Source organism: Lolium perenne, chromosome 2 (assembly GCF_019359855.2).
Source record: "Lolium perenne isolate Kyuss_39 chromosome 2, Kyuss_2.0, whole genome shotgun sequence".
NCBI classification, from domain to species: Eukaryota; Viridiplantae; Streptophyta; class Magnoliopsida; order Poales; family Poaceae; genus Lolium; species Lolium perenne.
Genome location: NC_067245.2, coordinates 24,059,075 through 24,130,012, shown reverse-complemented (window position 1 = coordinate 24,130,012; position 70,938 = coordinate 24,059,075). Strand labels below are relative to the sequence as shown.

Genomic DNA, 70,938 nt, shown 5'->3' with positions numbered 1-70,938 from the left:
CGGAGGACTCTACGCCGCCATGGTCGCCTCCGGAGTGATGTGTGAGTAGTCTACCCCTGGACTATGGGTCCATAGCAGTAGCTAGATGGTTGTCTTCTCCCCATTGTGCTTAATTGTCGGATCTTGTGAGCTGCCTAACATGATCAAGATCATCTATCTGTAATTCTATATGTTGCGTTTGTTGGGATCCGATGAATAGAGAATACTTGTTATGTTGATTATCAAAGTTATATCTATGTGTTGTTTATGATCTTGCATGCTCTCCGTTACTAGTAGATGCTCTGGCCAAGTAGATGCTTGTAACTCCAAGAGGGAGTATTTATGCTCGATAGTGGGTTCATGCCTGCATTGACACCTGGGACAGTGACAGAAAGTTCTAAGGTTGTGTTGTGCTGTTGCCACTAGGGATAAAACATTGATGCTATGTCTAAGGATGTAGTTGTTGATTACATTACGCACCATACTTAATGCAATTGTCTGTTGCTTTGCAACTTAATACTGGAGGGGGTTCGGATGATAACCTGAAGGTGGACTTTTTAGGCATAGATGCAGTTGGATGGCGGTCTATGTACTTTGTCATAATGCCCAATTAAATCTCACTATACTCATCATGATATGTATGTGCATGGTCATGCTCTCTTTATTTGTCAATTGCCCAACTGTAATTTGTTCACCCAACATGCTGTTTATCTTATGGGAGAGACACCTCTAGTGAACTGTGGACCCCGGTCCAATTCTCTTTACTGAAATACAATCTACTGCAATACTGTTCTACTGTTCTCTTCAAACAATCATCATCCACACTATACATCTAATCCTTTGTTACAGCAAGCCGGTGAGATTGACAACCTCACTGTTTTGTTGGGGCAAAGTACTTTGGTTGTGTTGTGCAGGTTCCACGTTGGCGCCGGAATCTCTGGTGTTGCGCCGCACTACATCCCGCCGCCATCAACCTTCAACGTGCTTCTTGGCTCCTACTGGTTCGATAAACCTTGGTTTCATACTGAGGGAAAACTTGCCGCTGTACGCATCACACCTTCCTCTTGGGGTTCCCAACGGACGCGTGTTGTACGCGTATCAAGCTCTTTTTCTGGCGCCGTTGCCGGGGAACGAAGAAAAGTTACACCACAAAGATTTTCAACTCCCACGTCAACAGCTCTTTTTCTGGCGCCGTTGCCGGGGAGATCAAGACACGCTGCAAGGGGAGTCTCCACATCCCAATCTCTTTACTTTGTTTTTGTCTTGCTTAGTTTTATTTACTACTTTGTTTGCTGCACTAAATCAAAATACAAAAAAATTAGTTGCTAGTTTTACTTTATTTGCTATCTTGTTTGCTATATCAAAAACACAAAATAATTAGTTACTTGCATTTACTTTACTTGATTCATCATGTTTCCTTTTAATTTTACCACAAAAGACATACCGGTAGGACGCGGGTCTATAGTTGGGAGAAATAATATAGAAGAATTTTTCAATCATGTTAGTACCATTGAAGATTTTGAAGATAGACACTTGGTAGACCTTGCTCCCACTTATGAAATTGCTGCTGCGCATTTAGTTCGCCTGTTGGAAACTAAATTTGTTAATCTCAATCCTATAATCCAACACATGTTCCTTACACTTGGTGATATGGAAGAGGGGGAAAAGAAAGATTTTGTTTTAGAAACCCTTCTTAGAGAATTTGGTGGTCTAGCAAGAGAAGCTAGAAAGGTCTTTGCTAAATTTAATATGCTTGGTTCTCATACTAATTTTGTTAGTCTCCTTGAAAAGATGGACATGGATAGAATAAGATACACTAATAATATTGATGATGGAGGGGAGATCAAAGCACCAATACCATGTAAACTCCTAGCTATGAATGATGCACTAGAAAATAACTATGCTTGGCTTGTTCCCGAAAATTTGTTTGATGAGAGTAGCAAGCCCAAGACTAACGAAAAGGGAGACGCTAAAACTTATGTATCCAATATACTATGCTTGGTTGAGAAAAATCCACACCCCGCTGTAGAAGTATCACCCTTCGATAATACTTGATACACACTTTCTGCGCCTAGCTGAAAGACGTTAAAGAAAAGCGCTTATGGGAGACAACCCATGGTTTTTACTACAGTACTTTGTTTTTATTTTGTGTCTTGGAAGTTGTTTACTACTGTAGCAACCTCTCCTTATCTTAGTTTAGTGTTTTGTTGTGCCAAGTAAAGTCGTTGATAGTAAAGTTCATACTAGATTTGGATTACTGCGCAGAAACAGATTTCTTTGCTGTCACGAATCTGGGCTGTTTTCTCTGTATGTAACTCAGAAAATTATGCCAATTTACGTGAGTGATCCTCAGATATGTACGCAACTTTCATTCAATTTGAGCATTTTCATTTGAGCAAGTCTGGTGCCATTTTAAAATTTGTCAATACGAACTGTTCTGTTTTGACAGATTCTGCCTTTTATTTCGCATTGCCTCTTTTGCTATGTTGGATGAATTTCTTTGATCCATTAATGTCCAGTAGCTTTATGCAATGTCCAGAAGTGTTAAGAATGATTATGTCACCTCTGAACATGTTAATTTTTATTGTGCACTAACCCTCTAATGAGTTGTTCTAAGTTTGGTGTGGAGGAAGTTTTCAAGGATCAAGAGAGGAGTATGATGCAACATGATCAAGGAGAGTGAAAGCTCTAAGCTTGGGGATGCCCCGGTGGTTCACCCCTGCATATTCTAAGAAGACTCAAGCGTCTAAGCTTGGGGATGCCCAAGGCATCCCCTTCTTCATCGACAACATTATCAGGTTCCTCCCCTGAAACTATATTTTTATTCCATCACATCTTATGTGCTTTTCTTGGAGCGTCGGTTTGTTTTTGTTTTTTTTTTTGTTTTTTTTGAATAAAATGGATCCTAGCATTCACTTTATGGGAGAGAGACACGCTCCGCTGTAGCATATGGACAAGTATGTCCTTAGGCTCTACTCATAGTATTCATGGCAAAGTTTCTTCTTCGTTAAATTGTTATATGGTTGGAATTGGAAAATGATACATGTAGTAAATTGCTATAATGTCTTGGGTAATGTGATACTTGGCAATTGTTGTGCTCATGTTTAAGCTCTTGCATCATATACTTTGCACCCATTAATGAAGAAATACATAGAGCATGCTAAAATTTGGTTTGCATATTTGGTCTCTCTAAGGTCTAGATAATTTCTAGTATTGAGTTTGAACAACAAGGAAGACGGTGTAGAGTCTTATAATGTTTTCAATATGTCTTTTATGTGAGTTTTGCTGCACCAGTTCATCCTTGTGTTTGTTTCAAATAGCCTTGCTAGCCTAAACCTTGTATCGAGAGGGATTACTTCTCATGCATCCAAAATCCTTGAGCCAACCACTATGCCATTTGTGTCCACCATACCTACCTACTACATGGTATTTCTCCGCCATTCCAAAGTAAATTGCTTGAGTGCTACCTTTAAAATTCCATCATTCACCTTTGCAATATATAGCTCATGGGACAAATAGCTTAAAACTATTGTGGTATTGAATATGTACTTACGCACTTTATCTCTTATTAAGTTGCTCGTTGTGCGATAACCATGTTCACTGGGGACGCCATCAACTACTCTTTGTTGAATTTCATGTGAGTTGCTATGCATGTTCGTCTTGTCTGAAGTAAGAGAGATCTACCACCTTATGGTTAAGCATGCATATTGTTAGAGAAGAACATTGGGCCGCTAACTAAAGCCATGATCCATGGTGGAAGTTTCAGTTTTGGACATATATCCTCAATCTCATATGAGAAAATTATTAATTGTTGTTACATGCTTATGCATAAAAGAGGAGTCCATTATCTGTTGTCTATGTTGTCCCGGTATGGATGTCTAAGTTGAGAATAATCAATAGCGAGAAATCCAATGCGAGCTTTCTCCTTAGACCTTTGTACAAAGTGCATAGAGGTACCCCTTTGTGACACTTGGTTAAAACATGTGCATTGCGATGATCCGGTAGTCCAAGCTAATTAGGACAAGGTGCGGGCACTATTAGTATACTATGCATGAGGCTTGCAACTTGTAAGATATAATTTACATGATACATATGCTTTATTACTACCGTTGACAAAATTGTTTCATGTTTTCAAAATCAAAGCTCTAGCACAAATATAGCAATCGATGCTTTTCCTCTATGGAGGACCATTCTTCTACTTTCATTGTTGAGTCAGTTCACCTATTTCTCTCCACCTCAAGAAGCAAACACTTGCGTGAACTGTGCATTGATTCCTACATACTTGCATATTGCACTTATTATATTACTCTATGTTGACAATTATCCATGAGATATACATGTTACAAGTTGAAAGCAACCGCTGAAACTTAATCTTCCTTTGTGTTGCTTCAATACCTTTACTTTGAATTATTGCTTTATGAGTTAACTCTTATGCAAGACTTATTGATGCTTGTCTTGAAGTACTATTCATAAAAAGTCTTTGCTTTATGATTCACTTGTTTACTCATGTCATATACATTGTTTTGATCGCTGCATTCACTACATATGCTTTACAAATAGTATGATCAAGGTTATGATGGCATGTCACTCCAGAAATTATCTTTGTTATCGTTTTACCTGCTCGGGACGAGCAGAACTAAGCTTGGGGATGCTGATACGTCTCCGACGTATCGATAATTTCTTATGTTCCATGCCACATTATTGATGTTATCTACATGTTTTATGCACACTTTATGTCATATTCGTGCATTTTCTGGAACTAACCTATTAACAAGATGCCGAAGTGCCGATTCTTTGTTTGCTGTTTTTGGTTTCAGAAATCCTAGTAAAGAAATATTCTCGGAATTGGACGAAATCAACGCCCAGGGTCCTATTTTGCCACGAAGCATCCAGAAGACCGAAGAGGAGACGAAGTGGGGCCACGAGGCGCCCAAACCCTAGGGCGGCACGGCCTGCCCCTTGGCCGCGCGGCCCTGTGGTGTGGGGCCCTCGTGCCGCCTCCTGACCTGCCCTTCTGCCTACTTAAAGCCTCCGTCGCGAAACCCCCAGTACCGAGAGCCACGATACGGAAAACCTTACTGAGACGCCGCCAATCCCATCTCGGGGGATTCAGGAGATCGCCTCCGGCACCCTGCCGGAGAGGGGAATCATCTCCCGGAGGACTCTACGCCGCCATGGTCGCCTCCGGAGTGATGTGTGAGTAGTCTACCCCTGGACTATGGGTCCATAGCAGTAGCTAGATGGTTGTCTTCTCCCCATTGTGCTTAATTGTCGGATCTTGTGAGCTGCCTAACATGATCAAGATCATCTATCTGTAATTCTATATGTTGCATTTGTTGGGATCCGATGAATAGAGAATACTTGTTATGTTGATTATCAAAGTTATATCTATGTGTTGTTTATGATCTTGCATGCTCTCCGTTACTAGTAGATGCTCTGGCCAAGTAGATGCTTGTAACTCCAAGAGGGAGTATTTATGCTCGATAGTGGGTTCATGCCTGCATTGACACCTGGGACAGTGACAGAAAGTTCTAAGGTTGTGTTGTGCTGTTGCCACTAGGGATAAAACATTGATGCTATGTCTAAGGATGTAGTTGTTGATTACATTACGCACCATACTTAATGCAATTGTCTGTTGCTTTGCAACTTAATACTGGAGGGGGTTCGGATGATAACCTGAAGGTGGACTTTTTAGGCATAGATGCAGTTGGATGGCGGTCTATGTACTTTGTCGTAATGCCCAATTAAATCTCACTATACTCATCATGATATGTATGTGCATGGTCATGCTCTCTTTATTTGTCAATTGCCCAACTGTAATTTGTTCACCCAACATGCTGTTTATCTTATGGGAGAGACACCTCTAGTGAACTGTGGACCCCGGTCCAATTCTCTTTACTGAAATACAATCTAGTGCAATCTTGTTCTCTTGTTCTCTGCAAACAATCATCATCCACACTATACATCTAATCCTTTGTTACAGCAAGCCGGTGAGATTGACAACCTCACTGTTTCGTTGGGGCAAAGTACTTTGGTTGTGTTGTGCAGGTTCCACGTTGGCGCCGGAATCTCTGGTGTTGCGCCGCACTACATCCCGCCGCCATCAACCTTCAACGTGCTTCTTGGCTCCTACTGGCTCGATAAACCTTGGTTTCATACTGAGGGAAAACTTGCCGCTGTACGCATCACACCTTCCTCTTGGGGTTCCCAACGGACGCGTGTTGTACGCGTATCAGGATGCCTTGGGCATCCCCAAGCTTAGACGCTTGAGTCTTCTTGATATATGCAGGGGTGAACCACCGGGGCATCCCCAAGCTTAGAGCTTTCACTCTTCTTGATCATAGTATATCATCCTCCTCTCTTGACCCTTGAAAACTTCCTTCACACCAAACTTAGAACAACTCATTAGAGGGTTAGTGCACAATCAAAATATACATGTTCAGAGGTGACATAATCATTCTTAACACTTCTGGACATTGCACAAAGCTACTGAAAGTCAATGGAATCGAAATATCCATCGAACATAACAAAACAAGCAAGGCGAAATAAAAGGCAGAATCTGTTAAAACAGAACAGTTCGTATTGACGAATTTTATTGAGGCACCAGACTTGCTCAAATGAAAATGCTCAAATTGAATGAAAGTTGCGTACATATCTTCGGATCACTCACGTAAATTGGCATAATTTTCTGAGTTACCTGCAGAGAAAACAGCCCAGATTTGTGACAGCAAAGAAATCTGTTTCTGCGCAGTAATCCAAATCTAGTATGAACTTTACTATCAACGACTTTACTTGGCACAACAAAACACTAAACTAAGATAAGGAGAGGTTGCTACAGCAGTAAACAACTTCGAAGACACAAAATAAAAACAAATTACTGTAGTAAAAACATGGGTTGTCTCCCATAAGCGCTTTTCTTTAACGCCTTTCAGCTAGGCGCAGAAAGTGTGTATCAAGTATTATCAAAGGATGGTGCATCGTTATCACAAACTCCCCCATCTGTGGTGGTACTAAGGGCTTTGTCAATTTTAGGCCTATAATAATATTTCTTTGGTTTAGGCACTTTAGAGACATACATAAACTTTTGCTCCTTACCCACATAAGTTTTCTCCTTATATTTAAGAGAAGAAAATGTTGAACCCCAGGTTCCCATAGCTTTTTCAAGTTCGTCAATCCTATTGATTTGATCATCATGGACAACACAAGTTCCTAGGACACTAATTATTTCATCAATTCCTCCTAAGGATTTATCGAGTTCATCAGTTTTATCAAGTAACATTTCCAATTTAGTTTCAATACTTGGAAATTTTTTCTCTATGGTTTCCAATTTTTTCATAACATCTTCAAGAGAGATTTCAGTTTTAACTTCATCAACAGGGGGTATTCCAAATAGACTCTCAATAATGCAGCTAGCTTCTAATGCAGGAGTACTTAGGAAGTTACCTCCCGCAAGACAATCAAGAACATACCTATTCCAGCTAGAGATACCAATATAAAAATTCCTGAGTAAAATAGTGGTGGAGTGTTTCTTAGTGCACCTATTATGGGCATTACTAATTCTATACCAAGCATCTCTTAAACATTCTCCCCCTTGTTGCTTAAACGAACGAACTTCAACTTCAAGATTACTCATTTTAGCAATAGTAAATAAATCAAACTAGATAAAGTAAATGCAAGTAACTAATTTTTTTTGGGTTTTTGATATAGCAAACAAGATAGCAAATAAAGTAAAACTAGCAACTAATTTTTTTTTGTGTTTTGATTTAGTGCAGCAAACAAAGTAGTAAATAAAACTAAGCAAGACAAAAACAAAGTAAAGAGATTGGGATGTGGAGACTCCCCTTGCAGCGTGTCTTGATCTCCCCGGCAACGGCGCCAGAAATTTAGCTTGACACGCGTACAGCACGCGACCGTTGGGAACCCCAAGTGGAAGGTGTGATGCGTACAGCAGTAAGTTTCCCTCAGTTAGAAACCAAGGTTTATCGAACCAGTAGGAGTCAAGAAGCACGTTGAAGGTTGATGGCGGCGAGATGTAGTGCGACGCAACACCAGTGATTCCGGCGCCAACGTGGAACCTGCACAACACAAACCAAGTACTTTGCCCCAACGAAACAGTGAGGTTGTCAATCTCACCGGCTTGCTGTAACAAAGGATTAGATGTATAGTGTGGATGATGATTGTTTGCGAAAAGTAGAACAAAGATTGCAAGAGATTGTATTTCAGTAAAGAGAATTGGACCGGGGTCCACAGTTCACTAGAGGTGTCTCTCCCATAAGATAAACAGCATGTTGGGTGAACAAATTACAGTTGGGCAATTGACAAATAGAGAGGGCATGACCATGCACATACATATTATGATGAGTATAGTGAGATTTAATTGGGCATTACGACAAAGTACATAGACCGCTATCCAGCATGCATCTATGCCTAAAAAGTCCACCTTCAGGTTATCATCCGAACCCCCTCCAGTATTAAGTTGCTAACAACAGATAATTGCATTAAGTATTGCGCGTAATGTAATCAGTAACTACATCCTCGAACATAGCACCAATATTTTATCCCTAGTGGCAACAGCACATCCATAATCTTAGAGATTTCTGTCACTTCCCCAGATTCACGGAGACATGAACCCACTATCGAGCATAAATACTCCCTCTTGGAGTTACAAGCATCTACTTGGCCAGAGCATCTACTAGTAACGGAGAGCATGCAAGATCATAAACAACACATAGATATAAATTGATAATCAACATAACAAGTATTCTCTATTCATCGGATCCCAACAAACGCAACATATAGAATTACAGATAGATGATCTTGATCATGTTCGGCAGCTCACAAGACCCGACAATTAAGCACAATGGGGAGAAGACAACCATCTAGCTACTGCTATGGACCCATAGTCCAGGGGTAGACTACTCACACATCACTCCGGAGGCGACCATGGCGGCGTAGAGTCCTCCGGGAGATGATTCCCCTCTCCGGCGGGGTGCCGGAGGCGATCTCCTGAATCCCCCGAGATGGGATTGGCGGCGGCGGCGTCTCTGGAAGGTTTTCCGTATCGTGGCTCTCGGTACTGGGGGTTTCGCGACGAAGGCTATTTGTAGGCGGAAGGGCAGGTCAAGGGGCGTCACGAGGGGCCCACACTACAGGTCGGCGCGGCCAGGGCTTGGGCCTTATGGCATTTTAGCGTCAGTGTTATGTATGTGTGTTTTACCATTAAGATTTATAATAACTTATCCATCATACATGGAGTAATGTCATAATTTGAACAACTCATTGTTTTCATTTGACCAGAGCAAAATAACTATTATTAAGTTCTTTATTATAAATTCTAAGGGCTAGATAGAATGCTAACGACGAACATAATAACACTTTATTTTGTTCCAGACGTGCATTCCTATCATATTCCTTGTCAGTCACTTAGGCCATTGTATTCTTGTATTGCGTTGTTTTGTATGACACTTTATACCAACCAATATAGTACTAATACCCAAGAATTTCATAGTGTGACTTAACTAGGAATACAACCATAACATGTATATCATTTATATACACCTGAGCTAGACTTTCTAGTCTTTTCTTTTCTTTTTGCCAAAATATCTTTTGCAGTTTCTCTTTTAGCTTTCCTCATTATTCAGAAAAACACTTTAACATTATTAACTTCTAGGTTTGTTGGTCAAATATCAATAACCTTGAGGTTCTTACTTTAAGTTGATCATCATATGACAAGTGTTTCAGATTTCACTATTAGTAACTTTGTAATATGATGAACAATTTCACTCATAATTTTATCCAATATATCATGACGACTTTCCGAGACCATGTCTGTACATGCTAGGCTCGTAAAGTTTTAACCTTAGCATATGCAAATCTGGCTTGCACCCGTTGTATGCACACGTAGAATCTATCACACCCGATCATCACGTGATGCTTCGAAACGACGAGTCATAGCAACGGTGCATACTAAGGACGATTATTTCATGGATATGCGAATATTGTTAGTGCCCCAATAGTTGGAGGTTTGGGACGCCTTGCGTCTTCAACCTTCGTACATTCCCATAAAACTTATGAGTTTATGTAGTCTCACCAAATTATATTCTATCATCTTGCAATAAGGTCTTAGATATCACATATATCTCATACCTTGATTATTTCTGAAAACTAAATTTTCAGCTCCTTACTTTTCAAACAAATTTGAACTTCAAGTTTCACGGAGACAAGATAACTTTAGGTACTAATTGAAACCATAGCTCTTTGAATCAACAATGTGAGGTTTACTAAAAGTTTGCAATAAGACTTAATCAATACTTGATTCTTTAACAATACGGTACCAATCCGTAAAGTTTCTTGTCAGATTTTAACAGTATTTCTATCTCAATAACAAGACTAGTGCATGGTAGAAAGCGGATGCCAATAGTACAAAATTAATACAAAATACTACTCAGACTATGTTTATGATAATTAGTTCATGTTTTAATCTAATTACTGATGAACTCCCACTTAATACAACATCCCTCATAGTTGTTAAGTGGTACACGATCCAAATCCACTACACCAAAACCGATCATCACGTGAGATGATGTAGCTTCAATGGTGAACATCAATCATGTTGATCATATCATCCATATGACTCGTGTTCAACCTTTCGGTTTCCGTTGTCCCGAGGCCATGTCTGTACATGCTAGGCTCGTCAAGCAAACCCAAGTATTCCGCGTGTGCAACATGGCTTACACCTGTTGTATGTAATCGTTGAATCTATCACATCCGATCATCACGAGATGCTTTGAAACGACGAACTGTACAACGGTGCATACGAGGGGAGAACACTTTATTATCTTGATATTAATGTGAGGGATCATCTTATAATGCTACCGTCGCGATCTAAGCAAAATAAGATGCATAAAGGATTAACATCACATGCAATTCATATGTGATATGATATGGCCCTTTAGTCTTTGCACCTTCGATTTTCATCTCCAAAGCACAGACGTGATCTCCATCATCAACGAGCATGATCTCCATCATCGTCGGCGTAGCGTCAAGGTTCATGGCGCCGTCTTCATGGTTGTTCACCTCATGTAGCAACTATTACAACTACTTTGAAATACTACTCAACATGAAATTTAAAGACAACCATAAGGCTCCTGCCGGTTGCCACAATACAATAATGATCATCTCATACATATTCATCATCACATCATGGCCATATCATATCACCAAACCCTGCAAAGACAAGTTAGACGTCTCTAATTTGGTTTGCATATTTTACGTGGTTTAGGGTTTTCGAGAGAGATCTAATCTACCTACGAACATGAACCACAACGGTGATACTAATGTTGTCAATAGAAGAGTAAATTGAATCTTCACTATAGTAGGAGAGACAGACACCCGCAAAGCCTCTTATGCAATACAAGTTGCATGTCGAACGAGGAACAAGTCTCATGAACGCGGTCATGTAAAGTTAGTCCGAGCCGCTTCATCCCACTATGCCACAAAGATGCAAAGTACTCAAACTAAAGATAACAAGAGCATCAACGCCCACAAAACCATTGTGTTCTACTCGTGCAACCATCTATGCATAGACACAGCTCTGATACCACTGTAGGGATTCGTTGCATAGAAAACAAAAAATTTCCTACCGCGAGAACGCAATCCAAGCCAAGATGCAATCTAGAAGACGGGAGCAACGAGGGGATGATCAAGACTAACCCTTGAAGATTTCCAAAGCCTATAAGAGTAGGATCTTATTGCTGCGGTAGACGATCACTTGCCGCTTGCAAAAGCGCGTAGAAGATCTTGATCACGGTGCCACGATCGGGCAGCACCTCCGTACTCGGTCACACGTTCGGTGTTGATGAAGACGACGTCCTTCTCCCCGTTCCAGCGGGCAGCGGAAGTAGTAGCTCCTCCTTGAATCCGGCAGCACGACGGCGTGGTGGCGGTGGCGGTGGAGATCTCCGGTGGAGCTTCGCTAAGCATGCGGGAGAAGAGGAGGAGAGAGGGGGCGGCTAGGGTTTGGGAGAGGGGGTGGCCGGCCACCTAGGGGTGCGGCCAAGCTATGGGCTTGTGGTGGTCAGCCCCCTCTCCTATGCCCCTCATTATATAGGTGGAAGCCCCAAGTGTTGGACTACAAGTCTTCGAATAAGACCCGAACCAAAAACCTTCCATGTGTAGGGAAACCTACCCAAGGTGGGAATCCCACTTGGGGTGGGATTCCCCCCTTCCATGAGGGGGGTTGGCCGGCCACCCTTGGGGAGTCCACCTTGGACTCCTCCCCTTTAGGGTTGGCTTGCCATGCAAGGTGGAGTCCCTCCGGGACTCTACTTTCCATGGTGATTTCTTCCGGACTTTTCTAGAACCTTCTAGAACCTGCCATAAATGCACCGGATCATTTCCAAACTTGGAATATGACTTCCTATATATGAATCTTATTCTCCGGACCATTCCGGAACTCCTCGTGATGTCCGGGATCTCATCCGGGACTCCGAACAAATATTCGAACTCCATTCCATATTCAAGTTCTACCATTTCAACATCAAACCTTAAGTGTGTCACCCTACGGTTCGCGAACTACGCGGACATGGTTGAGTACTCACTCCGACCAATAACCAATAGCGGGATCTGGAGATCCATAATGGCTCCCACATATTCAAAGATGACTTCAGTGATCGAATGAACCATTCACATACGATACCAATTCCCTTTGTCACGCGATATTTTACTTGTCCGAGGTTTGATCTTCGGTATCACTCTATACCTTGTTCAACCTCGTCTCCTGACAAGTACTCTTTACTCGTACCGTGGTATGTGGTCTCTTATGAACTTATTCATATGCTTGCAAGACATTAGACGACATTCCACCGAGAGGGCCCAGAGTATATCTATCCGTCATCGGGATGGACAAATCCCACTGTTGATCCATATGCCTCAACTCATACTTTCCGGATACTTAATCCCACCTTTATAACCACCCATTTACGCAGTGGCGTTTGGTGTAATCAAAGTACCTTTCCGGCATAAGTGATTTACATGATCTCATGGTCATAAGGACTAGGTAACTATGCATCGAAAGCTTATAGCAAATAACTTAATGACGAGATCTTATGCTACGCTTAATTGGGTGTGTCCATTACATCATTCATACAATGACATAACCTTGTTATAACCTTGTTATTAATAACACCCAATGTTCATGATTATGAAACTAATCATCCATTAATCAACAAGCTAGTTAAGAGGCATACTAGGGACTCTTTTTTTGTCTATATATCACACATGTACTAATGTTTCGGTTAATACAATTATAGCATGACATATAAACATTTATCATAAACATAAAGATATAAATAATAACCACTTTATTATTGCCTCTAGGGCATATCTCCTTCAAAGTCCCCCCTCCCAAATTGCGCTCCCCAATAGCGCCAATTGATTCCTGCAATTGAAGCCTCTGAACGTACACATCGATCCACTCGAAATGCCTGCATTTCTTCAGGATCTGAAAACAACAACGGGAACCCTAAATCCCAAATTCGAGGGAATAGCAAGAAAATCGAGAGAAAACAGAGAAATTGGAGCGAGATCTAACCTTATCCCCCTCTCTATATGGCAAGCTCTCGCATGCAAGGAACTCACGTCCACGGTTGCCGTTCTCGTCCGTCTTACAGATCGACCGCTTCAGAGGCTCCTGGCGTGGGCAGTCAGGGCATCTTGTCAAAGGCACGGGTCCATACTGCGGCATGAAGAACGGGAGGTCGAAGAGAAACTAGACATCACCCTCCTGCCGGAGAAGGGCTGCCGCTGCCGGAGAAGAAGAACAATGGGGCGCGGGGAAAGATGTAACACCCCAAATTTCAAAATAAAGAGAAAATGAATTTCCTTTTTTACAAAAATGAGGACCAACAAAAACTTTTCTTACATAGAGTGCTATGCTTAGTGCTCCTACCTATTATTTGTATTTTGCCATGATGAGTGTTATTATGCTTGTGTGATACACCCTAAAACCCTAGAGTGATCAAGTGAAGAACACAAACCAAATAAAGTTAAAAGAGAAAGAAATCAAATAAGAAAAACCCTAAATCCTAAACCTTCTCAAATGTCTTTTGGATCTATTTTGAGAAACCTAAAATAAAGGAAAAGCCATATGTGGGCCTATAGCCATAATATATAAATCTTGAACCCTACCTTTTCTTATTTTGCTAAATGGTGGTGAACCATTGCAAAACTTATTAAACCCTAACCCACATCCCTCTTGTCCTCAATCCTTGAGAAATAAAATAAAAAGGAAAAATCTTATTTAAGAAAGAGGCATATATGCCTATGGCTATTTTGTAAAACTTTACCCTAGGCCTTTCTACTTTATTTAGAGGATTGGAAAACCTTCCTAAACCTTATCTAGTACTTCTCCAACCCAATTCAAAATGAAAACCAAAGTTTGTTAAAAAGAAAGTAATAATGCCATAGAGGCATATGAGAGCAAAATATCAAATTTGTGAAATTGAGGATCTTGACCCTAAGACTTGAAATTGAATGGTTGGATCACTCCTATATACCATTTCAACTCTCAACAACATCAATTGGGTCAAGCCTAGTCAAATTAAAAATCAAATGCCACATATGCATAGAGGCATATGTGACACATAGCCATTTTCACCAATTCTTGTCCTATGCACTTCTACCCTAACCAAATGGTGTGAAACCATCTCTGAACCCAATCTAACCCTAAATTGACCCTCAACCTTGCTCAAGTAAAGCAAGGGGAGCACCTTACAAGAATAAGCAAAATTGACATGTCACCTCTCATGCATTCTGGCCAATTTTGCAAATCTTTGAGCAAGACCATTTGAAGTGGTTTCAATGGTTTGAAAATGTTTCTAAACTAATAGGAATCACATTAGAGTCAACAAAAGTCAACTCAAATGGAGAGAAATCAAATAGTGAGATAACTCCATTTCTCACTCACATACACCTATCCAATCTTGACCTAGCCACCTCCATTGCCTCAAAATGGTTGGAACCTTTTACCCAACTCAATCTAACACCAAATAAACCTCACTCTTGTCAAGTGAAGCAAAGAGGAATAAAAGAATAAAAGTTAGAATTTCACAAAACCCTCACATATGGCTTATGCCATTTTTATAAATTTTGACCCTAGACCATTTTGGCCTTCACCATTAGTTGTATAATGTTCCTAAACCATTATTACAACTTTTGGAATCCAAGAAACCCATTTCAAATCAAATTCAAACTCAAGTGGGGATCACATGTGATATTGGTCAAATCTGCCATTAGTAGCCTGATCACTACTTTGAGCCCTTGCCATTCAATTTTCTCAAACCAAATCTTGCTAACTCTTTGCACCATTTCAAAGTCAACATCAAGGTGAACACTTTTTGTAAAGACCCCCTGGCCAAAATCATTTTTGATCATTTGCTATGCTCATGCAAAGTTGCAACTTTTAATTAAGTGGAACAATCTCCCACTTAGTGAACTTTGCAATATTTTGATTTTCTAAATTTCACCACCACCTCTCTTTGCCTCTGGTCATTTAGAACCAAACCAAACCCACAAAATTCAAGTTGGCCAATTTTTTGAATCAAACCAAATTTGGACAAAATTGTGAATTTTCAAATAGGGAACTATACCAACACTATTTGAAATAGTGTTTGCCTAACCCTAAACCCTTCACCACTTGGTGCCTACATGTCCCCTTGTCCCCTCTCTGCCTCACCACCCACAGAAAACCTAAAGGAGCAAGCCTAGCTTGCATGTACATGGCCATGCCGGCCATGTTCCTCCTTTTCTTCTCTCCTTCCTCCCCAGCTCTGGCCACCTTGCCCTCTGGCTCCACCTCACTCCCCTGCAACCCCCTGTGCCCGCCATTACCGGAGAGGAAGCCCACACGCGTCAGGCAACGCGCGTCCAGAGTGGCCCAGGCCATGCCGATCACGGCGTGGACACGCCCCAGCGCGCCCGTGGACCTGCCCTGGCCACGAGTCGCCTCGCCGCAGCACACCTCCCCTGGACCCCCTCGCTGCACGACGAGCTTCGCCGCCGCGACCAGAACCCGCCAGACACGCGCCGTGCCCCGCGCAAGCGCCGTAGCCGTCGACACCATCGCCGTTTTCCCGCGAACGCCGCCGCAGACCTGGACGCAATGCGTCGCCACCAGACCGTCCCCCACCTAGCTAGCAAGCGCTCTAGCACCGCCATGATCTCGCCTACCTAGCGCCGCCCTCGCCTATCCCCATTACTCGCCAGAAACGCCGCGACCATGTCGACTCCGCCGCAGACCTCTGGCCACCTCGCGTCGCTATAAAAGGAGGACACCCGCGGCCAATTCTTGCACACCAGTCGCCTTCCCTCCTCATCCTTGATCTCCTCGACCACCTCCCTCTTCCCAATTCCGCCGGAGTAGCCCCAATTTCATCGCCGGAGCCCGCAGAGGTCCTGAGATCGCCGCCGTCTTTTCAGGCCACCATTCGAGCCGCCGTCTGCGCCATCTGCTTCCTCGTCGTTGACAACGCCGCCCTGCATCCTCGCCGACCGTCGCCGGAGCCCCAGCTCGCCGTCGACCCCCGTGCCTCGCCGCTCCAGCAAGCCCCTCCCCTCGATGGAGACGACGCGCCTCGACCGCCCGATCTGCATCTAATCCAACGCCTCTCAGCCCCCGTACCGATTCGGTGAGTTTCACCCACTGACGGGTGGGTCCCCCTATCAGCTGGCCCGCTGCGCACTGGACGCACTGCTGGGCCGGCCCAACTCTTCCTCCCTGGCATTTTAAATCTTTCGGCCCAGTTACTTTCCCGCGCAGCCCAAATCATTTAAATTTTGATTTTCTGTTTAAACCAAATTGAATACTGACCCTGTTTTCAAAATTCAATAGAAGCTGTTTGGCTTATCCAAATTTGATGATTTTTTATACCGTTGGAAAGCTAGTGAAATTCTCTATCAAATGCCACTGGTCCCATCTCAAAATTATTTGTAGAATTAATGTAGCAAAATAAACAAGACAGGGACTTTTCTGACTTAGAATAATTCTTAAAAATCAACCAAAATAGATATTGAGTTGATTCCAACTCCAATAGCCCACATTTGACTTACACTAATTGTTTATGCAATAAAATGGTGTGGTCACTTTGCATGATCATGCCCTAGTTTAAGTAGTGGATAATATGGCTAGTTTAACTAGTCGATATTGTCCAAAACTATTAAGTAATTCATATGAAGTATTATACTTCATTTAAATCTTGTCTCAAAGGAATTCATGTGATGTTTGGACCCTGGCCAAACTCACCTATATGAATTACTTGGAGATTTAAATCTTGTGTAGTGTTACTAAATGGTATGAGGTACTCTACCTCATTTAAATCTATTTCTCAAATGATGATGAATGGTTGACTTGAGTCAACATGATTTCATGTAGGATTGTTTAAGAAATTAAATCTTAAGAAGATTTCAATGAGAGAAAAGTATTTCTCAAAAACCATATGGAAACTATCCTTTACATATGTAAGGAGAGGAAATTATTTTCCTCAAAGCAACACAACCAATGCACCCTAATTGTGTTATTTATGTGAATAGAATAATTGGTGTGAGTACAAGTGATGTTAGAATAGCCAATGAAGTGTTAATGATGTTAAATCACCTCAATGGTAGTGGTTAACCTAGTTGCAACTATGTGTTAAATCATATGAGAGGTTTTCCTCTCATTTAAATCTTGGTCTCAAGTAGTTCAACATGAGGTATGGACCATGGTCTATATAACCTCATATTGAGTTATTTGGTGACATTAAATCACTACCATGTTAGTATTAAATTGTATGAGGTATGGAACCTCATTTAAATCATTTTCTCAAATGAGGAATATGAAGAGGTTGACTTTGGTCAACCTAGGTCATATATTGTTCATGAGAGAAATTAAATCTTAATAAGATAATGAGAGGAATTTATTTCTCTAAATAATTGAAAGTAACACCTAAGTAGTATGAGAGGAAATTATTTTCTCAATTAAGAAAGGAACACATCCTCCCACTTAATAGTAGTGTGTGATGCTAGTTAAGTTGTGTGAAGCTTGTGTGTGCTTAGTTTAGTATGTAAGTTTGGGATGATGATTGTATACTCCGTATTCGTATTTTAGACGCTAGTACCAAGGAGTATCCAGAAGAGGAGGACTTCTACAAGGAGAAAGGAGAAGAGAACTTGGACCCTCACTTCAACCAAGGCAAGCTAACACTGATAGAAACTATCCTATCGCAAGCAAATACTCGTGCAAGCTAAAAATCTTGCAAGCTATACTCTTGCAAGCCAATACCAATACAAGTTATAATGTTGCAAGCTATTATTCTTGCAAAGTGCAAAGCCCCCTTGGGGGCAAGGCACCATGTTTCTTACCTTTCCTTATATGAACCCATCCCAAGTTTTTTACTTTACAGGTTTACTGGTTTTTCTAAATGAGTTACTTTATAGTTAACTTTGGTCAAAGGAAAGAAGTACTAGGGTGGTAAAGTTAGCAAGCTATTACCAATGCAAGCTAGATTGATGCAAACCATTTTGGTTGCAAGACCATACTCTTGCAAAGTGCCAAGCTCTCTATGAGCAAGGCATTCCCCTATTTACTTTATGCTTACGATCCTATTTCCCAGTTTTACCTTACAAGCTCTATTTACTTTGGTTTATCAAAGTACTTTTTGATTCAGGATTCACTTGGTTAGTATTGGATTAGTACAAGAGTATCAAAGTTAGCCTAGAAGCAAAGCGAAATACTTAGCACCCCTCATACCTAGATGCTAGTGCTAATTTGAAAGTGACTACTCCATTTGGGAATTTGGGAATTGAAATGACTTTGAAAACCTTGGAATGATGAGTCATTCTATTGAGAGATTTTGAAGGTGAATATGACTGGTGAATGACTTGGTGAATTTTACAAAAACACTGATGGTTGGGTTCGGATGCGATACCATTCCAATTTTACAAGTACCCCCACAGTACCTGAATCTGGGTAGGGCTTAACTGGAAATTTGTGTGTCTTAGTATGGGTTCCCTCTAAACAAGCGTCATCGGGGTTATGCCGAAAGCTGCCTCTACCACAATAGAAACGATATGATATGATGCGAAATGAGGTGAATGTCCGGCCCAAGCCCTGTGCAGTTCCCAGTGGTCTGTCTTCACTGGGAGGCCAAGCTCATGGGGAGAGGTGCCTATACTAGGGTATGTAAATGAAAGGTTATGATTGGTAGTTCGCGTACTGCGTACGATAAATCAGGGCCAGTTACCCCTGACGAGCTATTGCAATTGTTGTGGCACAAGTGTACAATCTCTGCAGAGTTAAACCTATTCGAATAGCCGCGTCCTCGGTTATGGACAGTTGGAAAGGCCATACTGTTCCGTCATCAGAAACTTTTCGAAAACTATGAATGGTGAAGGGTGACTTGTGGATTTTGAACTTGAAGGGTGACATTTAATTTGAATCATAACAGAGTTGTGGGAATGACACTAATGTTCCCACTTGATTTAGTTAGCACATACAGAGTTGTTTACAAAAATGTTTGTGAACTAAAATTGGCTTGATGCAAAATAAACTAGAGCTTAGCCCTCCTTACTAGAACTAGATGACCCGTTGCGCTATCGCGCAAATGGCAGAATGCAGGCAGAATTTAAATTATAAGTTTTAGCTTACATTTTAGTATTAATAATTAGCTTAAAATTTGACTGATTAGTATAATTGTAGACACACGATTCTATCAAGATGTTGCAATAAGATATGACAATTTTAGCGCAAAGGCAAAAGCGAAACAGTAGCTCATATATTTTTCAATGAAAAACCCGAGACCAGAGTGCTAAAGTTGACCAGTTATTTTCAAATCAAGCCAGGAACTTATAGGATGACAATTCAAGGCAGGAACTTATAGGATAGCAATTCTGCCACTTATTCATTTCATCTCTTTTTGTGTGTGGTCTAATACAATCCCAGGAACGTATATGATGGCAATTGTGCCATTTATAAATGACCCGTTGTGCCCCGGCGCAAAGGCAAAACGGGACATTAATCAAGCCGTAAGTTTTACATTAATTGGTTGCTCCATGTTCAGAAGTCAATAATCAGTTACTTTGGCACTTAAATGAGATGATGTTTAGATTCACTACACATGACAGTGCACACAGAGAAACACATAAGCCCAAAGACCTAAATACCAAAGTCTGATTAGGCATGGGAAAACATACCAAATTCACAAAGATTGCCACAAAATAAAGTATTCTAAATTCTCATTACTTCATTTGTTTCCATCCAAACTCAGCAAAGTTTGTCCAGATTACTTTGCAGCGTTGCAGAGAATGGTGTCGTTTCAGGAACCATAGCAGATGCTTGTTGCATCTTAAAACAAAGATGAACTACTAAGTCTTCTCGTATTGACTGCTTGCTGCTTGAGCTCGCTGAACCTTATGGATGATCATTTGTAAACTGGAAAAAACAACAAAACAAGAGAAGACTTTCTGATGCTCGGAGGAAACAATAATATAAGTGCATAATAGAAATACTCAATATATCATAACCATATAAGTATATTTTCAAAGAATCATGCACTAAGAGGCTCATCTCTATGTGCACTGTGTCCGAAGAACAAATATATACCGGAACAAGCATTACACACCAGCATATGCGTGCACCATTCAATGGTCAATGAGAATAAGTCATAAAGTAATACAAGAGAATCTTCTTCCTTCATGCACTGGTGCATGCATATAAATCGCTCCAATAATTAAAGATTTTATAACATAACTGAAGGGTCTCGCTGTTACATAAGAACCACAGTTCAGCGAGCTCCATGGACACAATTAAAGAGGTTGGAGAAAATGAAAAACATTTGAAGGATAAAAGTTTGAAAGCAAAATCTATAACCTGGAATGGAGACATTATACATTACCAAACATGTTCTAAATATATCTTGGGCATCTACTTTATGCCTAACTAATATAGAGAGCACTTTACATGGCAGGAAAATGAAAACGTTGAAAAAAAGATTGGTACCAGTTGTAGATACAACTATCAAAAGGGTCAAAAAAAAATTGCACGAGGACAGGGCCTAGAAGGCCCCAGATATCCATTCAATCCACCATTCGCCGGCGTCCTCAAGCGTCGCCACCGAGGATCCAGCTCCATTCCTGACGAAGAGTCGAAGCCGCCGGTCACCTTCAGTTCACCGGGGACACACCACTTGATGAAGAGGAGGCGCCAAGCTCCAACAGCAGAATCGAAGAAGGCCTCCGCCGTGGAGGATGTAGTTTCGCCGCCTGATGTCTACGCACGCTTCTATTCCTGTAGACAGTGTTGGGCCTCCAAAAGCAGAGGTTTGTAGAACAGCAACAGTTTTCCCTTAAGTGGATCACCCAAGGTTTATCGAACTCAGGGAGGAAGAGGTCAAAGATATCCCTCTCAAGCAACCCTGCAATCACGATACAAGAAGTCTCTTGTGTCCCCAACACACCTAATACACTTGTCAGATGTATAGGTGCACTAGTTCGGCGAAGAGATAGTGAAATACAAGTAGTATGGATGTATATGAGCGGTAATAGCAATCTGAATAAAATATGGCAGCGAGTAAACATGCAACAGAACAGTAAGTAAACGGAGTTTCGATGCTTAGAAACAAGGCCTAGGGATCATACTTTCACCAGTGGACACTCTCAACATTGCAACCATAATTGGATATAAATATAAGCACTTCACTATGCTATTCTGAATTACTCTCTGGCAAGATAACGAACACTAATTCATCATGTAGGCAAACCTTAAAGATGTATTCCCAAGTACTAATGAACACCCCACGCTGTCACTTTGAGCATTCACAGGAGGTACTAACACACCACAATTTCACAGAGACATCCAACTCAAATCATAACTCAATGAATAAGTATTCTGTGAAATATAGCCTAAGAGACCCACACGGTGCACACACTGTCACCTTTACACACGTGGGACAAGGAGTTTCCGGAGATCACATAAGTAAAATTCACTTGAATAGCATAATGACATCTAGATTACAAACTCATCATATGGATCTCAATCATGTAAGGCAGCTCATGAGATCATTGTATTGAAGTACATGGGAGAGAGATTAACCACATAGCTACTGGTACAGCCCTTAGCCTCGGGGAAGAACTACTCCCTCCTCATCATAGGAGACAACGATGGCGATGAAGATGGCGGTGGTGTCAATGGAGATGACTCCGGGGGCAATTCCCCGTCCCGGCAGGATGCCGGAACAGAGACTTCTGTCCCCCGAATTGGAGTTTGGCGATGGTGGCGGCGCCCCTGGAGTCTTTCTGGAGTTTCGTCAATTGGTATCGCGTTTTTAGGTCGAAAGGGGTCTTATAGGCGAAGAGGCGGCGCAGGAGGGGCACCAGAGCGCCCTCCCCATAGGCCGGCGCGGCCAGGGACCTGCCCGCGCGGCCCTATGGTGTGGGGCCCCTGAGCCTCCTCTCCGGGTCTCCTTCGGTGTCCTGGTCCGTCTCGGTGAATTATGATGTTTGGTCTTCGTTTCGTCGAATTCCGAGAATATTGCCCGAACAGCCTTTCTGGAACAAAAAACAGCAGAAAACAGCAACTGGCACTTCGGCATCTCGTTAATAGGTTAGTTCCGGAAAATGCATCAAAACGATATAAAGTGTGAACAAAACATGTGAGTATCATCATAAAAGTAGCATGGAACATAAGAAATTATAGATACGTATCACCGCCCTGCCGGCAGAAAATCGCAGAAGCCCAGATGGCTCTTGCGTGTTTGAGCCCAAAGAAGTAGCACCACTCAGGCAACAGCCTGCTCCAGATGGTATTGTGGCAGTAAAGAACAAACAGTTTTATGTTAGATTTTCAGCAAGTGACGGGAACAGATGAGCTTCTTCTCGCTCGGAAGTGTTGGGTCTCAGGAGCGGAGACAACCCACCAATTCTTCCCAGAATGGCGAGTTACACCTGCCAGTACATCTGCAGAAGGCAAACAAATGAGAAGAAACAAAGAAGCAGGCAATCAAAACCTAGAAATAAAGTACATGACAGTGAACAAATTTGTAGAGCTGCTCCGCAATGATATTTGAAAAAACATGCCCTTCTTACCTTGTATACATTGGAAAAAGGCACAAAAGCAATAGGAAAGGGATCTTCTATGTTCATGCTAAAAGGAAATGAATACATATAGCTATTTGGCAACCAATAGAAACTAAAAAAACAGATGTTATTTCTATTTTGCAGAACTATTTTGACGGATGCATAACACGCAGGTGTGCACTAATTTTTGAAATAACCATTCCCCTAAATTTGAAATAGCCGTTGTTGTTCAATCCAGTAGCTGTAACTGATGAAAAATGCAACGAACAGATCCGACAATCTCTTATATAACTCATCAAAACAGGCGACTATATCCCAAATAAATAGAAAAGATTTCTAAAAATTTAGGGTAAGTTAACAACAGTGTTAAGTAGTAAATGGATCAAGGCTGGCACGTGAATATATGTTACTTGCAAGGAAAAGGAACACACTGTAATAATGCCGTAATGCCCCATATGAATGATCAGCTATGCTTTACTTTTCTCGGGGAACAAAAGGCCACACGATAAATAATGATGGAGCTTTCTATTCAGCCTCCTTTGACTAAATAAAGAGAGAAGATTTTGACTACTCAATGGATATCAAATAGTTTTGAAGAATAATTACCTGCAACCCTCCCTGGAAATAACATGATGTTGACACAGTTTCCGTACATAGCATGGGTCTGATGCTAATGATTACAGCAGAGATACACTTGAAGTATAGCTCAATTCTCGTACTGGAATAACTTCAGCCAACAGTCACCAGCGTATAAGAAGTTATCAAAAAACATGCTTGCTTCCAACATAAACCACTGATAAGGTCACACAGCAACCATCATTATGAGAGGAAGTTTTCAGCGTAAGCCACGGATACATTGCCAAACAATGACCTAGACCTTCTGATCTCACCCATGCGAGATGTATCCTATAAACAAAATAACATCAAGCATTATTAATTACCTGGCTACACAACATAGATATATCACAATCATTGGCATGGCACTAAACATCTAAGATACTTTATATAGCTGAGATAAAAAAAAACCTAAATGTTAAATTCAGAGAAATACAATCAGCAGCTCCCAAAAATTAACAACATGAGCCTAAGCAAAATTAAACTCTAATAAAATCGAAAACCAAGAGCTCACTTTGGCACAGCAGGGTCCAAAATACAGTAACTAATTTGCACTGAACATCCAAGATATATATAGCTGAGATAAAAAAAAACTAAATATTAAATTCAGAGAAATTCAATCAGCAGCACCCAAAAATTAACAACATGAGGCTAACCAAAGCACAGCTGAATGTAAAAAATAATTCAATCTAAAATATTGAAATAATTCGTAGTGTGTCTTCTTTCGACACATGTGGAACTGACCTGTACAATTGACTGGTACACACATAGCCTTTCTCCAGAAGTTCTTTGAACTGACCTGTACGATTGGCTGGCACACATACCTCCATTGTGTTTCCCTGGAACCAAAAATGAAACTTTAATATTGCTTTGCACAGAAAATAAGTAAGTTTGTCAGCTGCTAATTACGCAGTAAGAAGAGAATTCTGTAAGTCTAAATAGTGAGAAGCATATCCGTAATTAGTTACTGTATTTTTGGCTCATGTAAATACTTGGAAACGCAACCGCCTTTGCTCTCCAAAAGTGCCTCGTTTATGTTTGTTGGTGTGAGATCGGAATGGCGTGCAGTGAAGGTATTGAAGATTTGAATAGGTATATATTTTGTGTTATCTTATTTCGGCAAAATGATTAATGCCTAGTTTACTGATCAATTTGTCGTGGTTGGACGGTAACGGAATCAAGCATGTGTAAAACAACGGTGTCATTAGTGCCCTAAAATGAAGGATAATAATATATTTATCAGGAGAAAAAGAGTCACATATTGTCTCTGGTAATGCAAGTAGTTTATATAGAGGAAAAGGGTACAAAGTTGAGACAACTCAACATTTTTACTATAGGCACGAGTAAGTAAGTCGTGCGACTGAATTATGAGATGTACCTCATGGCAACAACATTGAAATCCAGCTCATATGAGATGTACCTCATGGCAACAACATTGAAATCCAGCTCATATAAGTTTTGCCGCATATTTCCCAAAACATGTATTCCGAGAGACAACAATGCATCACCAAAAAGCCTTAAAAAACACGAACGGTAAGAACTAAAGCATAAACCAGACAAACCATTAGAATCAGCAGGAGTATTCAGCGCACCACCTGGCGAAATTGAATCGAGACCCTCCGAGGGTGGAACTTGAAGGTAAAATAACATTCAAGCGATAGGACTACTCATTAGGAAATTATATATCACAAAGAATATGATATACATTTAAGACTAAAAAGAATATGCTTAAGGAAAAGCATATATCTCCCAAGTTAAGCATAGCTATCAATGAAACCAGGGGTATTGTAAAAAGGAATGTCCATTCCTAATTAGGAGCTCTTTCCCAAGCAGAAAAAGAGTCCATGCAACACAATCGTGAGTAGATGGTGACAATGATCACCTGTGACGCAAGCTTGTTTGGATTTAGCAAATTCTTATCTTCCCAGACCTTTTTGCTGTTAAACCCCATCCAGGGCAGCCAAAGGACATCACAGTACAATCAGAGAATAAGCCTAAACTGATTCGTTCCAGGGAAGTACAGCCAGCACAGTACAACCAACAAATAAGCCTCTTTCCAGGGAATACGTCTCAATTCCCCAATCCAACGATTGGAAAAATCATTTACTTCATAAGCCTAAACATCCAGAGATAACTAAAACTGAAATCAGTCTCCTTTGTTGCCGCCGAACGAAACACTTGAGAATCATGGACTCGTCGGCAAGGCACATATGGCGTCAAGGCATGAGCCTGCAAACCGTCGAGTGCTGCTAGCTTTTTCTTTAGAACACTGCTATTTTCAGAATGCTATTTCTCTCACATGAAAAACAGCTAAATATTAAGAATTTAGTTCTAATAGTCTCACTAATTCTTCTAGCACTAAGAATTACAGACGTTGTAATAAAGTAGAAAACTAAAACAATTGGCAAACTAAAACCATGTCCATATATATTTTATTAACGAGCATCCAAGGTATGGACTAAGAATTCGCCTGCATATACACCTGTGTATATTACCATGAGACATGCCAAAAGAAATTCGAGCTCCAAACTATAACTCTTAGATCGGAGATAGCTCCAACCATGGATTTGGGGATGTGTAGCCAGGCTAACAGATGCAGCCACTGACACTCGCCATGGAGCCGGAAAAATCACTTCTTGTAGGTGGACAGATGCAGTCAGAAGCAATGTTTTGGTTTTTCAGAAACTTTCTCCATCGGGTCAGACATAACATTTCTACACAAACGCTCTTTTTTTTCATTGATAAATGGAAAAAACAGTTGCAAGCCACATGTGACATTCATTTTCACACAACATGATGACTTTCTCCATCGGGTGAGGGTTAATTTTTCAACACTACATGTGGTCTGCAAGTGTTATAAGGGAAATCGAGAAAGAGAGAGAGGGGCAGAAATTACTGCAATACCAGCGGCAATATCTGGTTGCTTTTCTCCTTCTTGTGTTTCCCTAACCAGATCTGCTGCTACCTGCTACCTGTAAGGAGACGGCACAATAGCTTACCTCAAACAAAAAAAGAATCATAGATTCATCATGCTAAGAAAGAAAGAATGGTCCAGTACAAGGTCATGTCATTGTGTAGCAATTTTTTTATATTTCTAATCCAAGCACCCCATTTGCTCTTAGATAAAGTGTTACTCTTGCAAATCCAGTAATTCAATTGCTTGATTTTTACCATAAAAATATAGGAAGTGGCATGCCTGGCTGGCATGTCTAAATCAGAGGAGCCGTTTTTGGCCACGATGACAAGATTGTCTCAACTACAAAAAGGCCAATACCTTGATCCGAACGGCCGAAAAGGTAGCGAGCATGCTCCTAGCAAAGCAGCAACGCACGGAAACACCAACCAGCTTGTGCAAAGCGACAGAACGGATGGAACAACCTGCAAGAAAACAGACAAAAGCACACGAGACACCATGCCATTTCTCAAGTGTGTCCCGATCCGTGGAGGACAGAAAGAAGGAAGAGGAGGACCTTACTGGTAGAGGAGTCTGCTGGCGCCGAATCCATGCAAGCCACAAATGAAGAGAAGCCGAAATGAAGAACCATCTCTGAACCATACAGCTAGCTCAAAGCAACATTGTAGCCTCTCGTCTCTCACGATCTCACGAATAGAATTCTGAAAAACGAAGAACAGAGGCAAGTAGATTTTTGTGTTGCGTGCAATCTGCAGCTTTTCTGGTTTCTCTCCTTTTATTAGCGAAACAAGGGAACGTGCACAACCTCCTTGATGCCCACTACTTGAACGTGCCATCCCACGTCCAGGCAACGAGGAGATCTGGTCAAGCACAAGACCAATTCCTAGCTTATCTGCTCCTAAGGAATAGCTGAACTGAAACTAACCTGGCTGTCGAACAAATGACAGTGCTAACTGACGAAACTGAAGAGTAAGGAAAACTAACAGCTAGATTAACCAACAAACTCCCCCTAATCTAGGTGTCCTTCACCTGAACGATGCCAATTCGCCGTCGCAGTTCCTGGAGCTGGACACGGCCAAGAGACTTCGTCAGAGCGTCGGAGAGCTGGTCCGCCGTGCGTACGTACTGGACGTCGATGTCGCCATCCTCTACGCATTGGCGGATGAAGTGGAACCTGATCTGGATGTGCTTGCTTCGGTCGTGGAAAACCGGGTTCTTCGTCAGCGCGATCGCTGATTTGTTGTCGACGCGAAGCTCGATCGCGCCGTCGTCGTGGCCAAGCAACTCGCCCAGGAGTCGGCTGAGCCAGATCCCCTGGCAAGCACCGCTCGTAGCAGCGACGTACTCCGCCTCACACGAGGAGAGAGCTACGATCTTCTGCTTCGACGACTGCCAGGAAACGGGACTCTGCCCGTAGAAGTGCAGCACCCCACTAGTGCTCTTGCGATCATCAATGTCGCCGCCGTGGTCGGCGTCGCTGTAGCCCACCAGCCTGACCTTGCCCTCCTGGTGCGTGTACTCACACCCGAGGGTCTTCGTGCCGGCGATGTAGCGCAGTAGATGCTTCACCGCCGCCATGTGCTCGCTCGTCGGCTTCTCCATGAACCTGCTCAGAAAACCTACTGTGAAGCAGATATCTGGCCGGGTATGGACGAGGTAGCGCAGCCCCCCCACAACGCTGCGGTAGAGTAAGGGGTCCACCACCGTGCCGGTGCCGTTCTTGCTCAGCTTCAGCCGCAGCTCCATAGGAGCTGCCGTCGCGTTGCAGTCGCTCATGCCCATTCTGTCGAGCAGCTTCTCTGCATAGGCTGCCTGCCCCAACCGGATGCTACCAGGCCTCTGTGCCACCTCGATGCCAAGGTAGTATGACAGAAGACCCAGATCGCTCATCCGGAATAGGGAGGTCATCTCTTGCTTGAACTCACCGATGGCGGCCGTCGAGGTTCCGGTGATGATCAGGTCGTCGACGTACACGCCGACGAGCAGCCGCCCGCCGTCCTTCGTGCGCGTGTACACGGCGTGGTCGGAGGGGCACTTGACGAAGCCAAGCCTCACGAGGCTCGTGTCCAGCTTCGCGTTCCATGCCCGCGGTGCCTGGCGGAGGCCGTATAGGGCCTTGTGCAGCCGGAGTACCTTCCCCTCCGATCCAGATTTGGCGAATCCGGGCGGCTGCGCGACGTAGACCTCCTCCTTGAGCTCCCCGTTGAGGAAAGCGCTCTTCACGTCGAGGTGGTGCACCTCCCACCTCTCTTGTGCGGCGACGGCGAGGAGCAGCCGCACGGAGTCCAGTCGCGCGACGGGAGCGAAGACCTCCTCGAAGTCAACTCCCTCACGCTGGACATAGCCCTTGGCTACGAGACGGGCCTTGTGCTTGACCACGGCCCCGTTCTCGTCCCGCTTCACTTTAAAAACCCACTTCAGCCCAATGGGTTTGTGGCCTGGTGGCAGATCGGTGAGGGCCCAAGTGTCATTTTCCTCTATGCAGGCCATCTCCTCTTCCATCGCCTTGCTCCAGCTCGCATCTTCCAGAGCTTCAGAGACGCTGGCTGGCTCGTCTGCAGTGGTGAGCAGCAGGCGCTCTGCACGCCCTGGTGGTGCGAGATCGCTCCCCAGGAGATCTGAGACGCGGCGGAAGCGATGCGGTTCGCCCTCGTCCTCGTCGTCCATAAGGTCTGGGTCTGGGGCGGAAGGTGGAGTCGCAAACTCCACCCCAGACGGAGTCGGTGCAGGGGAGCCCTGCGGTCGTGGCGATGCAGCAGCAGGAGTGGCAGGAGGTGGAGTAGCGCTTGTAGCCTCACTCCCCTCCCCCTGATCTTGCAATCTGGTGGCAGAATTTGGCGTGAAGGAGTACTCCACCACGAATTCCCCACCCTGCTCTTCTTCCTCTGCCTCCGTCTTGCTCCAGTCCCAGCTTGCTGCTTCGTCGAAGACCACATCGCGTGAGACGTGCACGCGGCGAGTGGCTGGGGTGGAGTTTGCGACTCCACCTTCCGCCCCAGACCCAGACCTTATGGACGACGAGGACGAGGGCGAACCGCATCGCTTCCGCCGCGTCTCAGATCTCCTGGGGAGCGATCTCGCACCACCAGGGCGTGCAGAGCGCCTGCTGCTCACCACTGCAGACGAGCCAGCCAGCGTCTCTGAAGCTCTGGAAGATGCGAGCTGGAGCAAGGCGATGGAAGAGGAGATGGCCTGCATAGAGGAAAATGACACTTGGGCCCTCACCGATCTGCCACCAGGCCACAAACCCATTGGGCTGAAGTGGGTTTTTAAAGTGAAGCGGGACGAGAACGGGGCCGTGGTCAAGCACAAGGCCCGTCTCGTAGCCAAGGGCTATGTCCAGCGTGAGGGAGTTGACTTCGAGTAATCTGAAAAACGAATAGAATTCTCACTTGTAGCCTCTCGTCTCTCACGATCTCACGAATAGAATTCTGAAAAACGAAGAACAGAGGCAAGTAGATTTTTGTGCTGCGTGCAATCTGCAGCTTTTCTGGTTTCTCTCCTTTTATTAGCGAAACAAGGGAACGTGCACAACCTCCTTGATGCCCACTACTTGAACGTGCCATCCCACGTCCAGGCAACGAGGAGATCTGGTCAAGCACAAGACCAATTCCTAGCTTATCTGCTCCTAAGGAATAGCTGAACTGAAACTAACCTGGCTGTCGAACAAATGACAGTGCTAACTGACGAAACTGAAGAGTAAGGAAAACTAACAGCTAGATTAACCAACAAACATCAAGAATTGCTTGGCTAGATGCACGAATCTGGATGGACAGAATACTCTGTATTTGGAAATGATGCCTTGACCTGTAAAGAAAAGAAGATATCATGTTATAGTGGAGAGATTTAACAAATTAAAAGACCACATCTACTCGACATATTATAGCATATAAAGAGGCTCGCAATGCATCCTCTTTAAATCTTCTTTGTAAGGCTAGATATAATCACTTATTAAGGTTAAGAAAAGCTTCAACAGCACGGCGTGCTGTTAAATGCAGTGAATAGTCACCATTAGTGCAATGGACAAGAACTCATGGTGAAGCAGGCGATTGGCTAGCTAAAAGAATTATAGAAAAAATGATCAATCACTAACCTAGCAAGCATATATCCAAGCAAAGAAGGAAAGGAACCTGATGGTATTGGCATCTTGCCTCTGAGGCCAGTGTGCACAAGTTGGCACAATCAATACAATGCATAAACTCTTGTTTATGCTACTGAATGCAATATATCATGGGAGCGTATGCTCCCTTTATTTTGAAATACATGTTAGACACATTTTAAAATGTCAAAAAAATTGAAACAAAAATTTTGCACGTACATCTTCATGTGCTACACGCTCACAAAGTCGTTTCATGAAAAATCGACATGTCATGTGGCGTGTGTAAAAAAGACAAAATTCGGTGCTGAAACAAAGACTTATCACAAGATAAATTTTCTCTTTTTCGTTTAGACTACAAAAAATATCATTTTTTCGTGAAACTTGACGAATACACATATATTATGGAGATGTACATGTAAATTTTTTTATCAAAATTTTTTAACACTTGGAAATATGTTTTTATGGTAGAGGGATCATACGGACCCGGGAGCCGAATTGAGTTTCTGTATATCATGGTAGCTATATAATTTTCCTAACTTCAGCCAGAAAAACAAGTTAAACGAAGGCAAAAAGTAGCAGCAACTATTCACCAACGAAAATGGGCGTAAAGGCCTCAAATCAGAGCAAAATTGAGGAACTGGGAGCACACAATGCAACCAAAAATATACTGAAAGGAAAGAAAGCTTTTTAAAAAATAGGGTTGCTCTTTTACATGCTCACAGAAACTGAATGGCATGATCGCTAGACAGGCCAGATTCTGAAATCCAAAATCTACAGTGCTTTATAAACCCTTAAGACAATACTCGTATATACGAAAAAGTGACTTCCGAACTGACTTAGAGTAAATTGTTACATTTCTCCAAGCAATTTACAAGAATTGAATTTTACATCAGACGAGCTTCACTTTAATTCTTCGACCAGGTTGAACACTACGGAGTTGTAAATCATACTCCTATATAGATCAAATAAGCCAATTCTCATATTCAGAAAATTAGTTATTCCATGCTGCAAAAATGAGTGAAGACATGGATTCCAGATGAAAATATTCCACGTATATATTCTAGTTTAATATTAACATACCATCATATATTTGATCCCGCGAAGATGTATCCTGATGCTAAAATCAACTATTGATGATCAGGTAACTAATATCAGATCTGAAGTTTCGTGAAACGACGAATCCTGATACCCAAACAAAGCATGATGGACAAACACCATCAGGTAACTAATATCAAATCTAAAGTATCATTAAAATGAATCATTGCTTGTTATCTGGAAAATAAAATAACATAGGGGAAAAAGTTGGGTTTGATCACCTCAACTTTATGCCTATGAGTACATAGGAGCAACAGTTCTCTAAATTAGTTTATTTAAGTGAATGGAGACATGAAAGAGCAACACAAGATTCTATGCCTTTCAATCTATGAACCATGACGCTAGACTTGTTTAATCAAGCACAATTAATTCAGACATCATGCTATAAAAGGCATGAACCCTACAAAAGAACAATTTGGGTCAAACATTTATTTTAATCCATCTACCATTAGTTCATACATAGTCGTCAGTGGTAGCAAGCAACAGACAAGCAAAGAACGACCTTCCACTATTTAAATCACCATTTTTCCATGCATTGTACTAAAATGATATATCCATGATATTTATTAAATGGTGGTTCCAGTGAATAAATTTGGAATAGTAGACACAAAAGTCACTCCCCCATGGCCTCGTATAGTTTAAAGGCCTTCCAAAATTAAGCATCAACCGAAAAACTCTAACTGCCTATTTTCAGGGCATGGTTAGTTTCAACCGAAAAAACTTTAACAGCATGCACCCTTTCTTTAAATAGACTACTCTGCTATACTGTATTTATTAGTTGCCATAGAAACATGTGTGCTCCTATCATCAGGTTTCCACGAATGTTGTTTGTTTACCTTTTTTTTTCTTACTCCTTTGGTGACTGAATTCTGGGAACAAACGTACCTCCACTCGCAGGGCCGAAGAGGAAAGAAGAAATTTCCCCAAGCAGCAGCGATGCACGCACATGCCATCCTAGAAGAATTGACAGATGGCAAGCAAAACAAGCCAAAGAGTGGGAAGAAATCAGCAGGCAGGCATTGCAACAAACATGCAAGGTGCAAGGAAGATTAAAGGCATTGCAACAAACATGCAAGGTGCAACAAACACATGAAAAGAAGGAGACCCACCAGAATACGCAGGCAAAGATTAGCGTAGAAGATGTGGACGAACATCCTAGACCTGGATGCAAAAAGGAAAAGGAAAATTAGGCAAACCCATTAACAAGAACAGGGCATGGAGGGCAACGAACACAGTAAGCCAGTGCGAAAGAGAGGAGAGAAGAACGGTGAACCAACCTCAACCGTACGCATGCACGACAGGAAACTCCGCGGGCAGAGAACGCTGAACCAACGGTGGTCAGGCCCGGGGCGGCTCATCAGGGTCACAATTTCTGTAGTTTGACCAATTCCTGTTATCATTCTAAATTTACAAAGATGCGCCAGATGCAGCCGGTGCTGCTCGCCATGGAGGCACAAAGATAATCGCTTCTCATAACCTAAAAAGGCACCTTATCAGCTTGCAACATATAAGGTTGGTAGCTCATAGAAGAATAAACACCAAAAATTACATATCACCCTTAGTTCATAGTCATTGCATGACCCCCTTTGCAGCCTTAATTTATATTAGATTAATGAGTAATTTAGAACACTTGAAATAAATAAACCACATTTTTTCAAATCACCATGCATTCATATAATCTGTTTCTTTAATTAAATAAAGAAACTCACCAATTTCTTCAACATCCTTTGTAGCATACTGACATCAAAGTCCACCCCCTCTGTAGCAGCCTGCCGAAGAGAAATCCATAAGAGAATTAGGGAGGCTAACACCAAATGGCACATAAAAATCCACTACTCTGAAATTTTATTTATTATTATAGTTAGCCAACATGGAAAATGTTAGCCAACATGGAAAATGGAAACACAACGGAATAACTAATTCGAACACGGAAAAGAGATAATTTAATCATTAGAGGCAAATACTGAAAACATGTTGATCTTGTAGGATTCTATTTCTCTGCTGAAAATATTTATGGAGTACAATAAGTATAGTGTGTCATACTGACATCAAAGTCCACCCCCTCTGTAATTTCGCACCATTTAAATGTCAAGTTAGTTGTAAAATTTTATCTAATAACAATCTTAAACCCTTGAGCCACAATAAAAGGTATGTCTGACTAAAAGCATAAGGATGTTAGTGCAGTTTTTCTGAAAAGAGAATGTAATAAAATATATTAATGCCTCTGTATGCAATCCTACCGCAAAATGGTACGAAAAAATAGAGACAGTAAATATGAAGCAACTCCTACATAATATTCTACTTGCTTTCTCTTGTAAAGTAGACCATGAAACTAATATTCTACCCACCTACACATTAAGCAACTCTCACCTAATATTATGACTGCTACCCAGTTGCTTCAGACCCACTCCACGAACTGCTCCTTTCAGAGTAAACAGTCAAGCTGGATGCAAGAAGGAACACACAAAAATGAAAGAAAAGCACCGCAAGCAAGGGGCAAGGAATCAATAACAAAGCGTATTGAATAAATAGTTTGCCCACAATTCATGATAACATGAAAGCACCGCAACTGAAGATTAAACAAGATGCTGATATTTTGTAAAATACAGAACCCAACAATTGCCAACACCTTGTGGCCCACTAAAATCATCACCATATATATGCATATATTGAACTGAAGAAAATTTAGTGGATGGAGTAGAGTAACAGCTGAAGTGGCGAACCGCTGCTAACCTTGCTCGGGTTGTGGAGGTCACGGAGCCTCAACATCATCTGTGCGCACAACCTGGATACGTCTGATGTGTGGACCTCCGCCGCCCCCTAGCCGCATCACGCAACCCCTCACGAACAGCGGGAATCCCCATGCCTTTTTGCTTGTCAATGCGCCATCTCATCAAGCTCGTCGATGCACCGTCGCGATCGCCATCGCCGATCTTGAGGATCTATTATGACAGCAAAACCAGCATGTATATTAACACTGGAAAATTACTGAAGAAGGGATATCCGCTATTTTTTAGAAGAATAAAAGTGCAACAGAACAATTGATACAAAGGTATAGTCAAGCATACCCCAAACCCCACCTTCTTATGTGCCTATCTTGGCGTAATTGTCCATTTCATTGTGGACCCCTTGACAAAATTACGGTGAAGAGAGCTCTAGCTTACTTAATTTGTGGATGGTGCCTGAATAACCTCCAGCGCCATCTGAGCGTCAACATGCTGCAGCTCACTACCCTGAAGTAGGACAACCTCTGAACATTTTGAAGTCGGGTAATTAGGCCAACACATAAAACGAGAACCATTAAATGGGTTTAGAAGCGTTGGTTAAAAAATGTGGGTAAAATTTACAATAAGGGTTAAATGGTAGTCTAAAATATATATTAAGACCTGCAGTTAAAAGAAAGTGTCAAACCTTAATTTAGGTTATAGCTGGCAAGAAAATATCTAGGTGTGTGAGTGATAGGGAGGTAGTACCATGAACACTGACAAATATGCATATTATCACATATGCCAAAAGTGGCCAACTGTACAACAAAAGGAATTTGCTAGCTTGAGTAGATCATAAGCAACTGAAAGCAAGTATATATGCTATAAACAAGATCCAACAAGGATGAATAAGCAACTGAAAGCAACTTTACCTTCAGGAAACTGTGTGAGTGTATCAGTCACCACAACACCATTATTCGCGGTCTGTGCATTATACAAATCGATATGCTCAACCTCACCGTTACAAACACCCAGCACAACCATTAGAATCCTGCACAAGTGATGAATTATTAGAAAGAAACACGCATATAGAGCAGAATCCATAGTAGAATTGATGAACTCAGCCTTCCTATTCTCAGCACACCGCAAAACCGAGAACAAATATGCAAGGTCGCGACAGTGAACCTTCTGACTGGAACATGGAGTTGTCCCGATGATGAAGATCCTTTGTGAGATCTGCTATACCAGAGGAGACTGGTCCACATCCAAGAAGAAAGTGAGCAGCTTGACCTTCAGCACCAATAGGTGGAAATTAATCTTCTCAAATTCATAAATAAGGAATAGTAAGGACACACAAACTGAGATATATTATCAAAATAACTGGCTGCAATTTTCGCTGAGTAAAGTACAAAAACATATCTACATGATGATTTCTTTAGAAATGCAATATTGTATTCCTCTTTCCAATACTTGTATAAATAAACTTTAAACATCAGTACAAAGCACTATATATAAATTTGCAGCACTCATGAATCCGTGTGCTAAGACAATCTCTCGCTGTTTATCTCCTTACGCTTTCCCAACCAGATCTGCTGCTAGCTGCAAGGAGAAATAACTTTAAGGTTGCAATCCATGGTCTAAACTGAAATCGATTTACTACATGCAAATAATCAAGAACACACCAGACATTAGAGCATGGGAAGAAACACAACATACCATCGCAGATGCAGGCGTCGGATTTGAGGGCCATGGCCAGCGTGGCCAACAGCAGAGAGGAGGAGGAGAGGGAAACGTGGGGGATGGGCAAGCTGGAGACCAGAGCTCGATCCCGCCGCCGCTGCAGCCCTCCATCCGCCAGATCTCGAGCACCGGCAGCCATCGCGCATCCCCGCGCCGGCCGAAGAACCGCCATCCATGGATCTCATGGAGTCACGCAGACCGCGCCATCTCATGTGTGCCCCGATCCGTGGAGGACAGAAAGAAGGAAGAGGAGGACCTTACTCGTAGAGGAGTCTGCTGGCGCCGAATCCGTGCTCCTCCACCTCCGTCCCAGCGCCGCCCCTTGCTGCTCCTCCAACTCCGGCGCAGGGTAGATTGAGGGTGAGAGGCGCGACGGCGGCTGCTCGGAATCGCACAGGAGGCGCCACGGCGGCGGAGCAACACGCCGGAGCTGCGTAGGTCGAGGAGGAGAGGCGGGACGGTGGGACGGCAGCTGCTCGGGGTGGCGGAGGAGGAGGCGCGGTGGAGGCTCGGGGTCGATCCTGAGAGGAAGCGGGGATTGGGGGAGGCTCGGGATTGGAGTGAGGAGGAGCCTTTTGGTTGGCTAGGGTTTTCACCGTTTTTGATTTTCTGAGCGACGCGAGCACGGACTCTGGTTGTCTCAAACAAACGGCCCCACGCATGCACGGGTCCAGCCGTCATGCACTCAGAACAAGCAGCGGACGGTAGGAAAAAGATTACAACATCCAACGGTTGAGGTGAAAAGCGGGTTGGAAAATTTACTGTGCACGTGAAACGGACGAACCAGATTGTTTTGCCCCTCTCAGACCCCCTGGATGGCTGGATAGTCTTGCAACCTTTATAGGAGAAATTGTTAGTACTTACTTTAGTATTAGTTTGCGAGTACTTTAAAGTACTCACGGCTGTGTCCCTGGCTATTCAAATGGCCAGACTATGAAGCAGAACCGGCACGGGCACGGGCACGGGCGCGGGGCTGGCTCGGGCTCCCATTTTGCAACGGTCACCTGGGTAAGCTGTGGGTCCGGCGCACTTAATGTGGACATGTTGTGGGTCCCACGATGATCTGGATAAGTGAAGACGTGTCCACTGCGGGGCACCAACATCGGCCCCACTTGTCAGCACCAACCAACGTCAACTAAACGGGATTCCTTCCGTCCGAGCTCCTTCTGCGGGTTTCAGACAAGGTCTTGAGGAAAACTGAGAAAAAACTAAGGGGTTGGGGAAAACTGAGCACAACTAAAAAGCCAGGGGCACGAAAATAGAAATCCCTTTTAGTATTTGCTTGTGAGTTCGATTTGTTGTTATGCTACGTGTTAGTTCTAAGGTATGAGCGGTAATGTCACCGCTTCGAATAAGTGGTATCTGGAACATAGGACCTTATACAACCAAACACTCGTAATTTTCATGTTCCTACCCAGATTCTATCTCAGTTGCCAACCAAACAATGTGCAAAAACGAGCTGAAAAATATTGTTAGCAACCAAACAATCTACCATTCCGAGATGTGAACTTGATCGAGCAACCAATCATGTCCCGAAGAAACGGTGATTGTTGCCAACCTAACAACGAACCAAATCTTCTCCAGAAAACATTATCAGCAACCAAACATAGTATACAACCTCGACTAAACTCGTTTTTCTCATGCAGTATCGAGCGAGCCAAAAATTGAAACATGCAAAATTCGATGGGAACATCTCCAATTTAAGAGCATCTCCAACACACGCTCTAAAAGCCCCGTGCGGTAAAAAAAAACGCCAGTTTGCGCGCGGGCGCCCGCGCGAAGCTTCAGCGGACGCGGAAAAAAGATGCGTGCGCTAAAAACTTTGCCGCATCCGCGCGTTTGCGCTATTCCGCGCGGGAAAGTTGCCGCATGGGCTGCCGCGCGCGCTATAAACGCGACACGCGCGAACGCGCCAACCATCTGAACATTCCACGCGCCGCTCCGCTTCTCTCTCCCCACCGCTCTCCCTCCCGCCGACGATCCGCCTCCGTCTCCGGCAAGATGCCTTCGCGCCGCCGCTCCACCTCCGGCTACCGCGGCGTACGGTGTAGCCGAGCAGCCGCTTCGACGCGTAGATCCGCTCCGGGACGTTCGACACGGCGCACGAGGCGGCGCGGGCGTACGACGTCGTCGCCTGGCGCCTCGTCCGCTCCCGCCGGACGATGAATTTTCATGACGTCTGGACGTGGGAGCAGGCGGAGCAGCTGGCGCCGCCGTTGCCGGTCATCACGCGCGAGGAGCAGCGCCGCCAACGGGAGCTCGAGCAGCGCCTCCTCATCGCCGAGCACGACGAGGCCCTCCGCCTCGAGTGGGCGCGCCAATTCCCCGAAGACGTCGTCGCCACGGAAGCCTTCTACGCGCAGAAGGAGGCGGCGAAGGCGGCGGCGAAGGCGAAGAAGAAGGCAAGCCGCGAGAAGCGCCGGGCGGAGTCCGCGGCGAGGAAGGCGGCGAGGGCCGAGAAGGCGGCGAGGAAGGAGGAGGAGAAGAAAAACGGCGCAGGGCCGTCCACCATTGTCCTCTCCTCCTCCTTCTCCTCCTTCTTCGGGTGGACTTCGACGCCGGTGCCGGAGACGACTCCGAGCAGCCACTCCTCCGACTATGACTGGGATTCGGAGTAGGATAGACTAGTTTTAAATAAAATGTATTTCGTATCGTCGAACTTCTAATATATTTCGCAGTTTCAATTAAATTTTCCTTTTTTATTTGATTCTGTTTGATTTAATTTAAAATGAAAACGGTCGAAGTAGCCGTTCGCGCCGCGCCACGCCGCGCGCTGCATAATGGCATGCCCGGTGGATGAACACTTTTTCCGCCCGAGCACACGCCGCAAAATGGCGCTTCCAGCGGGCAGCTTTCCCGTAAACGCGCGGTATCTGTTTACAACGCCGTGCAACCTAGCGCGCCGATTTTTGCAGCGTCTGTTTGTTGGAGATGCTCTAAAGCCAACGGAGATGCTTTCCCCATTGTGTGTGCGCAATCTAATTCGTGCGAAATACTGTGGGACCCGCGTGGCGGCGCGGCTAATCTAGGCCATAACCAGTCACTGCATGTGGGCCTTCCCCAGCCCGGATAGTTAGTTGGACGCGGCGGCTGCCCCGTCCAACCTCTGCCTTTCCCCAGACCGCCCACTTCGCTTCACCAACCGCGCCCCTCGCTTTCGCCGCCGCGCGCGGAGCGGAGCTCGCCGGCGCGTCGCCGGTGCCTCTCGCTCCTCGGAGCGACCCGCGAATTGCAGAAGGTGAATTCCCCATCCCCACTCCATGTGTTGATCTCGCATCTTATCTGAAACTCTACGCTCGCGGAGAACGATAGAGCACAGAGCAGATTAGTCCCGCGCTTCGGTTCCTCGATCTGGGTTCGTCTGCTCGATCGGTGCACTATTTCGTGCCCCGGTGCAGATCTTACGCTTTCCGGGGCGGATTGCTGCCCTGCAACGATTTCGATGTAGTAGCGTCTGTTTTAGTCTTTCTGTGTTTGTGGGGTGGAATTCGATCTGACTGGGTACCCATTGCTAATCAATTCTCTATTCAGCAAAACAGTGTCGATCGATCTTTAGGCTGATTCGAGGTGTTCAAGAATGTAGCGTACCTAGGATGATACGAGTGTAGAATCTGAAAGTACAATTCTGGACTAACTAAAGGCACAGGTGACAGGGTCTTGATTTTAGAAAGCACGTGTGCCTTTGCTGTAAGAATCTGGAAGTAATATCCAAGATGCTAGAAGTTTCAGGTTCCTTGTGCTAGAATTTTAGTACGCTGTGCACGTTGTTCAGAATGTTGGAAGCCTTGAAGGCATTCAAGATGCTCGAATTGCTGATGATGCAGCGTTGCACCTTAGATATTTGTGTGCAATGAAGCTTCGGAGTTACCTGTTGGCTGCTTTTGCTTGTTGATTCTGTGTTTGGAGCTTCAGATGTGTACGGTCAGAAGTGCTGATGGTCGGAGATGTGAACTGAGATTGTCCCATTAGAATTTCTGCATCCTGCATGGCATGCATGTTTCTGGTGTCAGAGAAGGTTGAATTCCTAGCAAGATAAATGTTCTTAGAACATACCAAAATAACCATTAGTGCCATTCTTATAGCCCACTATAGAAGATATTGTTATTAAACTGTGATCGTTTGCATAGGGTATCCTGTCTAATATACTTTTCCTGAATCTTTTGCTCTCCTTTTTATACCTCTTGCAGTATGAAATGAGACTAACAATTTGTCTGTTCTCTGTCCATTTCAGATTTCTGCTTCATGAGTCTACAAAGAACATTGGCATCAAGCAAGTCGTATACAGCAGGGGACAGGAATATCGTTTTTGTCTGCGAGATACTTGGGAATTCCTAGCGGAAGCTTTAACTTGCTCAAGGCCTTCGTTCACAGCAGTGGATCAATTTACATCCTTCAGAGTGCAATGTAGCAAATGTCCTTAGTTTCCACTTTCCGTAAGTTCGAGACTTGCCCTGGAGCTGCCACCCTAGGCTGCTTATAGATGGTTTCTTCTCAGACATCCTCTCTGACAGTAAAGCCCGCACAAGGACCCAAGCTCTTCACTACAAGGATACTTCTCCCGATGGATCCACCGCGTGCTGTCTCATCTGAAAATGATGAGTTTGATTTCTCTGATGTTTTTGGGTCCAGTCCTGTCCAGACGTCAGCAGAGCTATGTGATTTTGGTCCAGACAGCCCTGCAGCTCCGGTTGAGTCCAATGAGGAGGTTTATAATGATCCTGCTGTCATCATCAAGCGGTCACATTCTCTTGTTGGCCCATCATCACTTGTTAGCTGCTCTTTGGGACTTAGCAAGCTCACTCTAAACAAAGCAGATGGATCATCAGAACTTGTAGACTACACTACAGAAGAAAATGATATGAACGTAGAGCAGTTCAGTGATGAGGAAATTGGTAATGCTGTGACAGAGGATGAAGGTGTTGGGCTTGATGACTTTGAAATCTTGAAGCTTGTAGGCCAAGGGGCATTTGGCAAAGTCTTTCAGGTGAGAAAGAAGGGCACTTCAGAGATATATGCCATGAAAGTTATGAGGAAGGACAAGATACTGGAGAAAAACCATTCTGAGTACATGAAAGCTGAGAGAGACATACTGACAAAAATTGACCATCCTTTTGTTGTGCAGCTGAGGTACTCGTTTCAGGTAGGCCGTTTGTGTTGATATTGTCATCTGCATAGTGATGTTCCAATCTTGGTACAAAGATTCAAAGGTGTTTTTCCTGTGCAGACCAAATATAGACTTTACCTTGTCCTGGACTTCATAAATGGGGGGCATCTCTTCTTCCAGCTGTACAAGCAAGGGTTATTTAGGTGCTGTTCCACTTCCTGTTAGCAATATTGTTTGCCAAAAGATAACACGACATGCCTTTAAACTAAAGCCTTTGATATAACAGGGAGGAACTTGCACGAATCTATACGGCTGAAATTATATCTGCTGTAGCCCACCTCCATGATAATGGGATTATGCATAGAGATCTCAAGCCCGAGAATATCCTATTGGATCCTGAAGGCCATGTAAGAATTCTTTATTGCAACGAACAATCTCATTTTATCTCATCTTCAGTTGTCTGACATCCTTTTGCTTTTGCTGCTGTTCTAGGCCATGCTAACTGACTTCGGCCTTGCGAAAGAATTCCGTGAGAATACCAGATCAAACTCGATGTGTGGTACTCTCGAGTATATGGCCCCAGAAATTATTCTTAGTCAGGGGCATGATAAGGCCGCAGATTGGTGGAGTGTAGGAATCCTCCTGTTTGAAATGCTGACAGGGAAGGTGAGTTGCATATTTGCACGGAATGGCAAGCTTATTATCAGAGAGGTCTTGCATGCAGATATGTGATGGCTTATAGTTCCTACTCTTTGCAACACATTGCAGCCCCCATTTGTTGGTAACAGAGAGAAAGTTCAGCAGAAGATAGTGAAGGAGAAATTGAAGCTTCCTTCATTTTTGACTAGTGAAGCTCACTCACTCCTCAAAGGAGTAAGTTCTCAAACTTGTTTGCTCTCATTATTAATGGAAATTACTATGAAGTGCTTATACTACCATGTAACAACAGCAAGAGAACACTCTGAAGTGACTACCATTTGCAAGTTAATGGAAATGCTATATCACAAGAACGGATATAACTAAATGCACTATGAAGTGCAAACTGGATAAGATTTTAGTCTTTGTGTGTTGTTTTCATCTTAAAATCACTAGACGTGCTATCAAGTACAAGCTGGCTTTCCAAAAGTACAAGCTGAGTTGATCTAAAAAAAAAGTACAAGCTGACTAAGATTTTAGTTTCTGTGTCATTTTTATCTGAAAAAAAAATCCCAATCCCCTGTACATGTATAGATCTTCCAAGAAAACAGTATGAGAACAAACTGACCACTTAAGACTTTAGTTTTTGGGCGTCATTTTTTTCTAAGAAATCTTAACCCTTGGTGCATTTCAGTTGCTCCACAAAGAAGCTGGCAAGCGGCTGGGATCTGGACCTGGCGGCAGCGACGAGATAAAGAAGCACAAGTGGTTCAAGCCAATCAACTGGAGAAAGCTGGATGCTCGGGAGATCCAGCCGAGCTTTCGGCCAGACGTGGCCGGCCTGACATGCATTGCTAACTTCGACGTGTGCTGGACGAACACATCCGTGCTGGACTCCCCTGCAGCCACCCCTGTCACAGCCGGCGGAGGGCAAGGCAACTTTGCAGGGTTCACCTACGTCAGGCCTGCGCCGTTCCTCCAGGATCTGAAACCCTCCTCCTCTAGGTAGCTGCAAGGCTAACTGAAGCCCTCCTTCTCTGGTAGGGCATACCTCTGGCGTCGTAATTTTGATCTCGTCCGTTTGTTCACTGTGATCTACGACCTATATGATACTAGTATATACCAATTCTTTGGCGTCTTGTTGTACATCAAACTTGGTTGTGGTAATGAAAGCAGGGAGCAATAGCATCTGCCTTAGTTAATACTTGCAAAATCAGTTTGTTTGAAACTCATCTACATTCACATGGCCCAAAAGGAAAAGGAAAGCGCATGGCCACAGCATGGCACACTGCAAAACTGGTTGTCACAATGGATGGCAAATTCTTCTCTTCGTACACCATGCGTGAGCTCTCTAGATAGGCGATCCAGAGTTTTGACCAGTGTTCTTTGGGAGTTTTGACCAGTGTTCTTCGGGGCATGAATGTCGAAACTTGATTGGAGCAATGTACCACGAGGACCCATAAAGATAGGACTCATTCCATTGCAACCAAAAGTTTGGATTATGAAAAAGGAAACAATAGCAACAAAGAGAACATTTCATCTCAAACATGGTTACAGTAAAACGTTGGAAACACCATCAGGTTTCTTTACTCGATCAGTAAACCATTGCAACTCAACATATAGATGAAGGCCAAACTGAACTTCCTTTAGTTTCTGCTTATTCCATTTGTCATCCTAGCTTAGTGCTTCATATTCCCCGTCAAATAAGGCAGCACTTCATATTTTTCTTATATATAACTCTATTTTATATTTTAAAAATGCATCGTGTTGCACACAATGGTGATACTTTGGGCGAGTAAAATGAACTTTCCTTACAAAAAAGTTACAACTTTGTCGACAAAACAATACAACTGTTTACTCAACCAGTACCCACCCACAATTCTCAAAAAAGAATACGTGCCAAGTGGCATCCATCCTCGAGATGATAACTAAATAACTAACAAATTAAATTTACTCACCCACCTCCCTCAGACATCTACCATGTATCAGGTTGTCTAATATACTTAGAACAGGCCGAAAAAATTGGCCTTTCAATCCAATATATACAAGTACAATGTCATGGTAATGGAACAGGTGTTCTCCACTGGTGGAACTCCACCAAATCTCTGTTCATAATCGACATGTTGTGAAGCCAGAAGGTTTGTGCAGACTGATGGAATCGCCTAACCTTCCTTTGCAGCTCCCACATGATAGCGGTCATCGCGGAGCAGGGCTCTGTGTCTGGGCCATACACCCACATGCATCTCATCTCACGACCACGAGCAATCATCTCTTCGACTCTTTCCTCTGCGTGAATATTCCATAACTTCGATGCTCATTGGAACAAGGCTAAACAATGACTAGGGAGGAGAGAAAATGGGAGTGTACCTGGTATTGATTCAAGGTACTGGAAAAGTTCAGGACCGATCTTGGACGATGGCCATTTTATTGATATCTCGGTGTAGTCGATCACATTCTGGAAAGGGAGCTCAACTTCATCTGATAAAAGCACCGGCACACATTCCTGTCGTCAAAATTGTGACCAGCTGACTCAGATACTAGGTGTGGGTATGCACTCAAACTCTTCTTTTGGGAGGAAGAGCTCACCACAAAGAAAGACTCATAGAAGCGAAGTGTCCACGAGGACTCCCCACGGGGAGCTAGGCAGAACTTTGCGTTCCCCAGATGTTTGAAGTAATCAAGCCTTCCCAATTTGTCAGGCCCAGACAGTTTCAGTTGTGGAGACTCAAGCTGTTCATAAAATAAACACACATCCAGTCTGGATAAAATATGTATAAGCCTTGTTAAACAGAAAGGAAACTAAACATAGTACATCAAACAGTATTATTTTGTATGCACATCTAACCAGGCATATATATGTATAAAACTGCAGCTAGAACCCTAGAATATTAACTTGTATGTGTTGCAATGTAAGTGATTAATTTTCTGACATAGAACATGATGGACTAGCAATAAGAATGCACGCCGGGGTTCTAAACTATTATATGGCAGTTCCTTAGTGAAACTGAATCATATAGTTGAGAGCATTACCATAATAAATTTTGATTTAACACAAAAAGGCATACAATTTAATACCATGTTAAACTGTATTTGGATAACAAAAGGTAGACAAACCTTGTCAGGATACTGTTTTGCAAGTTCTATCAGTTTAAGGCGGCCAACTTTTCCCTGTGCACGACCAAGGAAGTTTGCTAAATACTTCCTTCTCGTTAACGGAATGGGTTGGACAGCACGAGCACCAGGCTTCACCATAGAATCATCCACATTTCCAGGTATAATAATGTCTTTCCATGTATTAAATGCACTTATACCTCGCTTGTCAGTACGGTCACCCTATAAACAGAATGCAAGTTGCTATGTAAGAAGATGCACCAATGAACAGAAAACAAGTCGTTATGTAAGAAGATGCCAGAAGTAACTTGCAAGTTGATTTATGTAGAAAACAATACTGCAGCACTAAGGAACAGTCAATTCCTACAGTATCTTTTCAAAGAAGCCGCAGGTATCTCATGAAATGCATTAAATCAGACCAGCACACATAACTGCCACTATTCGTGTTAGGATTTGGGAAAACATCGATGTGATTATATTGAGCACACATATCGATATAACACTAGTGTACACCAGATGGCATAGCAAAGAACAAATGCAACATTTTCCCCATGATTGCACCACACATATTTTTTGTGCCATGATTGTACCACACGTATATACTCATCTGCAATACAGATTGCATTTAATACTTGAAAAAAGAGATAACATTGCATGAACTCGTGTGCCATTGTTTTGAATCAGGGGCCTTATTATTATAAACATGAAACAGCAAAGACAGTACTGGAAGCAACTTCTAACACTTGGATAAGTTATACTAGAAGCAATAAAAAAATAACAAGGTGAAATATGAGGAGCAACGCAAGTGGCTATCGTACCTCTGGAGTGAGGATGATGGATCGATTGAGAAACGTTGCCCACGAGCGAAACAGGTGAGCTCCAGCACCACTACATTCTCCACAAAACAACAGTTCTCACATAGTGTACAAGAAGAGATTTCTTCAAATCAAAAGACAGCCCTGACTATCTGTGTGATTTTGGGTGTTCAGAGAGTGAAGTAGGTGGTACCTCGGGAAGACAAAAATGTGGTCACGTCCGCCAGATCTACGGAAATATGGCATCTGACTCAGAACCTGCAGGGAGTGAAAAATAGCACAGTTAAGAAGAAAACTTGTTGATGTGTTAGACTTAAACACACATGAGTGAAGTGAAGTGAAGTGATTATTTTGGGGTGGGGGAGTTATACCTTGACATATGTTTGATTGATTTCCTTATCAGTGAGAGCTCCGGTCATGCGAACACATTTAACATAACTGGGAACAAAGAAGAGATGCGCCTCGTCCTTGTCCAATGTCCTAAACCTTGATTTGAGAAGAAGCTGGTGGATCTTTACCTATCATCATCGTTGAAGGGAGAAAATGGAAATGATTGGCGTGAGGGTTGTGGCATCAGTAACAATTGGTTTACACATTGTAGTAGTGAATCATCATTGGCAACTAAGAATGCTAGGTTTGCAGCAGATTATTAGAATAACAGTTGAGGAAGACATTCGGCGTTACAGTAAGCAGCAACAGTTAGGCTTATTGTTTGCAGCGCAAGGGTTGGCATGAGTTGAGAGTGAGGGGATGGGAGATCCACTGATCCGGTATGGAGCGTCAGTGCGTACCTGTGTTCCCCATTGGCCCTTGAGGCATGTAGCGGCGGAGACGGTGTTGTCGCGTCCCCGGAGCAGCGCGCGCAGGCCGTCGATCTCGTCCTCGTTGTAGACGTAGATGCGGAGGTGGTCGTGGTGGGGAGCTAGGTCGGGCCATGGGCCCTGCGTGGCGGAGCGGGAGGTGGGGAAGGGTGGAGGAGGGGCTGAGAGGAGGCGGGTGAGGAGGAAGGTGACCGCGACGAGGAGGAGAGCGCCCGCCTGATGGGCCCGCGTGCAGTGAGGGTGGTGCGGGCCGCGCATGGTCGGCGGCGACGGCGCGGCGGCGGTAGGACTCGCCGGCGGCAGCGTGGCGCAGCGAACAGGGGAATAGATGCAGTGGAGTAAAGTGTGTAAGCCTGTAAGGTGGGCCTGCATGCGCACGAAAGACAGGAAGAGGATTGCATTTGAAGCCCGTTGAAACTAGAGGGTGGGCCTTGATTGATCATCCATTCAATCTAGTAGACCAGAGGCGTGAGCAAAAGCGACTTACTACTACCAGTAGCTAGAGATGTAAATGGTACAGATAATTTTCGCTCTCTATATTAAAAAATTCCGCTTCATATTCGCATCTGCATCCGTTTTTGAGGATATGGTATGCTTTTTTAGTAATCTGACGGATATGGCTGTAGATGTGGATATTGGTCGAGCAGATATCCGGAGGATACGGTAGCGGATATGGTATCGATAATATACGGATTATCAGAAACTTTTTGTGGATTACCGATGTCCTCAAAGAGGATAATCTGATAAAATTTGTCCAACCCAAAATACCTAGACAACGGAGTTAGTCTATGGGTCTAACTATGCATGTTGTGTCGATATGAAAGTTGGTTTGTTGTATAAATAAGTGTGCAACTTTGGATATAGTCTAGTGTAACACTTTTTATTTACTTTTTTTCATAAAAGAATCTTATTTCTCATTGTATGTGTGTATTTTTATTGAACATCCGCTTCCTATCCGAGTCCGCTCCGCAAGCCGATATAATCCGCATTCGAATCAGTATCCGATCCGATCATTATCCGCGCTGATCCGAATCCGTTAAAAAAATATGGTAAAGGATATATGGAAACAGCAATATCCGATCTGTTTACACCCCTACCAGTACCACCTAGTGCCCAAATCTCAAAAAAAAAAAAAAAAAAACTATAGTGGCCTCTTCCATTCATGTGCAGCCTTGTGGAGTTCGCAGTCTTCTGGAGCTCGGGCTACAGGTAGCCCACTTATTCAAATTTCTAAAATTCAAACTTAAGGTTCTAAAAATATCTACAAACAATCCTATATATAGTGAACAGTGCAAAATTCAGAACTTCTAAAATTTGTCAGATTTGTTATGTTTGCTGAGCCTAGAATACTAGGTAATTAGTATTGAAAATTTGCACGCTTATGGTATACATTGTTCACTACATCCATGTATTTTTGGGATTTTTTTGAAATTCTGAAATCAAGTTTAACATTTTAAAAATATCAGGCTACTTGTAGCCCGTGCTTTCAAGAGAACTGTTGGTACGTCGATTATAAATGTCACTCCTAATTAATCATTGCCAAATATACATTGTTCTGTTCCATCCAACTTCATACGCCAACTCATCAATTGATATAACCTGTTGATTTGCGAAGGCGATCTTAATTGTAACTTCCTCTGGCCTGATTAATATAATTTACAAGGGTCTGCATAAATATTCTCTTACGAGTGTATTTTGTTTAGAAATACAACTTTCCCTAAGTTTAATAAAAAATAGGATCCATAAGTCACTACAATTGCATATGTATATGCTACATTATAACTTACAATTTTAGGACAAGTTCCAAGAAAATATAACCATTTCATAAAAAAGGGAGACGTGAGTGGATTAGAAAGACATGGATGGATTATAGTAGGTAGTACTGTATTCGGCTTACTGACACTGAAAAAATATAGTACTAGTAGGAAAAGGTGTGATTTCATTGGATGTTTGCACCACAAGCATATGGCAAATTGGAAATATATCACATTCACATGACCCGAAAAGAAAAAGGAAAACACATGGCCACACAAGGGCACAGTACAAAACTGATTGCTACAATGGATGGTAAACTCTGATCGTCTTGCGCCAGGCCCTCCACATAGACGATCTGGAATGTTGAGCAAGGCTCTTCAAGTCCTTACACGAGTGACCCGCGCGATAAATCCAGCCCTGATTGGAGCCACGGACCTCGAGGACCCACACTACACAGAAAAATGTCGAACTCATTTAAAGTTGCAACCAAGCAGTTTGGATGATGGAAAGAAACAATAGTAATAAAAGAGTAAATTTCAATTTTGAAGTAGATTTTCTTTACTCATAGGCTACAAACATGGGTGGAAGAAAACTGCATCGTCTTACCTGCTCGCAGCGAAGGAAGAGGAGACGATTTTCCCTGGACAGAGTGGTATCAGTGCCTTTGCATCCATTGCAAATCACATACTCATCTGAAAAAGTTTACATAATGCAATTTGTTATAAAGGCAACCCATTAGAAAATCTAATGTTATTAACTTATAGGCACAAAATCACTAAATTAAATTACCACCATAGGGTAAGATCAACTATAATGCAATAGTTTTTTATATTACTTACAGATATATCTTCTTAGGAGAGATTCTAAGTTTCTCGGCGAAAATCTTCCTTTCACTACCAATCTCTGCTGCCCATCAAGTGATCCACTTGCTGCCAGTTCAGAAAGCAAGAAGTCCATCACATGTTTTGGCTGCCTACGCATCCTGGAGATATACGATTCACAGTTTGTAGTTCGTAATAAACACAATCAATTAGCAAAGTGCATTATACAAGCAATGAAGAAACGCACTTTCGACAGGAGTCCATGAAATTCACGAATACTGTCTTCTTTGTGCCCTCCCTAAGAAGAGTAGGATAGGTCATAACTGTCATGTGCGTCCTCCCGGCAAGACCTGGATTGTTTTCGCCAAGAAGGCTGTACAATCTGCCCAGTAGCTGAAAGAAAGAAGACGCAAGATCAGATTTAACACCACACACGAAGCCCAAAGCGAAAGAAGACTCCGCGCTTTGCATGGGTTAAACAAACAAATGATGGACAACTATTTAAGCACCTGTTCATAGTCTTCGTCATTGTCCTCTCCTTCAAGCACAATGCTTTCCCCTTGCTCCTCCTCTACAACCTGATCATCACAGAAAAATTGGGCTCAGTCAACTTTTGGATGACACTTTTTGTGAGGAAATCAACTGGTTCTAAAATATGTTCAAGACATAGAGCTATGAAACAAACTACAAATTAAGTTCCCTTCCAATAAGAAGCTGCCCACCACAACTTTTGGCCATACATCAACGATCTCTAACAGTCTGATTAATTCTGTACCGCCTTCACAACACAGAACAGCATCGACCATGCTGTTTGAAACTAGTCAAAACCTGGCATTCATCCAAAAGCCGTGCCCTGATACTAAAATCAAGCTATCTTTCGTATTGCTTCAGAACTTGAATTCGAAACCAAACGCTACATCTACAAATCCCTCCTTCTACGAATCTATCTGAAATCTAAGGAGAGAGATGTCTATGGATCGATCGATCAGAACGTAGCTCACCTCGGGGTCCTCCTCCCTCCAGCTCGCCATGGCCGCGCTTGCCATCACCTCCTCCTCGGTCGGTCTGTGCGATGCGACCAATAAAGCAGATCCAAGGTTTACGTTCCGCACGATTATGGTGCGACAAAGCAGATCCAAGGGTTACGTTCCGCGCGATTATGGTGAGACGACAGGGAGGGCGCTGCTGCATATGTAAGCTTTTTGCAGGGAACGTGTCGGAAACGATCTGTGGTCTGCAGGTAACGTAGGCCGGGGCCAAGTCGGACGCTTCGGATCCTCTGCTCCGTACGTGTACCAAAACATTTCAGGTTCGACCGAGAGTCCGTTCCCACCGCGCCGTCTCCGGCCATAATCCAGGTATGGATGACGCCTGGCCGAAGAGAGCCATGAAAGAATTCCAGTACTCGGCAGCAGGTACCACGAGAATTTGGCATCATCAACAATTATAGCAATTCAATTCAATCTCCCAGTGGAAAACTCTACATTTGCCAAGATACACACAGTCTCGATGCAAATTGTTCTGACTAATTAGGTTGCACCTGATGTCAGCCATGCTGGCATATATGAACTCAAATCATAAATCAGCTAACAAATCAAATCATCCGCAACCAACCGGAAGGAGAACAGCAGATTAGAGACAACTACACCGACGTCGTGTTGGACTCCCTGAACTTCTCGTCGTAGGAGTCGCGGCTCTCCGAAGCGGAGTGCCGGAGCCCCTCGATCATCCTGATCACCTCCTCCATCGCCGGGCGCCGCTCCGGCGGCCCCGACGTGCACGCCATCGCGATCTGGAGCATCTGGACCAGCTCCTCCTCGATGTTCTGGTGCTTTATCAGCTCGACGTCGAACACCTCGGCCGTCCACTCCTCCCGGACAACGGAGTGCACCCACCTTGGGAGGTCGACGACATCCTCGTTCCCCTGCGACTGGAGCGGCGCCTTTCCCGTGAGCATCTCCATGAGGAGGACGCCGAAGCAGTAGACGTCGGACTTCTGCGTGCTCTTCCGGTTCTCGATGGTCTCCGGAGCACGGTAGCCGACCACGACACGGGACGCGTTGACGGGGGAGCTCATCAGAGAACTCAGGCAGTAGTCTGAAATGTAGGGATTATGATCCTGGTCGACGAGGACATTGGTTGACTTGATATTGCCGTGGGTCAGCTTAGCGCCACCTTCTGCATGGATGTGTGCAATGCCATATGCTGTGCCAAGTATGATCTTCACCCTGGAATTCCAATCTAATGGCGTCTTCTCGGCCGCACCTCTAACACCTGTTGATCAGCAATTCAGTAAGCGATACTGTCAATTCAACAGTTAGATACATAAAGCTTGTCTAACACAAGGTATGTTTCTTAGCATGAGAATGTTGAGCTATAGAAAAAGAAAGATCAATGAAGCTTCAACTCAAGCAAGTGGAATATGCAGGCATGTATATAGGTTGTATTTTCTGGCTCTATGCAAAATAACATATCTTGTAAATGCCCAAAATTTTAGGTGCTATAACTATCTAACACAGCATGGATATAGTCGGTTCTATAGTTCAAAAGCTTAGTTATTTTAGAACTTCAACAATGTTGGTCTCTTAATATGTTCCCTGACCAGCCATTGCACAGTTAACATCTACAAGGGACATGTAGCAGTGAAAAACATACCATGCAGCATGCCAGAAAAGCTGCCGGTGTCAATGTAATCGTACACGACAAGCTTTTCGTCCTTTGAATAATAGTAAGCACGAAGCGGGACTAGGTTTGCATGTTTGCCCAACCTCCCAACGAGCTCCATCTGCTGCTCAAACTCCCTTTTCCCTGACACGACATCTTTTAGCCTTTTGACAACCACAACAGTCCCATCCTCGAGTATAGCTTTGTAGGCAGTCCCATAACTCCCCTTGCCAAGGACTTCTGCAGAAGCTCTTAGTAGATCCTCCAAGTCAAAGTTATAGGTGCAACCGTCCAGGAAAACCAACTTATTCTTGTCAGCGGTTTGGACACCGCTACTGAATTGTGGTTTCGGCTTCTCACTCCTCACACCAGCTCCCTTATCCTTGTACTCGACACCACTCTCTTTCTTGCCCTTCCTCTTTGAAAGGCACACAATCAACACAACCACACCTAGCATCAGTACTGCAAATGCCCCAACAGCAACTGCAACTATAAACCCTATGCCCAGTTTCCTGTCGTGATGCGCAGACGTTGGTGTTGAAGGCAGTTCTGATGAGGGTGTTGGTGGAAGTGGAAATGAGCAATTATCTAGGGGCAGCCCACATAATTCAGGATTTCCCAAGAATGAACTATTCGGGAATATTTGGAGCGACTGAGGAATTGGGCCTTTCAGTTCATTGTTGCTCAGATTTAACAGTCTCAGACTTGGAAGCTTCAGATCAGGGATGGGTCCGGAGAGAGAATTTTCTTGTAAATTTAGGAGAAATAACTGAGTAAGGTTTTGTATGTTTGCAGGAATTTTCCCAGTGAAGGAATTGTAGGAGAGGTCCACTACACTTAGGTTAGGACTGAATGAAGAAGGCAGATCTCCTGAAAGTTTATTGTGCTGAAGGTATATGGAACGTAATTTAGTAAGTGAGGCCACATCAGATGGAAGGCTTCCAGACAAAAGGTTAGACCGCAGGCTCAGAACTTGGAGAGAGTCGAGCTTTCCAAGAGTGTTTGGAGGGATTGCTCCGATGAGACCGGCACCTGGTACCCTCAGCTCAAATATGTGTGACTGATCTCCTGAGCATTTAACGCCATGCCATGAACACACTGGTGTATTTTGACCCCAGTTAAGCTTGTTGCCGCGATAGACTGCAGAGGCAAAGTCAAGAAGGGCTTGCTGCTCGGAGGCCAAGTCCGCTACTGCAAGGGGGTTGAATAAAGATAGTAACAGATGTAGTGAAAGCAGAACATGGAAAGGGCTTATGATTCTGAGACGATCCATCTGATGATTCCTCAATCTGGGGGACTAAATCAGCAGCACCTTCATTTGTTTGTACCAATCCAACCTGATCAAACAAAAGTGGACATTAAGTGACAATAACTAGCATATCAGCATTAAAGCTATAAAATCTAACTGCAAATAGGGACAGTATTTCATCAGAAGAAAACTAACACAAATTGACAATCATTGCACATATGTCTGTGAGGTTCCCAAAAGGGAACACTGATGCACTATTATGTGAATCACGCATGACTGTGCCAACACAGCAAGTCAGCACAACCAGCTTTCTTTCCAGCAAGCAATTCCGCAACAAGCCAGGGCACTTCAAAAAGATGAAATCCCCATCATTGTCTACAGATTTTATCATTCCAAATTACTGTAACTGTTTCAGGAGGTGAACTGCAGACCGCACGCAGGATATTATCATTTTACTGAACTTCCTGTTCACTGAAAGCATAGTTCTCTAGTGACAATGTAAGAATACACAAGTAATTGAGCATCAAAACAAGTCAAAGGGCAGATATTCCACCTTCAAGGAATGGCGCCCTTTAAAGTGTAAAAGACAGGAATACATGGCCTAAAAACTGTGGGCAGAAAGCATTAAAGGGAGGGAAGGAAAAAAGAAAAGTGGCAAGATACGGTCAGCGTATAAAAGCCAAAAGCACCAACAGAGTAGGGAGAAAGAGAATATCAGGAACAAAGCTGCACCCATCATAGTTCCCACAAAGATGAGCACATCACATCATGTATTTCGCTACTGTCACTACTTGCTTAGACAAAAGGCTGAAGCTCCGGCACAGAGCTCTCATACATTGTTATGCAATAGTGCCGACAAAACTGATGCAACTACCTGATGAAACCTCGTGTAGAAAGTTTACATACACTTAGTACCTAATATGGTGCAGCTTTAGCGTTTTGCGGAAGGTTTTCTCGGGATGCGCCAATGGAAGACATCTAAGATAGTGATCACTAAGGAAAGCTGCTTCATCAGGCAGAGAAGCCAGTAAACAAAGGTTGACACATTTAAAAGGAAAAAACCACAAGAAACTCAGAAGGTTATGTAGCCTAATGGAGACGGGAGAAAAACTGCTGCACATGGCAATGTGCGCGCCGATTCACCGTAGTATTGTTTACTAACTACAAGATCTGGAGCAGTACGCAATTGCTTAACCCCCACTTAAAGACAGCCCGAGAAGAACCAATTTCATAATCAGGGCCAGCAAATGAATAATGGTCAGTGCTCCAAAGTCCAAGTCCAAGCTAGCTCAGCACCTATAGTTCACACATATCCAAGTTCCAGCCCAGCTCATGTGAAAATTGTATTTTACTCATTGAGTCAGTTCTAAGCTAGAACACGCTACAAGAAATTAGTAGCATCTTTAGGGGACTACTGGCTGGTGGCTGCTGCTAGATCCAGCATACAGCAGGACCAGGAACTGGAGCTCAGAGATCCAACCTTTACCAGTCCAAGCAGCACTGAAGCAAGAAAGTGTGAAGTTAAGTTAAGTCAAACACTGCATTTATTTGTGCGCTTGGTACCAAACCACGGGAATGCTTCTAAATCCGTAAAAGCATCTGAATGGCGGAGTGCAGTGTAAACGACAGGAACTAGAATTGTACAGCAATGGAATGTGCAAAGAACCAAACTTTTTTTTCTCCTGGAAACAAGTACTATGACTCACTGAATCGAAATGAAGAAATAAAGACGACTTGGTTATGTTAATAGTTTTTCTACAACAGGTAATAATTCAGTTCTATTGATTAGCATCACAGACCAGCTGCAGCTCGAAATTTAAGGGCATGATCCAAAAACGGCCGTTTTCTGAATAAATTATTGGTAGAAACTGAACCAAGTAAACGCCGGTGGGGTTGGACAAATGGACGGCAATACGGAGTGCTCCAGAACAGGCACCGAATAAAATCCATTTCGCCTAAACCAATTAACAGTTGAGCGCATCAGGCCCTGTAATTTTCGACAAAATACGGACAAGAACCGGGGGCAAGAAATAGCAGTAGCCCATGACGGCGCAACCTAGAACAAGAATCGTTCACGAACAGCCAGCACCCAACAATATCAAGACGGAATTCGAACGGCCGTGAATGCGGGGCCGCCGGAGGGGTTACGTACCTCGGCGGCGGCGGCGGCGGCGGCCGGCGGAGCCCCGGGAAATGCGCGCGAGCAGTTGGCCGACTACGCCCGACTCGGCGCGCGCGCGCGTGGCAGCTCGTCGACTCGCCCTTGTGGGTGGCCGCTCCGGCTCCAGAGACGCCGGGCACGAGAAGAAGGTCAGAGAGAGACGACGGCGACTGCGGAGGGGAGGGGAGGAGGGAGAGCGGAGTGCAGTTAAGGGGAGGAATGAAACGGAAGGAGGATTGGGACCCACCACTGTACTGTGGCTTGCTTACCGGTCACTGCTGCTCCAGTCCGTTTTCTCCTGCTTTTTCGGCGGGTATTAATGAACTGTAGATCGATGAGGTGAAGCGGCACAGTCAAAATAGTAGTCACTCGCAGCCAAACGGTCGAAAGAAATAACGAGTTTGGTTTGCATAGTTCGGATGAGTAAACCGTGAAGGGGAGGTGATGCTCTATCATCATGCATACAGCGATAGAGGTACTTGTATCATTCGAAAGATTCTCAAAGAATTCATGGCTCCAGACTATATAGGTACATGAGATGTAAGAATACATGCAACACAAATTGTGATACAATGTACCATATAGAAAAAGGTAGGAGTAAACCAAATATAGGTACATTGAAGAAGAGGTATTCTGTTGTCGGAAAGCGATATTTGGGAACGTATGTGCGTCATCTTTTTTGGGTGGGAAAATCATCGAGATTTTGCTCCTCGGTTATAGGGCTACCATCGCCTAACACAAGTTGTTAGATACAATTTGGAGTGCGGTGTAACCAACAAGCGGTGTGACCATCGACATTTTCCAAGTTAGCTAAATAGTGTGCAATCCTATTTTATTTCCATACAATCTTCATGACGCCGATTTCTGGAAGACTCCTTAAATGATTTGGCGCATCAAAATAGGTGAACATAATGAGACATGTACCGTACTAGATTCTTCGTTCTAGGTTAAAATTGTGGCTAGTCTGTCCGGATGATCAAAGGCTCTATTGACTATTACTCAAGCGTGCCACTTTGGTAACACGGATCAATTCAGCAACTCATGTCCTTCCCCATATAAACTCGAGATAGATGATCTATCGATATCCTTACTCGTTATGGTGTTAACAATGTGTAAGCAATCATACTCCAAAACGTCTGAGGTGCATCGTAGATTAATCAGGTGCTTTAGACCCTCTAGGATGGCTAAGACCTCTGCCTCGTCCGCACTTGGGCAATGGGGGAATGAATTTCCATTCAGAGAAAATAGTTCGTCCGAGGTGATCTCGCACAATTCCAATTCTTTCCTTCGTGCTCGCGGAGCCCCATCCAACGTCAACATTCACTTTGATCGTTCCTTCTGCCGATGCTACCCAACGGGGGAGATTCGATGGGCCCTTGGAACTATTAGCTCGTTAAGGCCAAAAAAAAGGTTGCTTTCCCTTGGCAGTCAGGGTATCAATGTTTGCATCAGTCGACGACTCCCAATAGCTATTCATATATATGGTGTCGATGCAGATATAGAGGCCTCCCCATCAGCGTGAACCACTTTGTTTCGATGATGCCATGTCTGCCACAACAGGAAAATGACTTTTGCCCGCGAGATCGCCGGTATATGTTACTTATAAGCCGAATAACCCATTCATATCCCATGTTGCCAAACACATTTGTATCTCATACTTGAGTTCATATGAACTTATTGTACTCCCTCCAATCTATTATAAATACTAAATTGTACTTCGATTTAATCTATATTTAAACTAAAGTTCCGTTATGGATCGGAGTAGTTATTAAGAGTACACGTAGCTAAATTTACATTGAGTTTGAGAACCAACCTGAGGTTGGGTGGTTAGGAGGGTGGTTGTACCCCCAGCCCACCAGAGTTCAAACCATAGGTTTGATATCTGTGTGTCTCATAAAGGCGGAATATTCTTTCAGTGGGAGGCGACGTTCCCGTCGACAGCGAGGCGCCTGTGGTGACTTCGTCAATTTCAAGATCCAATCCGCCGGCTCGGTCTTCCGGAGGTGCTCATAGGGGTAGGGTGTGCGTGTGTGCGTTCATAGGGGTGAGTGTATGCGCGTGTATGTGAGCGCCTGCGTTTGTACTGTGTTTCTCAAAAAAAAAAATTACATTGAGTTTGTTGGAGCAACGAACCGACATTGACGTTACTGTACACCCTCTTGATTTCCCTGGCACATGCAACGACCCGGTTTTATTGCATCGCATGGCGTGCAACGTACAACCACCGTAGATCGTACAGGTAATTAACGAGCCGGTCCATGGCTCCATGCAGTAGTGTGGGCATAGGCAGATCTCATTTACACCGAGCTCCGAAGGTCGTTGCGAGATCGATCGATCGAGCTGGACGATAGAGAAGACATGATGTGTGCCTTAGAAAAGAAGCATGGGAATGATCGATCGAGCCGTCGCCGTCCTCAGCCCGACAATAATAGTGGTACACTTGTAGGTCGCCACGGCCAGTGGTCTCGTTTTGGTACGGCGAAAGTTAGGCTATATAATTTGGCCGATTGCTTCATGTCAAGTTATTTTCAGAGCACCAGTAACGAGATCACCAGTAAAACCCTTGATTCCAATCATGTTTCACGCAATTGTCATTGATTTTTCGTATGCGAGCATGTTATTTTTCACAGACTTGGTTAAAAAAGGATATAATTTCCAGCTGAGATCTTGTAAGAATCTTACAGGAGGCATGTGCAGTCACCTTGCTTGTCTTCGTTTGACAAACTGCTGGCAAATTTCACTACTACTCTATTGGAGTTGTAATCGTTCCCACATTCGTTTCTCTTTGCAGTCAATTTTGACAGCAGCACAAGCCTCACACGTGTGAGGTAGGTTGTTTGCATCTGGTCAAGTGGTTACAGTTACAGCCTCTTTTTTCCGTGACAGAGTGAGGTCAACGTGTCTGGCTCGTAGTACTAAATAGCAAGTGTGGCAAAGATTATCCCGGACGTACTCCGACAGCGAAATTGCTTGGACTGAAGGTCTGAAGCTCGATTCTTCCACGGTTCGTCGCTGTCGCTTTTAATTTTTAATCTGGCCCTACGTCGGAAGATGCCAAGTTGATGAATTTAAGCTGTCGATTGATTGATTGGAGACGTCGATTTCTGCATTTCATATAGCCGCCATCGCTCTGACTGGATGAATAAACGTAGTATCGGGAAATTCGTCTTGGCTCCCGGGAGCATTTGCTCCCGAATTTTTGGGGAGCAAATTTTTTTTTTCAAAACTTTTCAAAAAATTCCGAAAAAAATCATGCACGTACCTGACCATGGTACGCACCACCTTGTGAAATTTCGCTGCGAAATGTCATCGTATGCGTCCTGGGCAAAAATGACAAACTTCCAGATCTGAGATTCAAATTTTTGGATCTCATTTCATGTCAGAAATTTGTCATTTTTGCCCAGGGCGCATACGATGACATTTTGCAACGAAATTTTACACGGTGGTGCGTGCCATGGTCAGGTATATGCATGATTTTTTGCGGATTTTTTTGATAAGTTTTCTATTTGTTCTGATTTTTTGAAAAAACCGGGAGCAAATGCTCCCTGCCAAATCGTCCTTGAGTCGACTTTCTGAAGGCGCGTAAGAGAAGGAGATAGAAGAAGAAAAAGAAAGTAAACACAGCAAAATGCTAGCAAGTTGTTGGTGCCCAATGCACGTTTGTGATTGCTTCTTGACTGACAGACGGAGCGTGTACATATTCTTCCAGGTTTACTGCAAGAGAACTGCGTACATCTTAGCTGTAGTATTAATTAAGAACTGTTTATTGCTGTAAGTTCAAAAATAACCTGGAACCAAGAAAGGCAGAAGGTGGTATGTTCAATGCAGAAGTGCAGAGCCTGCACATGCACCTGGCGTCTCTTGCCAGTGTGGAATCTTCTGCAGTGTCGGTTGCTTGAGTTTGTTAATCTTTTTCCTGGGCCAGTGTGTGCGGTACCAAGCTTGGATCACCAGATCATCGCCCTCTCTTATTCATATCCCAAGAATAAAACAAGAACACACACTCTGCTCCGAGACAAGACTCTGCAGACTAGCTTAGCTTGGTGCACCAGAATTTGAAAAGCTAGTCAACACAGGATCACGCATATATAATCCTCATTGATTTGCAGGTTTCCATATTGTATTCGACTGACCCGTAATGCAGCCAAAAGCATGCTTGCAAGGAACAGCATCGCCAGGAGTGTGGCCTCCTTCTTGAAAGTCACTTGTGTCTAGAAAAAGAATATAACCTGGAGGTGCAGGTGTGTACGTACGCTGCTTGTCATCTTGTATTTTTATTTTTATTATTTTGTAGATGTTTGTCATCTTGTAGCTTGTCTAATCCTTGTGGCCTAGCCATGCATCAGCAGCATGGGTCGCTGGATATATGCAATGTATCCTGATACAGTGTACTGTATTTTCAGGTAAGAGAAGACACCGGTGTACGTAGTTAGTTATGATGATTAGCCTAGATAGACCTCGTCGTTTTCCTTTTCTTCTCTAGAAAGAAACTTGTTTGTTTGTCCTTTTGTTTGTGCTCATTTGTTGCGTGCGCGCGTGACCGAGGCTTGGGGTGCCGAGTAGGAGTTGACCCTCCACGATTGCGTAGATTCTGGGTTTAGATGAGGGGCACGCGCAGGAGTGAAGTGGAGTACACTACAGTGCCTGCACCGAGTGGCCGGACCATCACCTACACCGTTTAAATGATGCCTCTCCTACTTGCATAGTACTACTGTACCTTCTTTCCAAAACTTAAGACAGATCCAGTGGTTAATGTAGTACGGATTTCAATGATTTTACGGTACCACCTTCGTCTTAGTTCATAGGGCTTACGCGTATCTCTAGGTTGTGAATTTAGCCAACATAATATTATTTGTATAATATAAAAATTATATCATTAGAAAGTAGAACATTTAAGCTTTCAAATGACATGTATTTCGTAATACATATGTTGTATTATCATTATCAAATTTACGACCTAGGAACACGCCGTAAATCCTATGAACTAGGACGGAGGGAGTACATTGTACTACAGTGGGGTCGGCTCAGTTTTGAGAACTCAGGCTAGCCATAGTGTTAGTATCATAGCTAGTATCATGTATCCTAGCCCCACTAAAAATGCTGATGTGGCAGGTAATTATGGATGAGAGAGAAGATTAGAGTATCATAGATAGATACTGTATCATAACGCACATCACGAGAAAAGTTAGTATCAAATAAATCTTGTACACAAATTTGTATTGAGATTTTACAAATCAATTAATATAACAAAACTATGATACTAGTCTATGATATTATGCATTATGGATCTAATATTATATAAAAGTATCATATACATGATACTACTATATGATACTACCCACTATGGCCAGCCTCAGTCAGGAGACGCTCAAGCCGTTCATGCAAGTGAGTGTATATGTATTTTGCGAGTGTATACGTTCGTACTACGTCTCGAAAAAAAAGTACATCAACCTGCAGCCCAAGACGTCTCTGGCCACGGCAGGCCGTGGGATTTTCAGAAAGGGCACTCTCCAAAGTACCAAAATGCACTACAAAAATTCTGGTGTATTATTTGATATCTGTCCGTTGGATTTGCAACAGTAGAGGGCTTAAATTCATTTGATGTACAGTAAAATGACCCTATTTTTTGAACTCAAGTAATAGTTCGTTGAAGATTGCACATGATGTTTTTTTGGTTTAAACTCTAAGAAATAGACACCGATTTTAGGCAATGTTAGGGCATGCAAAACCGGTTTATCTTAGCTTTTTTCACGTAGGATAATTGTTGAGTTGAAGTATAAATAGATAATATAATATTTGTTCTCTCTAACTAAGAGATCATCTCTTAACAAGGAAGGTAATAAACTAAAAAGAAATAATTGAACCGACGTTCGATGGTACGTGTAGAGTTTTGTTCCGAAGTCGTGGATGTCGGCGTGTGTTATCACCAGGATTTGACCGAGTCAGAGGTGGGCCGCGATCAGGATAGATTTAAAGAATATACATGGAAGAATTACGTAAATCGGCCAGTTATGCAAAGTTTGGGCTAGTTTGCCCTTGTATCTGTAACATAGTAGATTACGTGTCGGTTAGTTAGAGTTTGCCTCGTGCACGGTTAGGTGCACGCCTAAATTAGAAAGTCCCCTGGACTATAAATATGTATCTAGGGTTTATGAAATAAACAACAACCAACGTTCAACCACAAATCAATCTCGGCGCATCGCCAACTCCTTCGTCTCGAGGGTTTCTACCGGTAAGCATCATGCTGCCTAGATCGCATCTTGCGATCTAGGCAGCACAAGCTTTATGTTGTTCATGCGTTGCTCGTACTGAAGCCTTTTTGATGGCGAGCAACGTAGTTATCTTAGATGTGTTAGGGTTAGCATTGTTCTTCGTATCATATGCTATCGTAGTGCAACCCTTGCATATCTAGCCGCCCTCACACCTATCTTAGGTGTGGGGGCGGCACCCCGCTTGATCATTATTTAGTAGATCCGATCCGTTACGGTTGCTCCTTGTTCTTCAAGGATTAGTTTAATATCTGCAATAGTTAGGCCTTACAAAGGGTTGGAGGATCCAGCGGCACGTAGGGTGTCGTTTGCTAGTCCTAGACAGGATGTTCCGGGGATCAACCTCGTGTTGGTTTTTAGGCCTTGTCTAGGATCGGCTTACGATCACCGTGCGTGGCCGCGAGGCCCAATCGTGAGTAGGATGATCCGATTATGCGGTGAAAACCCTAAATCGTCGTAGATCGCATTAGCTTTATCTTGATCAAGCAGGACCACCATATATTCGTGCACCTTGTACGAATCATGGGTGGATCGGCTCCTTGAGCCGATTCACAGGATAACCTGAGAGCCGATCGAGGCTCGTATTTAATGTTTACGTGTATGCCATGCAGGAAACTAAGCGAGGCATCTCCATCACCTTCCTGACCAGGTATAGGTCGGGTGGCACGCCCGCACCAGATCGGACGTGTGTACCGGAGGCTTTGCGGGCCGTCGCTCGGAGGGACCAGGGCCAGCCGCAGCCCTAAGTTGTTCCCGGCTCTACTGTGTTGCCCGTCGCTGCTCGCCGGTGGGTTTTGACCGCAACACATTCTGGCACGCCCGGTGGGACAAGCTTCGTCATCAACCACATCGCCATCTACATCTGGGATGGCGGACGGCACTCCAGTCACGTACGAGGATCTGACCGACGAGCTCAAGAAGAAGTATGACGAGGTCAAAGCCATCCTCGAAGCCGACCTCATCGGCTCTTTCCACAGAACCCGTTCACATGGCATCAGGTGGAAGGGGTTCTCGCCTGATGGTGCACTCGATGGGATAGACCTCTCTGCCCCGTCAGAAGAACGCACCAGGTCCCTACGTCAGGAGATCAACTACTTGGTGGCTCACTCGCCGCACCGCCACTCGAGAACTCGGTGAACACCTTGGAGCGTGTCGCTCTCCGGGTGATCCAGGAGATCATGAGGCACCGCACTCTCCGTCAGACCAGCTCTCGGGACACACCAAGGAGAGATGCCACTCCAGTCCCGTCCACCGCTGCCATTTGCGTTGGCAGCACCAGAAGTGCCGAATTCACCGGCATTCGTCGTCTACAAGATCGGTGGTGACCCTAGTGACTGCCAGTTCTTGCATAAGGCGCCTAAGGAGATCCCTCACGGGTATATCGGCGGTAACTGGGCGCTCACAAACTAGGTCGCGACAGCAGGGACTTCTGGGAAAGCAGGAGGAACGTCAGCAACAGATCTTGAGAAGCAGACGTGGCTAACTAAATATGCCACCCCGACGAACCTCCAGAGCTCAGCTCCTGCAGTTGGCTCAGAGCTGGAAAAGCAAGCATGGCTGGCTAAGTACGCCACCCCGGCGAATCTTCGTAGTTCAACTCCTGCAGCCCGGCCAAAGACGGATCGATCAGTACCATACCGAGAGACCAGTTCGGCATGCCGCCGAAAAGGAGGGCAATCGGCTATTCCAAGCCGTACCCGACGGGTACGAGTTGATCCCGCTACCACCTAAATATCGGCTCCCCGATTTCTCCAAATTCGATGGATCGATGGTTCCAGCTCCATCGAGCATGTGAGCCGATATTTGGCACAGCTAGGAACGGCCTCAGTGTCGGATCCACTACGCGTGAGGTTCTTCTCACAGTCCCTCACGGGATCGGCTTTCGGGTGGTACACCTCGTTGCCACCAGACTCGATCCGGACTTGGAAGCAGTTGGAAGAACAGTTCCATATGCAGTACCATTCAGAGGCTTCCGAGTCTGGCCTTGCCGATCTAGCACAAATACGTCGAAGCGTGGAGAAACCGTGACGAGAATACATCCAGCGCTTCAGGAATCTTAGGAACCGATGTTATTCGGTTCGTGTGACCGAAAAGGAAGCAGTCGAGTTGACAGTAGCGGGCCTGGCAGCGCCGCTCAAGGACATGGCCTCCCAAGCAGACTACCCCTCACTGGCGCACATGGTTCAGAAACTGTCGGCATATGAACAGCGCCACCCGGACTTGTACCAGGACAAATTCAAGCGTGCAGTAGTCCTGGTCGAGGCAGAGGAAGACGAAGTTTCTGCGGGAGATCAAGAGGTAGCAGTGGCTGAATGGACTCGGGGGCAACCCCCGTGTCCCGCAAATGGGTTAAGCCACCAGGTCCGCCCCGGGGGTTTGATTTTGACGTGACCAAACTGAGCAAATCTTCGACCTCCTACTCAAGGAGAAGCAATGAAGATACCCGAAGGTCTCAAATTCCCCCAGTACAGAGGCTGAACGGAAAGCCATACTGTAAATGGCATAACTCGCTCTCTCATGCCACCAACGACTGCAGGGTGTGGCGTCAGCAGATCCAAATGGCGATAGAACAAGGACGTCTGATTTTCAACCAGTACGCCATGAAGGTCGACACCCACCCCTTCCCCGCCGTTAACATGGTGGAGTGCACTTACCCTGAAGGTTGCCAGCCAGGATCCTCGTTCAGTATCAACATGGTAGGACCTGGACACCACGCTGGCAAGGATGGAGACGAGGGCAGCTGCTCTCGTAGCAAGGACACAGAGGAGGCCGCTCCACGCGATCGGCTCCGTCATGATGGCAAGCGCTACGTCACAGAGGGAGAAGTGAAGAACATAAGATATCAGCGACCCCTCTCTGATCACCTCCTCAACAAGTATGTGAGTCAGTATGACCAACGCCGACGATCCAGCGATGATGATGAAAGAGATCGTCTGGCTAGAGAAGCCAGAAGACGTCGTCGGCATGATCGCGATGAGGAGGAGTACGAGCGCCGTGCCAAGGAAAAGACAGGGGAGCAAGGCAACGAAGATAGGCATTGGGACTGCCCCTTCTTCAGACACTGCTGGGATTCAGGAATGAGCCGATTGCCTACAATCGGCAATTGCCCAGAATGCAACCAGAAGAAGAATGAGGCAGCCAACGTGTCCGTGTTCAAACGTCTAGGGCCTCTCCCAACACAAAGCAAACGCGCTGAGTCCCCTCGGTTGGAAGATCTTGAGGATTCGGAAGACGAGGGAGAAGAAGAAGAAGACAGGTACCACCAGCCAAGGTGGTGCCCTGATGGACTCAGCCGTTCCCAAAAGCGCAGGGTTCAGCGATTGCGCGGCTTGGAGGAAGCCGAAAGGTTATACCTGCATACGCTAAGGAAGGCGCGACCTGACCTGGATGCGAAAGTTCAGCGAACCCTGGATGAAGAGGGTCGTCCACGGAAGATGGAGTGGCGCCCCAAGCAGAGGAAAGCCGATGATGAAACATCGGCTGGCACAAACATGGTGTTCATCCTTCCTTCAGAGTTCAATGCTCCAGGATTAGATGAGGCACCTGTGGCACAACTTGACTGCGGCCCACGGCCGGTTATCTTTGAGAAGCCACGAGAAAGAAGCTACAGACATCTGAAGGCCCTGTACTTGCGAGGTTATATCGATGGGAGGCCTGTCAATAAGATGCTGGTGGACACCGGAGCGGCAGTCAACATTATGCCATACTCTATGCTACGTCGGTTGGGACGCTCTAGCTCGGATCTAATCAAGACCAACGTGACATTGAGCGATTTCAACGGCCAAGCGTCTGACGCACAAGGTGTTCTGAACGTGGATCTGACCGTAGGAAGGAAAACTATCCCTACGACGTTCTTCGTCGTCGATAGCAAGAGCACCTATGCTGTTCTGCTAGGAAGAGATTGGATCCACGCCAACTGTTGCATTCCCTCCACGATGCACCAATGCATAATACAGTGGGATGGAGATGAGGTAGAGGTCGTCCAGGCCGATGACTCAGCCGAAATTTCAACGGCTGGCATGAACGCTTGGGAAGCAGCAGGCCAAGAGCCACTCTCAGGTATCAATTTGGACGACTGCGAGCGCATCGACGTGACGAAGGGCAGGGTTAGGCTGGTCTTATCCACTGGCCTAACCGAGTAGCAAGAACAAATCAAGGAGAAACATGGCGAGGCCGATCCTTTGGATTGGCCCCAAGGATGTGTGAAGGAACATTACAGAGCCTTCATTGAGCGCTTCAGTCAATATGGAGGCCGATTCCAGCAATCGGCCAAAATTATCCTCACCACATGTTCTGCTTGTGTTCGACATTGATCCTGCTGGAGCCGACGTACGAATTACAAAGCCGATATCTGCCGTTCCCTGACAGATTCGGCTCGGGGGGCACCTGAACACGATGAATATGTGAACATGCACAGGAGAACATGTGTGCAGTAAAATATTGGGGCCGATAGGGAAAATCGGACACAGTAAAAAAAAAAAAATTTTACAGCCGATGCAAGGGCATCGACTTTAGAACTAAGAAGCGAAGCCGATGCGCAGCCATCGACTCAAGTGCAATTATACAAGGTCTACCGGATCTTCACCAAGTTTCTCCGCCAAGTCCAGTTCAGCTGTGGGACCTTCTGCTTCTTCGAGGGAGAAAAACAATGAGAGCTTCTTCAGCTGCCTTGAGCCGATTCGGGTTCCTGAACTTTCTTGTCGAGGATTTTCAGCCCTTGGTGCTAGTTCAGCAGTGTTGACAGAAGAGGTATATCGGCTTTCGAAGGAAGAAAGGTGATCGGCTTTGGTGCATCCTCACTGATATTCTCGCCTCGAGTAAGGCTCGGGGGGCAGCAGGCCTGGTAGATGCTCTGTTTAGGAGCCGATTGGGGTACCATCGGCTGATCTTTCGTCGCAACCTTCTTCACAAAATGATGAGTGTTTGAAGAAGACCATTAGGTTTGGTTGGAAGAATTCAAAGGCTTTCCTGAAGACTCTACATTATCCACCAGATCTTAAAATCATCAGTTGAAGAATGGAAGGGTGAATTTTAAAGGACCGATGCGTTGCTATCGGCTCATTACGCATTGGCTAAGGGGACAAATCGGCAAGATCAGTATGAGAGGAAATCGGCTAAATTAAGCTCAAAGAAAATAGGCAAAATCAAATTGGGAGAAGTTCTTCATTGATAGGCAAGATTTCTTACATAAAGAGCTGATTGCTCTCAAAAGGAAGTACTAGGGGATACATTGCCCCATCTACTACTACTGGTCCTATACTAAAGGTCCTATCTACGGGCCGTCGCTGCCCTCATCGTCGCCATCGTCACCGCTGTCGGCGCTACTCCCGGCGGGCTCGTCGTCGCTGCTCCAGTGGCCGCCGACCGGGCCCTCATTGTCCTCGTCCTCCTCGTCAGCGTCGTCGTCGTCGCTGTCGAAGTCGCTGAGGTTCCCCGGTGTAACATCCCAAGTTTCAATAAAAGGAACAAGAGATAACATTCAAGAATCCAAAATTTGGAGCCAACAAAAACTTTTTCTCAGCATATAGGACTATGCATATTAGCTCACCTTATTAATTTATTTGAGTGTGCTTTTGCCATGATGCTTGTTTATGTGTTACTCTCATTCCAAAACCCTAGCAATGATCACTTGATCACCCAAAGTCAAATAAAAATGAAATAGAAAAGGATTTCCAAAAATCCACTTCACCCTCACATAAGGCCTATGCCATTTTTACCATTCTTTGATCTAGGCCAATTTGGGTTGCACCATCACTTGTATTTGGTTACTAAACACTTACTAACACCTTTGAAATCAAGCCAACTCAATTCAAATCAAATTTGAATCAAAATGGAGCTCACATGTGATTATGGTCATATGTGCCATTTTTACCCTGATGCCCACTTTGAGCCCCTGGATTTTCACTTTTCACTTCTACACATGGTCAAACCTTTTCATCTCATCCAAGACAACATCAAGCACTTCAACTTTGCCCAAAGCCACCACCCCAAATTCATCACCAATTTCAAATGAGAGGCAATCAAAGTTGGAACATTTTCACATATGTAAGATCATATGCAAAATGTGATTTTGCATCTCAATTCCATTTTGACCACCACCACCACCAAAATGCTCCATTTATTATATGATTACAACCCACCAAAAAGAATTTCAAATTTCAAAAATTATTTTCTTGCGGGCATTCTGTCGAACACCTTGCTGGCAGGGTGAAAAATTGAGCCCATACCTCATTTTTACCTTGGACTTGGTCCAACCTTGACCCTCTCTGCACCCTGGCACCTCCACTTATCCCTCAAAGATCGCATCAGCCACTGTACCCCCTCCACTTGACCTCCATGACCATGGCAGGGCCATGCCCGTGCTCACCATGCCATCTCCATGTCACCTCCCTCTCTGGTCAGCTCCGCACCACACCACCATGTCTGGCCGCTCCCTCTCACCTCCCTGGACACGCCCGTGCACGCCCTTGACCAAGATCGAGCCTGCACGCGCCAGAACAGCCACGCCCAGACACGCCCAGGAACGCCCATGCACGCGCCAGTGCACGCACGGCGAGCGCCCTGGACGCGACAGAGCGTGACGCGCGCCGACGCTCCTCGCCCTCACTCACCTGCTCCGCTCGCCAGTGGACGCGCCAGACGACCAGCAACCTCACAGACATCGTCGATTGACCGCGGGAACGCCATGGCCAACGTCATCGTCGACGCGACCCGCCACGGTGACGCACACTCCCGTCATGCTCACCGTCGCCTCAGAGCCTCGTTTTCACCACCACCAAGCGCGTCATCCTCGCCAGTGCACCAGCAACGACGACGACGCCGACGAACCTAGCCGGGCGCCACAGCCACCTCCCGCCGCTATAAAAGGGGAGCCCCTCCCACTGAACTGAGCACGCCAACACCTTCCCCTCCCTTCACTGAACAATCTCCTCACCTCAATTGAGCACCACCTCACCGGAGCTGCTCGAATCGCAAGCTCAAGCCCGCCGGAGCCCGCGGAAGCTCTGCTTCGATTGGCGCCTCCCCGAGCGCCGCCGCTGCTCCCAGGGCTTCCTCATCTACTACATCTTCTCCGCGCCTACTGCCAGACCCCTGCAATGGCCTGGTACTCCCTCCCACCCCCTAGGCTCGCCGCCAGGGAGCTCGCCGCTCGCCGGAGACGACGACGTCTGTCGTTCGTCCGATCCCTTTCTAATCCAACCGCTCACATTTCACCGTACCGCTTCGGGCGTTAAGTCCCGCTGACGCGTGGCCCCCACGCTGTCAGGTGGCCCGCTGCGCTGGACGCAGTACTGGGCCGGCCCAAGTTCTTTTCCCGCGCAAGCCCACGGTTTGAATTCAATTTTGGAAATTAGAAAAATATCTTAATCTGTTGCAAACTTTGAAATTTAATTGGGACAAATCTATCCGGCCAAATTTTACAAACTTTATGTTTTTGGAAACCTTAGGAATTTATCTACACAATGCCACTGGATAGAACCCTAGATCTGTTGTAGAATTAAAGTGGCAAAATAAACAAGGCAGGGACTTTTCTGCCTTATAATAATTCTTAAAAATCAACCATAAATGCTTTTCAGTTAATTCCACCTCCAATAATTCACATTTCACTTATACTAATTGTTTCTACAAAAATATGCCATGCCTACTTTGAATGATCATGGCTTAGTGGTTTTAAATGCCCTTATGGCTATTTCTAGTCAAAGGTATTGTCCAAAACTATTAAGAAATCTTATGAGGGAGTTTTCTCTCATTTAAATCTTGTCACCACCAATTCCAAATGAAGTGGAGACTCTGGTTATTTAGGTCCCCTAGGAATTGTTGGTGATATTAAATCTTTGATATGCTAGAATTAAATGGTATGAGGTGCTCACCTCATTTAAATCATTTTCTCCAAATGATAAGTGTGAAGAGGTTGACTTGGGTCAACCTAGGTCACATATTATGCATAAGAGAAATTAAATCTTAATAAGATAATGAGAGGAAATTATTTCTCTGAAATATTCAAAGTAACCTTTAAGACTAGTATGAGAGGAAATTATTTTTTCTTAATTAATAAGAAAAACACATCCACCAACATAATAGTAATATGTGATGCTAGTTTAAGTGTGTGAACCATGTTTGTGCATAGTTTAGTAAATTAGTTTGGTGTGATGATTGTGTACTCCGTATTCGTATTTTAGACGCTAGTACCGAGGAGTACCAGGAGGAGGAGGAGGTCTACTTCCAAGAAGAAGAAGACCACTTTGATCAGTTTCCCAACCAAGGCAAGATAATACTCTTGCAAAGTGCAAAGCTCACCATGAGCAAGGCATTACCCCATTTACCTTATGCTTATGATCCTATTTCCCAATTTTACTTTACAAGCTTTATTTACCTTTGTTTTATCAAAGTACTTTTTGAATTATGATGTACTTGGTTAGTGTTGAGTTAGTACAAGAGTATCAAACTTAGCCTAGAAGCAAAGCAAATACTTAGCACCCCTCACACATAGTGGCTAGTGCTAAATTTAAAATGACTACTCTAGATGGGAACTTGTGTTGATGAAATGATGATGTTGAAAACCTTGGAATGATTAGTCATTTCCATTGAAAGATTTTGAAGGTGAATATGACACTGAAGTTGACTTGGTGACTTTGGCTAAAAACTGATGATTGAGTTGGATGCGATACCATTCCAATTTTTGAGTACCCCCACAATACCTGATTATGGGTAGGGCTTAGCTGGAAATTTACGTGTCTTAGTATGGGTTCCCTCTAAACAAGCGTCATCGGGGTTATGCCGAAAGCTGCCTCTACAACAAAGGAAATGATGTGATATGATGTGATATGAGGTGAATGTCCGGCCCAAGCCCTGTGCAGTTCCCGGGTTAACAGTTGGTTTTCACCGGGAGGCCAAGCTCATGGGGAGAGGTGCCTATACTAGGGTGTGTAAGTGAAAGGTTAACGGTTGATGATCCGCGTACTGAGTTACGATTATTCGGGGTTTTATCCCTGACGGATGTAATCAAATGTTGTGGCACAAGTGTGCGACCTCTGCAGAGTGTAGAACTATTCGAATAGCCGCGTCCGCGGATATGGACAATTGGAAAGGCCATTCTGTTTCCGTCATCAGAATTTATATCTTTGTGACTGGTGTTTTTGAACTTGAACTTGAACGGTGACTTTGACTTTGTATCACAACTGAGTTGTGGGAATGACACTAATGTTCCCACTTGAGTTAGTTAGCACATGAGGAGTTGTTTTCTACAATGTTTATCAAATAAAATTGGCTTTATGCAAA

General features: G+C 44.3%; 4 protein-coding genes and 2 long non-coding RNA genes across 7 annotated transcripts; 1 reads left to right on the top strand and 5 right to left on the bottom strand.

The window, feature by feature from the left end:
- Window positions 1-22,715: 22,715 nt before the first annotated feature.
- Window positions 22,716-25,380, bottom strand: LOC127331494 (uncharacterized). The gene is made up of 4 exons (XR_007869789.2): window positions 25,121-25,380; window positions 24,445-24,539; window positions 23,692-23,991; window positions 22,716-22,965 (listed from the first exon to the last, which is right to left on the bottom strand). It is a non-coding gene; the product is annotated as an uncharacterized lncRNA (long non-coding RNA).
- An 8,822-nt stretch (window positions 25,381-34,202) lies between these two features.
- LOC127331493 (uncharacterized) lies at window positions 34,203-36,482 on the bottom strand. 2 transcript variants are annotated; one of them, XR_011751444.1, is made up of 5 exons: window positions 36,230-36,482; window positions 35,446-36,112; window positions 34,973-35,331; window positions 34,542-34,750; window positions 34,203-34,251 (listed from the first exon to the last, which is right to left on the bottom strand). It is a non-coding gene; the product is annotated as an uncharacterized lncRNA (long non-coding RNA). The 2 variants fall into 2 exon arrangements; XR_007869787.2 differs by having other exon boundaries at window positions 34,210-34,750; window positions 34,973-35,058.
- A 2,849-nt stretch (window positions 36,483-39,331) lies between these two features.
- On the top strand, window positions 39,332-43,195 carry LOC127331492 (serine/threonine-protein kinase AtPK2/AtPK19). Its single transcript, XM_051357672.2, has 7 exons — window positions 39,332-39,491; window positions 40,485-41,393; window positions 41,478-41,560; window positions 41,644-41,764; window positions 41,850-42,023; window positions 42,126-42,230; window positions 42,688-43,195. The coding sequence occupies exons 2-7, from the start codon at window positions 40,734-40,736 to the stop codon at window positions 43,000-43,002; spliced, it is 1,458 nt and encodes a 485-aa protein (XP_051213632.1). The 5' UTR covers window positions 39,332-39,491; window positions 40,485-40,733; the 3' UTR covers window positions 43,003-43,195.
- Window positions 43,196-43,789: 594 nt separating this feature from the next.
- Window positions 43,790-47,117, bottom strand: LOC127331491 (probable glucuronosyltransferase Os03g0107900). Its single transcript, XM_051357671.2, has 8 exons — window positions 46,711-47,117; window positions 46,291-46,437; window positions 46,113-46,177; window positions 45,923-45,992; window positions 45,108-45,326; window positions 44,580-44,723; window positions 44,361-44,496; window positions 43,790-44,279 (listed from the first exon to the last, which is right to left on the bottom strand). The coding sequence occupies exons 1-8, from the start codon at window positions 47,110-47,112 to the stop codon at window positions 44,050-44,052; spliced, it is 1,413 nt and encodes a 470-aa protein (XP_051213631.1). The 5' UTR covers window positions 47,113-47,117; the 3' UTR covers window positions 43,790-44,049.
- Window positions 47,118-48,643: 1,526 nt separating this feature from the next.
- On the bottom strand, window positions 48,644-50,460 carry LOC127329804 (eukaryotic translation initiation factor 2 subunit beta). The gene is made up of 6 exons (XM_051356239.2): window positions 50,318-50,460; window positions 49,826-49,894; window positions 49,564-49,709; window positions 49,335-49,477; window positions 49,102-49,187; window positions 48,644-48,944 (listed from the first exon to the last, which is right to left on the bottom strand). Exons 1-6 carry the CDS (start codon window positions 50,360-50,362, stop codon window positions 48,873-48,875), a joined length of 561 nt encoding a protein of 186 aa, XP_051212199.1. The 5' UTR covers window positions 50,363-50,460; the 3' UTR covers window positions 48,644-48,872.
- Window positions 50,461-50,752: 292 nt separating this feature from the next.
- On the bottom strand, window positions 50,753-55,627 carry LOC127331490 (probable inactive receptor kinase At5g58300). Its single transcript, XM_051357670.2, has 3 exons — window positions 55,382-55,627; window positions 51,972-53,317; window positions 50,753-51,590 (listed from the first exon to the last, which is right to left on the bottom strand). Exons 2-3 carry the CDS (start codon window positions 53,251-53,253, stop codon window positions 50,959-50,961), a joined length of 1,914 nt encoding a protein of 637 aa, XP_051213630.1. The 5' UTR covers window positions 53,254-53,317; window positions 55,382-55,627; the 3' UTR covers window positions 50,753-50,958.
- Between the last annotated feature and the right edge of the window lie 15,311 nt (window positions 55,628-70,938).

Bases quoted from the DNA above. Each gene is read 5' to 3' on its own strand.
- LOC127331492 (XM_051357672.2), top strand. From the start codon at position 40,734: ATGGTTTCTTCTCAGACATCCTCTCTGACAGTAAAGCCCGCACAAGGA. The intron at 42,024-42,125 runs GTGAGTTGCATA...AACACATTGCAG, and splicing joins TTGAAATGCTGACAGGGAAG to CCCCCATTTGTTGGTAACAG. The intron at 42,231-42,687 runs GTAAGTTCTCAA...GGTGCATTTCAG, and splicing joins CTCACTCACTCCTCAAAGGA to TTGCTCCACAAAGAAGCTGG.
- LOC127331491 (XM_051357671.2), bottom strand. From the start codon at position 47,112: ATGCAGGCCCACCTTACAGGCTTACACACTTTACTCCACTGCATCTAT. The intron at 45,993-46,112 runs GTACCACCTACT...TGGAGAATGTAG, and splicing joins CACATTTTTGTCTTCCCGAG to TGGTGCTGGAGCTCACCTGT. The intron at 44,280-44,360 runs GTACACTCCCAT...ATATTCACGCAG, and splicing joins GTACCTTGAATCAATACCAG to AGGAAAGAGTCGAAGAGATG.
- LOC127329804 (XM_051356239.2), bottom strand. From the start codon at position 50,362: ATGGCAAGCGCGGCCATGGCGAGCTGGAGGGAGGAGGACCCCGAG. The intron at 49,895-50,317 runs GTGAGCTACGTT...TGTGATGATCAG, and splicing joins GGAGGGAGGAGGACCCCGAG to GTTGTAGAGGAGGAGCAAGG. The intron at 48,945-49,101 runs GTAAGACGATGC...TTTTCTGTGTAG, and splicing joins TCTTCCTTCGCTGCGAGCAG to TGTGGGTCCTCGAGGTCCGT.
- LOC127331490 (XM_051357670.2), bottom strand. From the start codon at position 53,253: ATGGATCGTCTCAGAATCATAAGCCCTTTCCATGTTCTGCTTTCACTA. The intron at 51,591-51,971 runs GTATGTTTTTCA...GCTGATCAACAG, and splicing joins CTTTTCTGGCATGCTGCATG to GTGTTAGAGGTGCGGCCGAG.